The 72,089-nt window shown below is 34.9% G+C and overlaps 1 protein-coding gene across 1 annotated transcript; it reads right to left on the bottom strand.

The window, feature by feature from the left end:
- Positions 1-30,327: 30,327 nt before the first annotated feature.
- On the bottom strand, positions 30,328-41,256 carry LOC110455431 (homeobox protein ceh-19-like). The gene is made up of 3 exons (XM_021505564.1): positions 40,603-41,256; positions 32,709-32,922; positions 30,328-31,841 (listed from the first exon to the last, which is right to left on the bottom strand). The coding sequence occupies exons 1-3, from the start codon at positions 41,096-41,098 to the stop codon at positions 31,727-31,729; spliced, it is 825 nt and encodes a 274-aa protein (XP_021361239.1). The 5' UTR covers positions 41,099-41,256; the 3' UTR covers positions 30,328-31,726.
- Between the last annotated feature and the right edge of the window lie 30,833 nt (positions 41,257-72,089).

The following is a 72,089-nucleotide window of genomic DNA, read 5'->3' as shown; positions in this document are numbered from 1 at the left end:
ATGTCAACCTTGTTTGCTAAAGTATTGTTCTACTAATTTTCCCTCTATGTCAACCTTGTTTGCTATAGTGTTACTTTACCAATTTTCCGTCTATGTTAACTTTGTTTGCTATAGTGTTGTTCTACCAATTTTCTCTTTATGTTAACCTTGTTTGCTATAGTGTTGTCCTACCAATTTTCTCTCTATATAAACTTTGCTTGCTATAGTGTTGTTCTACCAATTTTCTTTCTATGTTAACCTTGTTTGCTATAGTGTTGCTTTACCAATTTTCTCTTTATGTTAACCTTGTTTGCTATAGTGTTGCTTTACCAATTTTCCGTCTATGTTCACTTTGTTTGCTATAGTGTTGTTTTATCAATTTCCCTTTATGTCAACCTTGTTTGCTATAGTGTTGTCCTACCAATTTTCCTTCTATGTTAACCTTGTTTGCTATAGTGTTGTCCTACCGATTTTCCCTGTATGTCAACCTTGTTTGCTAAAGTATTGTTCTACTAATTTTCCGTCTATGTTAACTTTGTTTGCTATAGTGTTGTTCTACCAATTTTCTCTTTATGTTAACCTTGTTTGCTATAGTGTTGTCCTACCAATTTTCTCTCTATATAAACTTCGCTTGCTATAGTGTTGTTCTACCAATTTTCCCTCTATGTCAACTTTGTTTGCTATAGTGTTATTTTACCAATTTCCCTTTATGTTACCCTTGTTTGCTATAGTGTTGTCCTACCAATTTTCCTTCTATGTTAACCTTGTTTGCTATAGTGTTATCCTTCCAATTTTCTCTTTATGTCAACCTTGTTTGCTATATGGTGTCTCTACCAATTTTCCCACTACATCAACCTTGTTTGCTATAGTGTTGTTCTACCAATTTTCTCTTTATGTTACCCTTGTTTGCTATAGTGTTGTTTTACCAATTTCCCTTCTATGTCAACTTTGTTTGCTATAGTGTTGTTTTACCAATTTCCCTTCTATGTTACCCTTGTTTGCTATAGTGTTGCTTTATCAATTTTCTCTTTATGTCAACCTTGTTTGCTCTGGTGTTGCCCTACCAATTTTCTCTTTATGTCAACCTTGTTTGCCATAGTGTTGTTATACCAATTTTCTCTTTATGTCAATCTTGTTTGCTATAGTGTTGTTCTACCAATTTTCTCTTTATGTGAATCTTGTTTGCCATAGTGTTGTTTTATCAATTTTCTCTTTATGTTAACATTGTTTGCTATAGTGTTGTCCTTCCAATTTTCTCTTTATGTCAATCTTGTTTGCTATAGTGTTAACCTACCAATTTTCTGTTTATGTCAATCTTGTTTGCTATAGTGTTGTTTTACCAATTTTCTCTTTATGTCAATCTTGTTTGCCATAGTGTTGTTCTACCAATTTTCTCTTTATGTCAATCTTGTTTGCTATAGTGTTGTCCTTCCAATTTTCTTTCTATGTTAACCTTGTTTACTATAGTGTTGTCTTACCATTTTTTTTTTTTCTATGTTTACCTAGTTTGCTATAGTGTTGTCCCTCCAAATTTCCTTCTACATCAACTTTGTTTGCTATAGTGTTGTTCTACCAATTTTTTTTTTGGTCTCCGAAGGGCATAGACAAGTGTCATCAATCTACTACATCGCCCTTGTCAAACGTTCCCAATTTTGGAAACATCCATTTATCTAAATGCAGACTGATAACTTTATCATATGACACTCGTAGAATTAATATTATGTTAAATCTCAAGTATCTCCCCTCCGGGAGCCCCATTTTTTCTTCCTTGCCAAAACAAACACGCTAGGTGGCGCTTCTATCGATTGTAGCGCCACGTTCTGATCACATGGTTCCCTTACGACGTCAAACCATCGACACGTGATTTTATCAACTTTGGCATTTTTGCGCCTCCATGGCAAAAGACTTAGATATTTGAAAGCTATTCCAGAAATTAGCCCCTATTATAACTTGGTTTATTAAAGAGATACACGGAGTTCGCTCCCTTGGGAGGACTCTTACTGATTGCCCTTATTTCCGCTATCGTCAATTTCTCCCAGAATCTTTGCTTATTTAATTACTTATATGGAATTAAGAGCATTTCTTCTTTTAATCACGTTTAAGAGCAATTTATCTGTGGCAAAGATCTGTCTGGTGATTGTAGTGGGTTTATCGCGGAGGGACAATTAACACGAATGGAGAAACTAAATCAGTTACCATCTAACATCTGGACCAGGCAATGGAGGGCTAAAGGCATCTGACAATCGTTTAATGAACGGGGAGTCATGAAGATAACAGGACCGGGGTTAATTACAGGACCGGGGAAATAAAATGAGTAATTATTAAAAAATATAACTGACAAAAAGATTGCTGTTTGTGTATGAGTAAAAAATCAATAAATCAATTGTTATTCCGCATACCTATGACAAAAATGATAACGATGAAAAATATAACAAATACAAAAATCGATATTTTAAAATATATTACTGTTCGTTTAAACTGCAGGATTAGGCAAACATTTCACGAGACAAACATAAAACCACCAAAGAAAAATTAAAGCATAGTCAATGGGGAATGGTTGTGATTGGCACGCATATCGTTTCGCGGTGAGAATGACTACCCTAGAGGTTAATAAAAAGCCGCCATGTTGTCGAAAGTGCAGTGCTGATCATTTAATATGCTACAGTGTAGTTTAGATGTATTAAATAAGTGCTGAGCTTTTTTACTAATTTCCCGTTTTTGCAAGATTGTTCCCGATGATGTTTTTTTTTATAGAGTCTGTCGACTTTAAACTACATTATGCATGTGATGACATGAAACGACACGCACCATCCATTCAAACAGAAGCTAACATGTATATCATTTCTTACAAATGTACATTTATGGTACCTATCCCACTGCATTGTGTGGGGGTTTCCTGTATATTTAAATTTCCTCTTAACTTCCGTTTGAATATAACTGTAGCACACACAGTTTGGCCAGGACTCTCTTGTGACCAGTCCGCTAGAGCGATAGTATACCAATCAGGAGTCCGTGGTTCGAATCCCGGTCTAGCCCGGCTGATTTTTTATTTATTTTTTTGTACCATTTTTTACTTTAAGAAATCTTTTGTTGATGATATTTTGTTTATTTCATCTTGATTATTTCTTATTCAAGTCCTGTAAAAAATGTTTTTTCCTCTTAAGAAATGATTTATCAAAGCTGTAGTCACGCTAGGATTCCTACACCTAATTACAGATTTTACCAGTGGTACGGGGATCCTTAACTTTTCTGGGTTCGATTCCCCGCTTGGGAAAGGTTATGATCTTATATTACTGTTTTATTAATCTTTTGATACAGTCTTTCAACACTTCAAAAAAAACGCAAAAAACAAGATAGTATATCAATCAGGAGTCCGTGGTTCAAATCCCAGTCTAGCCCCGCTGATTTTTTTTTTATTCATTTTTTACTTTCAGAACACTTTTGTTGATTATATTTTGTTATTTCATCTTAGTTTTTTCTTGTTAAAGTCCTGTAAAATATGTTTTTCCTCTTAAGAAATGATTTATCAAAGCTATAGTCACGCCAGGATTCCTACACCTAATTACAGATTTTATCAGGGTACGGGGATCTTTAACTTTTCTTATAATAACCACAACAGTCTATAAATAACTGAATCCAAATGGTACATGTTATAGCCCACAAGATTGGTCGTCGACTGAAAACATAAACAGTATTAAAGAAAATAAGAATAATCAAATCAACACCAATCAGGAGATGAACTAACACATCAATCTATACTGTAATTATTGACGTGTAATCACCAGTTTGGCATCTGGCTGTTTCTCACACTTTTAGTCCCGCCACCTAGCGACCGCTGGGCTAACGAGAAGAGAGGTAACTGCTACTTTTGTCGCCCTGGGGAAAACATCTCGCTGTCTCGTGGCTCAGAAAATGGCCAATAAGAACGGAAAAGGCTAGCCTTCATATATTGCCTAGATAAATTGTGTGGTTTGTAACGGGAAACTCGGACAGGGCAATCAAAACAAAGAGATGTATAAAATATTTATATTTTCTGGACATTTTAAGACGGATGAGAACAAATAAATAATGTAACTTATACCAATATAGACCTGTCGGCCAAGCTTGTGGTGTGAAAATGTCAGCACTATTACGACTGCGCGTCAATCAGATTTACCGACTAACAATCGCCATGCGTTATCCCATGTAATTTGTGGATAGACGTAGTTTATGACATAGTCGAAAAGTCACCGTAAATGGCGTTCCCGTGTCCAGAAAATCATACATTGTGCCGTTTAAAAAATAGCACAACGCATAATATGTCAAAAGAGCAGGCATAAAGAAAAGACTTGGGCAATTTGAATACCTTAATTCGTTATACACAACGCTCGTGGTTGTGAACTAGAGGTGTACCGAATGTAGTATGAGTGTACAGTTTGATTGAGAAGTGTTCCAAGTAAATCATAAGATTGGGTTTTAACGTAAGAGTCTGGTTAGTGCGCTGGCCTTTCGGGGTTCGATTCACCGATCGGACGTGCAAAGGTATGGGTCGAGTTACTTGCCCGATCACATAGGTTTCTCTTGGTACCCCAGTTTCCTCCCACATCAAAACTCCTCCGTACTACAATCTGGGTCACGAAAGTTATAAGTTGATAGAAGTCGTTTCATAATGGATTTAAAGTTAATAAAGTTATATCGAAAAATTAACGAACACATTTCATCACAAAATGTAACGATCATTTTTTAAGTAAAAGTAATAGAGATTTTATTTTAATAACACTTTATTGTGCCACAGCATATATTCATTTTAATTGATAATGTTATCCAGATATTTTTTAATTATGTATTATAGTATAAGTACGTATTCAAATCTAAAATTAAGCAAACTTGTATATCGCTAACTCTTCCATTCAGACACGCAAATAATTTAACCCAGATTAGGCGTAAACATACGCCTTGTATGTTTACGTCGAATCTAGGTTTGAGTCGATAAAGCAGAAGACGCTTCCCCTACCGGAACACCTGGTCTTAAAAGTCTTGTACGTTTCCAAGAGCAACCGTTATTCTGTTTAATTTTGTTCACATTTTGCCCTAATTTTATCAATTTTGAGATAGATTTACGATTTGGTTTCCATTTCGATATTTTCTTATTGCTACCAAACCCTTATTTAACGATTATTAATTGAAAATTTAATAAAACGATATAGGACAACTGAAGGATATTTTGAAATGTAATGAGAATTTTTCAGGCAGCGTATTGAGCTTTCTTGTTATGTAATTAAGGATCAAATCATTCAGAGAATTCTGAAACGAGGCGGTGTTGATCTCTTCTCACCGTGGACAGTCGTTCAACTATCTACTCAGCGGTGTTCCCAACATCGTCCTCCGTAGCACCGTCCAAGATGGATGATTTCACACACAAACAGATATCTTTCAGCAAAGACAGACAAAAGGGGTCTATTTAGATAGATGAACCATATATCTAAATTGCCGTTTTACTGGGGACATAGAACAGAAGTGGTGGCTAGCGCTCTGCCAGGTCACGTGATCGGCGCCTGCTCTTTGTCACTTCCCCGTCGCGCTCACCATTTCTGTCGGACCATCGGTCTTGGGTGGAGACCCATCCATCTCAGAATACTTATCTACACTAAACGGACGATGTCCCGCATATCGCCACGACAATTAAACCGCGAGCCGGCGGTAAGCAGATCGTCCGACAAATAGTCTCAACGGACTATCTCGTCCATATAGAGGTTACCATATCTACTACAGAATAGCTGTGAATACAGACGGTTTATGTCCGTCGTGGTGATAGTGGTCTTTAAACTCAGCGAGCTCAGATACTTATATTAACCGATAAGTCAATAACTGTAAACTCAATAACCTAAGACTTCCATTAACCGATAAGTTAATAACTGCAAACTCAATGACCTAGGACTTATATTTACCGATAAGTCAATAATTGTGTATTTAAACTCAATGACCTAACACTAATATTAACCTGTAAGTCAATAACTGTAAACTCAATAACCTAAGACTTATATTGACCGATAAGTCAATAACTGTGTGTGAAGTTAATAACCTGAGGTTTCTTATAATAACCTAGAAGATACAAGAGTCTTTTGTAAAATCTATTACATTCGGTATTGACACGAAGGATTTGTTATTATATCGCGCTCATTATTTATACTTACCTATAAGCTAGGAGACATTAGATGACCTTAAGGATGCGTCTCCCATACATTTACGATTGTCTGGTCACAGAATTATATGACTCTACTTTTATACTTAAAGAAGTTAATTGTAATATTTCTGCACGGCACTTTTAAGATGTCCTTGCATGTGTCGTTCTGTCATCTCGACACAGTCGTCACGTGCACGTGACTTTAATAGTTTCGATGACGTAAACCAAATAAATAAATAAAAAGTGTTATACAAATGTGTACTACATGTACCAAAACGTTTCATTTTGATGTTCGAGGCGAAGGAAGAAATGACAAATACAGACAAACACATATGAAATGTCATTTGCTCTGAAACATGAAGTGCCTTGTGAAGGGTGAAAGCACATGTTTTTATTTTGTCGTTATACCTTATTTTTTCTACATATATTGGGCTTAAAGAGCACCAAGATGGACGAAAACGATAGCGAAAATAGTCTTCTTGTTTCGTTTTATGTATATTTTTACCGTCACATGTATGTTTAAAACTTTTTACCGCTATATATATCACACCACTCGGTAGTAATATTGACTCATAGCTCACAGTCACAATTTTAGAACAAGAAATCCCTGTACTTCCAGCGTCGGCATTTGATATTATATATACCAATTTAAAAGAACATTTTTTCTTTTCTTATCACGATTTTCTAAAAAAATTGAAGCCTCCAGGTTTTATAAAGCATCCGAAACACTAAAATTAGTTTTCGTGCTGAGATGGACTCGTTGAAAAGATACCTTGGGGCAGCAAGGTATCATTTAAAAATAGACAATAGACATGTTATTTTTCGAGCGATTTTCATCAGCTCAATCTTCATAAACGAATGTTTGTTCTTTGTAAAATAAAAACAAAAAATAAAAAAAAAATACACAAAGAACAATAATATAGCAGCTCACACAAACATTACCGAGCCAATTAGGTTTTTGTAAAAACGGAAACCGTCTCGATTTTTAGATGCCATTTCCGATCAATTTTAACCCGTTCTGTGGTCATCCGTTTCGACCGTGCATTTGTTCTAAATGTCAGCTCTCAGTCCGCTATCTAGGTCCACATGGAGTAAAGTTTAAAGCTATTCGAATTCCCATTTAAAGCCTTTTAAGTTGATTTTTAGTCTACATGAAACAGTTTTTAAAGTACGCCGTATAGGTATTTTTGGCGAGTCATCTGCTATGTAAACACTTTTCTTTAAAGGTCAAAATTTAACGTTGCATCCTTTTAAAAGGTTCGACCGACAACTAACATCCTCAGGCCAGGGTCCTTTACTCTTTGATCGCATTTAACTTCATTCTGTAGCATCCTCCTGCACGAGGACACATTAAATGGAGCCTAATTCATTTGGGAGGGAAATTTGAGCAATTAAGTTCCAAATTAAAATTGATCCGCGTGAAGCCGGGAGCTAAACTTAACACTGTCTCGTGTGCTCTAAACTAACATTGTCCTTCCTTGAAAACTGATTAATTCTATGGCTTAACTTAATTTAGAGCAGAAGACCGTTTTCAATCCAGTGACGGTTTAGGACCCTTGGGAGTATTTAACGCGAAATCGAGACATCCCTATCAATTTCTATAAAGCAAACCTGCCAGGTCAAGGGAGGACCAACAAATATCACATTTCATAAAACGGGTCTTGTAATTAATTTAATGTCGCAACATTGCAAAGATTTAACCAATTGAAGCGAGTGACATAAAGTTATCTTCAGACAAAAATCATAAAAATGTTCCAACATATAAATGTATGGAAAAACGAAATTCAAAACCAGACACGAGACGGCCGTTATAGTAGACAGCGAAAAAGCGCAAACATGTTCGCTTGATAGAGTTTGATTTACTTATGCAAGTAATAGGGCTCTTTATCACAAGGGTTAATTTCCCAAGATCCTCTTTTGTATCTTGGACGAGCGCAAGTGATCAGTCACGTGATGAAATTACGGAGGTCATCTTATTAACCGACAATGAAAATTTAGATGAAAAATCGTGTCGTCTTTATCACTATGGTTACAATTTATAAGTGTCGAGTAAATCAGGACGGTTATGCTCTAATAATTAGATTTTTGAACGACAAATGAAGAGTTTGTATTGCTTTAAGATAAAGATCCATTCGGTCGTAATCTAATTCACCCGCTGGCCTGCGTCAGACTAAAAATGAACGGACTCGGCTCGTATCGTTTATAGATATGTTGTTTCGTATTTTACATGTGAATTGGCGTTCCTATAAAATGATTAATTCTAGTTTTCAGGGGGAAAAAGAAATTTAATATAACACAATATAATAATATTTTTTGGAAACAGTTGATAGTATACATTTCGAATTTCCCAAAGGAACATTTATATTGTGGCCTATCTTTGCAGAAGCATAAGTTGATCTATATTGCTGGGAAAGCTTTTGAAATATACGGATCTAACTCATAAAACACATACGCATGTCGAGACGGCTTCACAATAAAATATCTCTTTTTTGTTTTGCAATTGAATCTTTCAGCAAGGGCGAAGGTCTGTTTCGAACAAAGACAAAAATGTTCTTTTTGGTTCCCGCTTTTTCAAGAAAGCGTTGTGCATTGTGTGATTAATACTGGTACAGTTGCACCAACTAAGTTACAGATCAAAAATCCTAATCAATGCATAATTCTAGATATCTCATAAAAGTATTTAGTATTCACCGAATCTCTCTAATCCGACCTCCAGTTATGACGTATTCTTCTTCAAAGGCAATTAATCGAATTATTAGATATATTAGTTTGGTATTAGACTTATTAAGAATTATTTTGGACATGACAAATAATTGTTTTTGTTGCTTTAATATAAGTAGAATACATAATGCGTGTTTGGAATGTATACACGAAATACATATATACACGTGTATAGCACCAAATTTTGGTATTTTATATTTCTATGATTTCCTAAATTACCAATTCTAAAGTAAAACAAATATTTTTGAATTTTTGAATTTAGGAATTTTGCAGATGATTATTTGACGTGTATTCTTGTAGACTTCAGATACACAGCGTATATAGTGGAAGCGATGTATCTAGGGTCGCTTTTGCGTATCCCGATTGAAACGGTTCAGATGGCGCAGAAATATTCCGCGATAAACGAACCCACTTGGACCGGGACAGCGCCAAAGTTTTAGACAGAGCTAAAGATGCACAGTTTCGAAGATTTGTGACAAATATATAACAATATAACAAGAATAGAATGTCCTTCTCTCGCGCGTGCGTTTATTTTATAACTTTTCCTAAAATATACATGTAAATCGACTTCGTTTTATAAAGAAATAATGCAAACTAGCAATAGTCAGCATTTTAGTTTCGGCCATACACGTCTTGACTTCTCGATATACACGTGCCGAATATTCCTGAGCTCAGCCGTGGTTTAAATCCTCGCTTGTCGTTTTCTTTTCTGGTTCAGTTGAGTGGAAAAAAATGCCCCTTCAACAAGTTGACGATCTTTGATGTTTATACCTTAGTTTGACTTACTGCCCCTTTAACAAGTTGACCATCTTTGATGTTTATACCTAACTTTGACTTACTGACCCTTTACCAAGTTTACGATCTTTGATGTTGACACCTTAATTTGACTTACTGCCCCTTTAACAAGTTGAAGTTCTCTGATGTTTACCCAACTTTGACGTACTGCCCCTTTAACAAGTTGAAGGTCTCTGATGTTTACCTAACTTTAACTTACTGCCCCTTTAATAAGATGACGATCTTTGATGTTTACCTTACTTTGACTTACTGCCCCTTTTATAAGTTGACGATCTTTGATGTTTACCTTACTTTGACTTACTGCCCCTTTAATAAGTTGACGATCTTTGATGTTTACCTTACTTTGACTTACTGCCCCTTTTATAAGTTGACGATCTTTGATGTTTATACCTTAGTTTGACTTACTGCCCCTTTAACAAGTTGAGGTTCTCTGATGTTTACCCAACTTTGACTTACTGCCCCTTTAACAAGTTGAAGATCTTTGATGTTTATACCTTAGGTTGACTTACTGCGCCTTTAACAATTTGACGATCTTTGATGTTTATACCTAACTTTGATTTACCGCCCCTTTTACAAATTTACGATCTTTGATGTTTACACCTTAGTTTGACTTACTGCCCCTTTAACAAGTTGACGATCTTTGATGTTTACCTACCTTTGACTTACTGCCCCTTCAACAAGTTGAGGTTCTCTGATGTTTACCTAACTTTGACTTACTGCCCCTTTAACAAGTTTACAATCTTTGATGTTTATACCTTAGTTTGACTTACTGCCCCTTTAACAAGTTGACGATCTTTGATGTTTACCTACCTTTGACTTACTGCCCCTTCAACAAGTTGAGGTTCTCTGATGTTTACCTAACTTTGACTTACTGCCCCTTTAATAAGTTGACGATCTTTGATGTTTACCTAACTTTGACTTACTGCCCCTTTAACAAGTTGAGGTTCTCTGATGTTTACCCAACTTTGACTTACTGCCCCTTTAACAAGTTTACAATCTTTGATGTTTATACCTTAGTTTGACTTACTGCCCCTTTAACAAGTTGACTATCTTTGTATTTGCCTCACTTTGACTTATTGCCCCTTTAACAATTTGACGATCTTTGATGTTTATACCTAACTTTGACTTACCGCCCCTTTAACAAATTTACGATCTTTGATGTTTACACCTTAGTTTGACTTACTGCCCCTTTAACAAGTTGACGATCTTTGATGTTTATACCTTAGTTTGACTTACTGCCACTTTAACAAGTTGACTATCTTTGTATTTGCCTCACTTTGACTTATTGCCCCTTTAACAAGTTGAGGTTCTCTGATGTTTACCTAACTTTGACTTACTGCCCCTTTAACAAGTTTACTATCTTTGATGTTTACCAAACTTTGACTTATTGTCCCTTTAACAAGTTAACGATCTTTGATGTTTACCAAACTTTGACATATTGTCCATTCAACTAGCTGTCAATAGAATATCCGATAAGTGTCATTGTATTTTTAAGACAAAAAAATTCCGAAATGGTAAATAATAGTATAGCCTCCTCGCTTCATGCTGGATTTTCCGTCGTCCGGTTGTCATTCATGTTGTCTTAAGGGTTCATGCGACGTGGTTTCCTTTCATGAAGTGTTTTTATGCCAACAAATGTTTTAAAAGATTATTTATAAAAGATTCCTTTGACATGGTTAACTGTACAGTGGCATGTTTAAAGAAAATACAAGAATACTCTTTCGTATTTATTTTTTTTATTTTTTTTGTGAAAAGATTTTATCAACTTGAAATTAAAGGGAGATAACTCTTACACAATTTATATATGTAACGTTCGATACACCGTTAAGCAGACTTGCACTACATAGAGTTAATAAACCTGCAATCTATAGATGTAAGCATAGACCTAATTTTAGTGATGAACATGGAAAATATATTAAGACTAATTAAACAGAAAAACCTTTAAGGAATCTTACAGCATATAAAACCCGATGTGATGTTTTGTAGTAAAATGATCAAAAGTGCTTTATATATAGGTAAAAGTATATCTCAAGGCTTGGTAAACATACGTATATATATAGCTCTTGTAAGAAGCAATTTAACGGCGAGCTGGCCTATTCCTTGATTGCGCTATCATGTATACGACTAGGGTTTCCCAACAGAATTCTTTAACCAGATAATGTGTCGCAAAAACATCTTGGGAAATGAAAAGATTGCAAAAAATAATTATCCAAAAAAGTATGTATTTTTTGTAATTGTCGCCTAGGGGGATTTTACATATTTCATTTTAAAGTTCTTTCGTGGAGTTACTAAATCCTCGATTTAGTGTGTGGCCTTACCGAAGGTATACAGGCGCTATCTTGACAACAGAATATATGGCTGCCTATTAGCTTTGCACTTACTACTGTCTACATCAACTTAGAGAAAGTTCATGGAAATTGCCGAAGTAAACTTAATGTTGAAGAAACCACAGGAAGGAGCATAATCAATCGACTAGGCGCTCTATAAATAGTGTTTTTTAATTAAGCACAGCGAGGAATCTTACGTTGGGACCTGTTCGCTCTATCTGGTAGATGAAAATAAAGGTTTTAATCACAACGAAAGCTTTTAATTCAATCGGAAGACAATTAAAACAATCTCAACTAATTGGAAACGTGAGTGTCCCTAGACTTTGACAAGTTTGTGCTATACGGGTGTAAAAGCAATCTCGTTACAGTCTGGGTCGGCCCCGACTGGCGCGAACTCTCGTGTCAAACGGCTCATTCCGCGAATGAGAAGACAGTCAAAGTCAGCTTCATCAACGGCTTCCCGCCAAATATTCTGCCATTTTTTTATTGGGCTAGATTGTGGGTGATTTCCCGTCTACTTTCTCCCTGATTCTTCCTATTGTTGTTATCATTATTTTTCTCATTTTTCATGTGAAATGACACATGGAATAAAGCATTAAATACTGTTTTATGTATTTTCATTTATTATTATTAATTTTATGTTAATGTAAATTTTTTCAGAAATTATAAAAAATTGTATCTTCATAAAACTCCCAATAAGCCCATTGTTTTCATGCGTTCACATTTAACAGACCATGTGTCTTCTATTCAGTCACTCTTTCCGTCTCCATTGCGTCTGTCAACCATTTACCATCCACCATTCATCCATCCACCGATCCACAATCCACCATCCTTCTATCCAACATCAACCATCCATCATCCACCATCTACCATATACCATCCACCATCCACCATCTACCATATACCATACGACTATCCACGCCATCCATCCATCCATCCTTCCATTCATCATCCATAAAATTCCCTGTCCTTACAAAATGATTAAGGTGGACAAATCTGTCCCCAGAAAAGAGCATAGTCTTGTATCGTACTTTACCAAGTAATGTCATGTCCCGGTGGTGGATAGATAGATATATTTAACATTAACAAGTAATGAAAACGGTTGGTCGCAGGTGAGCCGATGTTATTGTTTTGATCTGTGTACGGGTCTTATAATAATATACTGGTTCCCAAGGAACAGCTAAATCCTGATGATTGATGTGGTCCCATCATACGGGTCTGACATGGCCTCGTTTCCACCTTGTCGTAAGGAGTACTTATGACTTGTTTAAGGACGTATATACGTAGATTTTCCAGGCGTGTTTTTTTCTGACTGAAGTGACCTCAATCTTTAACTCGGTAGAGCATAGTCCTGTATGTCTACAACTTATCCTAAATAATGTTTACAGCATAACACATTTTTGTACAGTATACATAAAACACTGTTTTGGTTGATGGATTTGATATTGAGAGAATGTTGCATTAGACCATACAAATAATGGCATTTTATTGATTTATATTTTTATTCAGTTATTAAATCATTTATTATTCATTTATTTACTTATTTTTTATTTATTTATTTTTCTTATATATTTATTTTTCTTATATTTTTTTTATTTTTTTTTATATATATATATTTTATTTTATATAGATTTATTTTCACTATGGAAATTATCTCCCCTTTTCTCCAACATTTTAAAATAGGTAAAATTCAACAGCGTGGCACAGATGCCCGACCCCTTGGTCAGTAATTTGTCTCAATATAACTACAATAGCACCAATAAAGTGATATAATAATTTCTACGGTATTTCACTTAAAAATTGAATAATTAAAAGCATAGCCTTACCCAAGCCTTGAACACACAAAGCGAAAGTAAATTCACGCTGCCATATTGCCAGATGTATAATATAATTACTGGGCCCGCGCATCCGAACTGGTCACGTCGTACACAGTATCTATGTTATCGTAAATATGTTTTATTAAATACATGTAAAGCACAAATATGATTTAAATAGATACACCAATTAGTTAAACATACTACTTATGTGTAATTAATGAAGCTATTAATTAAGTATTTAACGGTCCATTATATACGATTGTTTAAAAACATTTTAAGTATGTTTAGAGAGTTATGGGCAATGACATACATCTAAAAAATATATTATTTTAAATAAAAATAAATGCAATGTACAAGTAATGACAAAAAGGTTACATATATGCTTGGATACATTTATTGCAAAGCAACGAGAAAAATGTATAGAAATCCGGAACCATGCACCCGGTATCCGCTTTCCAGGGAAGATGCCCCGAGTGTCAATAGCCACGCCGCGCGGCAGTGGCTATTGACACTCGGGTGGTAATAGCGACGGCCATTTATATATACAACGCCCCTATCCAGTGAACCTGCGTCAGGCTATACGTGCACATGTAGTTATTTTTCGGCAGAGCCTTTTAAAATCGTTTAGTAATCCTTCCGTGTATTTTGAATACTCCGCTTCATTCGACTTCTGAAGTACAGGATTTATACAAAATGCGAATGACATTTTAGCTACAGAATGGTAAATGAGCACTCATGTGAGGCATGTAACTCATTCTTAAACTATTTTATAACGTCTAATTCAAGCAACTATATCTTCAGGCGCAGTTTTACAATTTAAGATAATCAGAGCTTCAAGTAATTGATCGAGTGTATTTCATTTCATTTTACTTAGCTCTATTTTGTGCTATTTAAATTTCGAAATAAGGCAGTCTCGCCTCGCCTTTACTATTTATTGCATGATTGTGACTGCCCGGGACCGCAGTCCCGTGATTTTACGAAAATAAGACTCACGCCATAGATAACTGTGCCAGGTATGAATCAACTTTTTTCTTGGTAAATATTTAGTGGTAAGACGCGTAAATCAGATGTCAATTGATAAAATGTATGAGACGGGAAACGTTCAATTAATTACGAACTCCAGAATTGAAAATAAGCCTAGAGTGTCACCACTATGTAGATTTGAGAAATAATATTTTCCAATAACATATGCCAATAAACCTATACCTTTTACACAATGGAAATGAAAATCTGTCGGTTAAATCAAATGGATAGCTAATTAGACATGTACAGAACTCCGTGAGGTCCAAGGTCCAGTGAAGGGATTTAAAAAGGTTTATAATATATAAAGATATTTATGATCACCGTTTTCCTGCTAAACTATATCACTCCTGTGATTTGCATGAATGTTATTATAAGTATTTGTATTCGATGACAAGGCGTTGAGAAGTTGATAAAACTTGTCCTTACTCCTATGCACACAAAAATGGTCAATGAATATGTTTAAACTAACTAAAAAACCGTGTACTTCAGAATATTCCGTGGTTTATAAACATGAAAAGGAAATGCAGCTGCCCGAAGTAATAACAACAAACCTGTCAATGTTGACAGAAATAAATTTATGTGGGGTCTTATATTTTCGTCCTTCTGTTGTTTCGTAATCTTAGCCATTCTTTCGACCACATATTGTTCCTAATTTTTTCAAAGTTACTGTTGATGGACAAATATGGGCGTAGTCATAATACTCATCAGACAGATACGTAACCGTTTTCAGATTTATAATTTTTAAGGATGTTTTGTTTTTGTTTTTTTTGTTTTTCCCCAGATATGTGTGATTTGGTTTACTGCTGTGAATGAGATATGTTTGTGCTGTGCACTGTTGTCAGGAAGTTTGATGGATGTTCTGTTGTAAGGTCAAAAGTAAGACCAGCTTCATGCAGATTTTGTCATCATTTTTTTACTTTGATCGAGAGATGATGATTACGTGAAGTTTATATTGAACCTCCTAAACGCGCATGATACTGTGGAGTATTATGTAAATTGGAAGGCCGAAATGGTAAATAAAAACAACAATGATAAGTTATGCCAATATTGCATATATATTGAGTTACAAAGAAAATAAAAGCATAAAGATAATAGTTTTTCAAAGTTTTCTTTTAAAGAACTATTGAAACTTATAGTTAGTAGTTACATAGATACTGGACAAAATGTGAGGAGCGGCAACTACAGACATGAAAGTCTGAATGTTTCGATCAAGGAATTTGGCTAAAAATGTTTGTCCATTTCAGATATACCCACCGCTGTTTCGGGGAATGTGTACATGACAGGCTTCCAATGTGGAACCCCTCGATAACTAGGGGATTTCCGTTGTCGTCTGCTCTTTAGTAATATTTACGAATTCGAAATTAATCTGCTACCACCGATTACAGTCTGAATAGCGATATATTAACAGATTATGATGGGAAATAGGATACAGGCTGTTTGTGGTAAGATAAAGACTCCGTTACAGACAGTAGGTGTTCATTTAACGAGTCTAAAACAGACTTTAAGTGTTTAGATGCAGGCTGTAAATAGTGTTTGTCAGATACAGGCTATTTGTGGTAAGATAAAGACTCGGTTACAGACAGTTGGTTTCATTTAAAGAGTATAATACAGACTATTTGTGTTTAGATACAGGCTGTAAATAGTATGTAAGATACAGGCTGTTTTTGGTAAGATAAAGACTCGGTTACAGACAGTTGGTTTCATTTAAAGAGTATAATACAGACTATTTGTGTTTAGATACAGGCTGCTTTTGGTAAGATAAAGACTCCGTTACAGACAGTAGGTGTTCATTTAACGAGTCTAAAACAGACTGTATGTGTTTAGATGCAGGCTGTAAATAGTATGTCAGATACAGGCTGTTTATGGTAAGATAAAGACTCGGTTACAGACAGTAGGTTACATTTAAGGACTATAATGCAGACTGTTTGTGTTAAGATACAGGCTGTAAATAGTATGTCAGATACAGGCTGTTTGTGTTAAGATAAAGACTCGGTTACAGACAGTAGGTTTCATTTAAGGACTATAATACAGACTGTGTGTGTTTAGATACAGGCTGTAAATAGTGTTTGTCAGATACAGGCTGTTTGTGATTAGATAAAGACTCGGTTACAGACAGAAGGTTTCATTTAAGGAGTCCTATACAGACTGTTTGTGTTTAGATACAGACTGTAAATAGTATTTGTCAAATACAGGCCGTTTGTGTTTAGATAAAGGTTATTTGTCCTCAGATAAGAATTAGATAAATATTTCGTGTGTTTATAGTATTTGTCAGATACAGGCTGTTGCTGTGTATATAGATAGGCAGTTTTTTTCTTATCAAAGAGTTGGATACAGGCTGTGTTTGTTAAGATTAAAAAGTCTGATACAGGCTGAGTGTGTCGGAACTACGAGTACCGTAGTAGGTATTCAGACAAGGAGACAGATACAAGCTGTAGATATCTATTTAGTTAACGCTATACACCTTTTATTGCAGAGTATCTGATTCATTATTGTATTATGTCAAAAACGAATTCTCTACAATTATCAAGTATCAATTTGAATTCTTAACACAGGCAAATAAGAAAAAGCTGTCTGGTGATAATTGTCTTGTTTCTTTTATTTCAAGTGTTAAAATACTTTAAGCATTTCAATTCTCGTGACGCTTTTAAAGAAAAAAGCGCAATTACATCCAATATCAGTTCAGAGCTATCTTTTATTCTGAAATAATGTAATATACTTTTTACATCGGAACACAAAGCGATAAACACGCCATCTTGAATCAGTCACTATCGAAGATTGAAATATGAAGGGGTACCGTAACGGACCCCAGGTGAACCATCATCGGCGCTATGTATGTAATGGGCCCGCTAGGAGGGGCTTAATTTTGCCGATAAATATATCGTCGCCCATTGTACAAGCAAATTATACACAACCACCTCGCCATATTGAAGTTTATATTGCAACACAGATGGTTTATCTACATAAAGTAAAGGATTTGTCATACGGCTAAACACCTACCTAATCCGGAGGCATAAAACACACAAGAAACGCCTTTGATAAATTAATGTCGCTACGAATCCCAAGGGCGTGAATAAAAATGAGCATAGAGATTGCATCGGCCATCTTTGTACAACTGGAACGGAGAAAATATGTCAAAATTCTCTAATCAAATTTCCTTCACGATTTCGTTCTTATTTAATTATGTATTTTATTTTCGGAAAATATATAACAAAACATGAAGATAATTACATAGCTTCTGTTAATCAGATACTTAATACAGATTACGTCACATGTAACTAGCAATGTTCGTTAAACAAATGGCTCTCAAGTGACCCATATAGGTATTTCAAACATTTTACCCTTATATGGAATTGACTTAAATGCGGGCGAATCACCTCATGTTAAATGTCACCTTCTTAAATCGATTTAAATGTCACAAATATGAAATAAATAATAAAAGGAATATTCTATTCTTATCCATAAACATATAGATTTAATTAAAATCATTTTACAATTTATTTCATGCGTTTTCCTTCCAAAACTTATACCTTAATGACATCAAAGAAGTATAGTATAGTACATCTCACCTATGTGTACAACAAAACAAGTTTTGTAGAGCTTCTCGTAAATGTTGTACTTCATAATTCGTGTTAGGAATTAATGTCAAGATAAAGAAGATATCGATGCGTCGAACGTCTTTCTCTAAGATAACTTTATTATTGATTCGTTCCCTCTTTTTTTTAAATTAATTTCAACTTTACCACTGTTGCTCAGTGTTGATTACTTGTACTCCTATCATGCAATTTAAGCACATACTCACTGACTACTGATACTGCTGTTTACTTATAATATTTACAGTTTCAAGTGTTATTGACTCAATAACCTTTGTTGAGATCATTGGCATTATCACACGATAACGACAGTCATTCTCGTGGGCGTAGCGATGCATACACCGTGTACATGTATGTGTACGTCAACAATCCGGGGGTTTCCATTGCTAATTTCGGAAGTAAACAGAAGTATACCTGGGATACCATATTTATACAACTCAGTAGTGTATTCATGCAAACGAATTTTGCCGATTTTTCAATTTACCCGAGTTCCATTGTAGCTATCACCCGATAATCTAAACTAAATAGAAAGTTAATCCGTAATTCAATGTAAAATTTGTTTCTGATCTTAAAGCTCATAATTTATCTCTTGGGTTAAATTCCACACAAGGCATACATTGTACCAAGATCATTGTTATTTTTTTTCTATAAAATTAGAACTTCAAACTTGTGTTAACTTTCCGATTTTTAGGGAAATAAGTATACGTGAATACACATTTATAAAATCTGCCTTAAGAAAAGGGCCTAATAACTTGTGTCCAGTCCGCTTGCTTATTTAAGGCAATAACATCTGTGTAAAGCAATTTGTAAAAAAACAGTAGTTGTCTAGATATCGCTTAATATCACTCCCTCACATTGAAATAATCGAATTTGTTTGTTTAGTTGTCATATTTTTGTTCTGTTATAGATGTCATACAAATTCTCCCACAATTGTGAAAATGTCATCTGATTTTATTAGTAAAACCAACTGGTGAGGATAGGGTTGGGGGACCGTTAATATGTTTGCGACATATAAACGGACATATGTATAATGAATAACAGATATCTTTAAATATCTATATTTCAATAAAGGATTTTTTTATAATTCATTTAAAGATATCTCTATTGCATTTGAATATACCTCAAAAGTTTTAAAAGAGATTATATTTATATTAAATAAAATATATCGTTAAATTCAACAGAGATATGTTCAAATGAATTAAAGTTCTCTTAACATTTACTACAGATATCCCAAAGAATTTCTATCCAGTAAAGACTATTTAGGGACCTGTAAGATATTCCGATTAACCTTTCTTCATTATAATAGTAATGATCGGTGTTATACAAGGTTTAAGGTCATTATCCGGTTTTACAAATATTTGTCAAGCTTAAAAGTAAAAAAAAAAAAATCCTTTAAATTATGTTTTCCAAATAGGAAAAATATTAAAGGAAACATTGTAAAAAGTTAATTTGCTTCCAATGCCAAGATTATAATTGAATGAAAAGCAATCGAAAACCGGACATCATACATAGAGAAAACGGAAGTGAACTATTTGCACCGGAAGGGTGGACGTTTACAGCATCACAAGATGGACCTCGAATTTATCTGTCTTCGCATCAAGGAAATATTTAGGCCACCAGCAACCTATTAGACAGGAAACAAGTGCTTAGCATAGGATCCCCTTAAAAGTACAAATGCTATTTTGAGGTCAAATGTGCTTAATATCAAATCAACTTATTGATAATTTTTTGAAGTTATTGGCTGTTCAAAAAAGATAAGATATGCACGTAGGAATGTCGCTATCTTTCGCATAAAAGTCACCTCGCTACAACATACATACAATTTATAACACGTATCTTAAAAATGTACTTTTTTATTGATATCGGTTTCATATATGGCATTCGTTCAACATATGAACATATGACATTCGTTTCGGATTTAAAAGATGATACGCTAGATTAAAGTTTACCATTGCATGACAATATCACAATAGAGTCCTACTATATGCAGATGTCATTCATATCAGCCATGAATGGCATTGCCCGATTGGTGACGTCATAATTAGTATGACGTCATAATAGTGACGTTGGTTTTATTGAGCCAACTTGGAAGATACATGGTTGTTCCATTCAATGTACGACCAAACACGATAATTGCAGTAATTTGAGCTATATTATGTAATTTAATCTGAACAATTTTTATATGAGATTGAAATACTCCAAAATGATAACTATAAGTATTGAACTGTTTTCGATTGGCATATATATAGCCAAGATGAATGCCAACTGGAAGCTAGAACGGTTCATTGGATTTTTTAATTCCAATTGGCATTCATATTGGCTGTGAATGCCAACTGAAAGCATCCCATTGCTTAATCAGACAGTTATATTTATATTTGATTAATAACGAACAGTAACGTACATTTTATACGAGCTTTTACATCCAAAGTTAAGCTTATTTCTCAAATTGATATCGCGTTCCATTGTTTATGTTAGAACTATGTATTCTTGACCGCCCCTTTAAAGCTATAACCGTTATGCGTGTCACTGTATTCGAGATGAATTTCCTGCCAGCCAAATGTTTTCTCCAATTCCCTATCTTATATGTGTCGATACATTACGCTTAAACAACTGATTTTAGCCAATAATTCCTACTTAACGCTTCAGCTGATTTCTTGTTCATATACAAATGCCTTTCCCGCCTGGTCAAATTGTCCAAACACGACACCAGGGGCGCTCTTGTCGGATTCCATGAGTCAACCGCTTTGCCATTTTTGTATTTGACCTTTCGTTTAACCTATGAAATCGACCTCATCAATTCAACGCTAATAATATTCAATCACTTAGATTCCCACGTGACCTGCCACCATTATAGCTATCAGCGAAACTCACGTGTAAGTTTTAAAACGATCTATGCATGTCATGATAGCCAACATTTTACTTGCAGTTTCATCAGTAAATCTACAAGCAAATTGGCAGTTATACTGTAGTATGAAAAACGCCAAATAATACATTGAATAGGCGATGAATCCTGACAGTCATATTTCGTGTAGTAATACCGATCGTGTTATGAAGGTCCCCAAAGTCTTGTAGCAAACTGTGTAGCGGTTTCTCGGCGGGTTTCTGTAGCGTGACATTTGATCTATTCGTCCCCGTCTCCATATTTTGAAATTGCCACGTTAATTCAGAGATCAGCCACTACACGGCGCCGCTGATAAATCTACATATATGAGTACTGCTCCGCCCCTGTGTCGTTTGCACGGACAACAACACACCAGGCTAGGTCTGAGCGTTGGGCAGATCTATGGCATAGAAATGACGCGCCTTTTGTGCCAAAAGTTTATCTTTTTCGGCAGTTTATGGTTGAGTATTTATATTTTTTATATTTATTTGATGCACATCAATTTGAATTAAAGAAAAAACTTGTATTTCTGGTTTATTTGTAAAGGAAATATTGAGATATGTATAGCAGGTATTGTGTATCACTATCACACAATTATACTAAATGCATGTTTTCAATGGGAGCGGTTGTTTTTCTTTTCCAAGGTTACATGATTACAAGTTAGTGTCATAAAGAGATTCGTTTAGTTGTCTTTGGAATCCTGTAACGTTTTAAGTTTAAACAATTAAAAGGTTTATCAGTCAAAATAAATCCAATATCGTCGATATGCTAACAACGTTTTGAAAAGTTTAATTCGTTGAATCCTCAATACATTTGTAGTTTGAACCAACACCGTGAAATGAATAACGCCACTATACATATTGCTACATTATATCTTTATAAAAATTGACATTTGTTTTATTAATTCTAAATGTGTAACAATGCCGAACCCATAACAAAACCATCCCTATCAGAGGTTCGATTCACTACAATAACTAATTAGATGTCAATATGCTATGTTTGTTTGTGTTGGGTTTATTTAAGCCGAAGCAATATTTAGACCAAGTGTTCCCGAAGGTTGTGCGTCCCCTGCTCCACATGTGGTACCCGTCGTGTATACTGTCAAATACCCGTCATATCCAGTTAAATACAAAAAAAGACAATTAACAATAATTTAATTACGGTGAGAAACCGCTCTATAACATTTAGAAAATGATGTAAGGTTGATAATTTACATTGTCGCATTGCTTCAGAGTTTTGCCCAATACATAGTTCATTTAAGGGATATATTTTATAGAATATATTTCCCTACGAAAACATTTTATGACGAAGAAATATGTTTCTGTGCTTCGATAAAGACGAAATTATGTAATGTAAGGGCTTAATACATTGGATCTCTTATAGCCAATATGTTGTTTGCAACACAATTGTGAACATATTTATTCGCGAATTTTAAGGGGGAAAAACGGAATACACAAATGGAAAAATCTAAAAATTGTCCAGAATATTACAAGTGTTGACGGGACACTAAGTTCCATTAATAGAACGCGAATTCCTATCAGGGTCACCAGGGCTCTTGAGCAGGCGTAACTGTACCGAGAAAGGGAAACTTCCGTATTTTGGCTTTTTGCAAAAATCTACACACAGTTCAAATATTCAAGAGTCAAAGAAGGTTCTGATTAAACTCTTCTCAGAATTAGCTTCTTCTCTTTTTTTTAAATGTGTGTCTGAAATCGCATAGCACGTAAATAAAGCTAATATAAATTAATTGACATATTGTAAAAATTGCATACATGACAATATAAAAATATTACCGAAGTGAACACCTCTGCTGACATTGACATCTCTGTCATGACTGCTGACATTGCATTTGATGGCGAACCATTGACAAAGCTCTCACCAACAACCCAGGACGAATTGCGCAACATTATCATGACCTCGCAATCGAAGTCCTGTGAGCTTGATCCACTGCCTACATACCTATTAAAGCAATGTCTTGAAGCACTGCTTCTTTTGCTTACCGCAATCATGAACAAATCATTGGTTGAGTCAAAGGTTCCATTTCGTTTCAAGAAGGCACATGTCAGACCATTGTTAAAAAAGCCTGGAATGGACAAGGATGTGTTGAAAAACTTCCGCCCAGTTTCAAATCTGCCTTTTCTGTCTAAGATCTTGTAAAAGGTTGTGTCCCGGCGTTTAGAGGTTCATCTCCATGCAAACAGTCTCCATGACAACATGCAACCGGCCTACCGTATGGGACACTCTACTGAGACGGCCCTCCTACGTGTACATAGTGATATAGCTTCTGCATTGGATAACAAGTGCAGAGCGGTGCTTGTCATGCTGGACTTGTCAGCTGCATTTGACGTCATCAATCATGGCATACTTTATAAACGTCTGGAATACTCTTATGGAGTGACTGATACCGCACTATTCTGGATACAGTCATACCTGAGTGAACGACGACAGCGTGTTGCCATCGGATCTGCCACCTCACATGACAAAGTACTAGATTTCGGAGTTCCTCAAGGGTCGGTGTTAGGACCACGAAAATATTGTATGTACTCCAAACCGATTGGAGAGATTTGTCGTCGCCATAGCCTTCGCTATCATTGCTATGCTGATGACACACAAATTTACATGGTCATAAAACCACAGGATAGTTGGAATACAGTCTCAAAAAGTCTGAAAGATATCAGTATCTGGATGAAGGCCAACATGCTTAAACTTAATCAGGAAAAGACGGAACTAATCGTATTTTCCCCAAAGTGTCAGCAAACAATGGCTCTCCAGCTCAAGGTTGGTGCCAGAACTATTGAGACTGTTCCAGCTGTTAAAAACCTAGGGGTATACTTTGACAGTTCATTGAACATGGAGAAACAAGTGAACGCTATTGCTAAATCCTGTTACTACCAGATCAAGAACATCGGCTGTAGTCGGCAGTTTCTAACTGCAGATGCATGCAAGATTTTGTTCCATTCACGTGTTACCTCTCGGTTGGATTATGGTAACGCCCTGCTCTACGGTATATCTGACAAACTAACTAGTCGTCTGCAGAGGGTCCAGAACACTGCGGCACGGCTAGTTACTCGTACTCGAAAGAGAGCACATCACACCTGCGCTTTATTCGTTGCACTGGTTACCTGTACGATACAGGTCGCAGTACAAAATTCTGGTATACACAAACAAGGCACTGATGTAACAGCTCCTCAGTACCTACAAGAACTTGTTACCCTGTATCAGCCGTCAAGATCACTGCGGTCGGAGTCAGAATCTTTGTTGTGTGTTCCAAAATCTCGTACTGTGACCTACCGAAACAGATGCTTTGGGAGGGTTTCGGCTACGTTGTGGAATAGCTTCCCATCTGCTATTAGGAAGTCAAATTCCCTGGCTAAGTTCAAGAGGGACATAAAAACTCACCTCTTCGCGTCTGCATTTTAGAATCTTTGCAAAAACGTCATGTAAATACCACCGTTTTATTTGTTCAATTATGTGCACATTGCTTGTTAAATGTATGAAAGTGATTGCAAGCATTTGTTGTTTGTTTTCACAATTATAACCATTACTATTATCCATATGCTGTAAAGCGCCTTAGAGTAGTTTTACAAATTATATAGGGCGCTATATAAATGTTGTATATTATTATTATTTTTATTAATACTTATTTGAATTGCATATTAATATCTTCGGCCGTTTTCCCAAAAGATTACCGTTTTTGGGTCTTGTCCCGTTTTGGGTCCTGTACTATTCTGTTTTGTGTCCTGTCCCGTTTTGGGTACTGTACTGGCCCGTTTTGGGTCCCGTCCCGTTTTGGGTTCTGTACCGTCCCGTTTTGGAAACTGTACTGTCCCGTTTTGGATACTGTCCCGTTTTGATAAATGTACTGTCCCGTTTTGGATACTGTCCCGTTTTGGGTCCTGTCTTGTTTTGTATTGTGTCCCATTTAGGGCACTATACTGTCCTGTATTGGGTCCTGTGCCGTTTTGTGTCCTGTCCCGTTTTTGGTACTGCCTATCCCGTTTTGTATTCTGTCCCATTTAGGGTACTGTACTGTCCTGTATTGGGTCCTGTGCCGTTTTGTGTCCTGTCCCGTTTTGGGTACTGTCCCGTTTTGTTTACTGTACTGTCCCGTTTTGGATACTGTCCCGTTTTGTTTACTGTACTGTCCCGTTTTTGATACTGTGTATTGGGTCCATTGCCGTTTTGTGTCCTGTCCCGTTTAGGGTACTGCCTATCCCGTTTTGTATTCTGTCCCGCTTTGGTTAATGTACTGTCCCGTTTTGTATTCTGACCCATTTAGGGTACTGTACTGTCCTGTTTTGGGTCCTGTGCCGTTTTGGGTCCCGTGCCGTTTCGGGTAATGTCCTGATGTTAGGTATTTGTTTGTTTTCTGTCTGTTCACAGTTTTAAAGTCTACGAATAGGATTAGTTAATGCTCTTTTAAACATTGGTTTTCAACCCAGTCATTCATCTTGATACTTGTTCATGGGGAGATACAGATCTTCATTTCGAAACTAATGCCAAAATATTATTTACTGATCTAGAATGATGTTTTGAACCAGTCAGTGAACAATTAACGTAACCGGAACACGTCCCCTCTTGTCCTTCCTTTCACCTCTTTCTTCATCCCTCCCTCTTTCTCTTTGCTGTTTCATTTCATGTCAGTTACTGGTATACTACATATATCTTTAACTTTTTTACATCACGCGTTATCTATAGATGTCCTGTGTTTTAGAAGGGGACTTGTGAGTTGTCAGAACTTATTCCCAAATCCTTTGGTTGCTTTTTTTTCAATGTAATATATTGGAAGGAACTTTTTGCAATCCCTTTCATCATAATGACACATTTATGTCATATATTCGAAATTGAAAAGTTTACACCAAATTTCGCGTGTGCATATTTTCGCGCTGATTCAGCCTGTGCAGCGAGCCAGAAGTAAAGTAGATCACATATACACATGCTTGTGTCAACCCACAATGACAAAATCGAAAAAGTCTATTTAACGAGACAATGATCTCACGCCGAAGATGTCCCTGCACGCGGGTTTGAATTCCGTTGCATATTCATTTTCATTTTAAAATATGGTTTATTTGCGTTTCTAGCGTAAACATTCACTTTCGATCTATAATTATGATACTCTATAAGAAACAAGCTGTAGACACTCAACACAGTGTAATCTATCTTAGAAATGAAGACTAGGAGTTAAAGAGTTACAATGTGACCAATGTTTGGCTTCACAGCGACAGTTTCGAACTGAAACCAAACTGTTGGTGACCTGTACCATTTTCGTCTAGCCCGGCTTTCAAAACGGTTTGACTATTTAGATTAGAGTTGTTATTTAAGAAACAGGGGCGCATCTAATGGAAAGATGTTACATCCTTGTTGGATTTAAAAAAGAAATTGTAAGGCCTGCATTAACATCTTCAAGTCCGCCGGCGGGACATATTCCAATATAATGTTATATCTTAAAACCTGACGAATATATTTAAACGAAACATTTCCCGAACTCTGTGATATTTGTTAATGCTTTTTGTTGTTTTGTTTTTAGAAATGGGAGGATCTGATGTGTTCGTGTTTTAGAGACTTTGCATTATCCCACGATCATTTTTAACGTGTTATTTGGTATTCATTATGTGTTTAGGGGCATTAACTAATTCAGTCTAAGAAGGAGCCTATTTACCCATTGCAAACCTATTATAAATTGTGTCAAGAAACATGTTCAAATATGTGCACACCACTTCGAAAATACTGTAAAACTGGAAATTTTCACCTTCGGAAATGTTCGCGTTGTGAATGTTTCGCAACAGCAATAATTCTAAAACCTCTGTATTATTCTATATATCTCTTATCTACATAATCTATGAATATGTGAATTTGCGGGTGGATAGTTTTACGCTAAATTACTCAAGGCATAGACAGGAGGTAGCATTCCCAAGACTTGAACATTTCCCATTATGCAGTATTCAATTAATCATTAAAGGCAAACATCCAAATGATCTCCTTTTATGAATTTCAAACTAAGTTCGGCAGCGCACCTGAAACTTTGCAGCATATTTTGGTCAGGTAAAAAGCGTTTTTGATTAAAGCGTCTTTATTCATTGTGTGTACCCTCGTTTAAACGCTAATTCCGAGAGAGAAGTTAAATATGTAGATACTTATACTATAGTATCACAGACAGGGGAGACAAACTAAAACCACTTTGTGTTTTTTGGTAGGTTATTTGTTACCTGTACTATCGAAACAAAAAAGTAGTTTCTCCCACTAAAACTGAAAGGAACGGCAATTAAAAACTTAATCGGATCTTGGACGATTAATTATTTGACGGTAAACGATATGCCCTTGAAAGTACGAGCAAAGGTTCCTCATTAATGATAAAAACTAAATGCTTGTCTATCGATCGATCCTTCTGCGAATGATAATAGGCCCTCAGAGAAGAGGCGATGTTTCGCTCTCTACCGTTGTAATGAATAGACCATTAAGTGCTAGTAAATTAATGGTAGCTCAGAAAAAGTATAGAATTCATAATAAATCACACTTGTAGAGTACTTTCATGTCATTATAAAAATGTTCTCTAAGCCACAACTTAATCAGTCGCTATCTGCCCTTTCTGGGGAAAATAAAACGTTTTGAAGCTTGAAATAAAAGTGCAAAACAGCATGGTTACAAGCATAAAATATATACTTTAGCTTGATAAACACTAAAATGTGATAAATGTCCGTTAATTATTTTTTTAAAGTTTAAAAAGTTTCAAGTTCACTAAGAATTTCATAATTATTAATATCCCCTTATAATACGTTAACGTAAACATCAATTAAATAAATCCAACGTTTTAATGAGTCTTTGTTAGGTTTGGATCAAATTGTGGCCTAATATTTATAATTCTAGATTTACTAGTCGCGCAAAACCTTTGACGTTATCAATATCCAACGACCACGGATTGTCCTAACGTATTAACCCAGCTCGCCAAGAACAATTATGAGTCCATTGTATTGTTGTAATTACCTATCTCGCCAAAATTATCGATTTTCACAGTATACAGCCCCAAAAGTACGCATTTAGTCTACTCTGCATTAGGAGTGGCATCGCTCTTCTCTTTAATCATAGCGGCCATAAAGACAATCTTTATAGCAATGAACCGCTCTGTCTAATTGGCGAAAGGTGTCGGTCCCCTATATCCTTCACAAAAACCAATCAGACTGCGCATGCGCTTTAATGGCCGGTCTGTCGATACGGGATGACGACCACGAGGGTTCTAATTAAAGTGAAGTCTGTCCAATTGTAGCCGGAGAAATTTGTCCGATCAATTCAGTCGTTCATATACAATTATAACGTTCTGAGGTGCCAGACCGCCATTCCGTACCGAACTGTGTCTGTTCACGATAATCGGTAACATGTCTGACCTTCGTATTTCACGTTTGGCTGGTTTTAATCTTGACAAGTTTAAACAATTAGGGGCTAACGAACGTAGCAATGAGGCCTAAGAAATAAACATGGCTAAACTTTATCGAGGGTTAATACCTAAACGGTGAAACCCTAAGAACCTAAAGCAAATGTAAATAATATTTTAATCACGTACGAAACTAACCATGAAGGTTAAATATAGGCTAAATACAGCTTACAGAAGTACGAAACTAAAATGATAGGTTAAAGCAAAATTAAAATATAATCCAGTTTGAAGCTAAAGTGACGATTTAAGCACCACAAAGTAGAAATTAATGGAGAAAAATGGCAACCAATTAAGATTTTAAATTCAGAAGGAAATTAAAAGAAAAGTTTCTCCCTAAACACTTCCAAAAACTGAAACTTTGACAGGAAACTTTGAGCTCTTGAAGTTAAACTTTATTTATTGTAAACAATTACAAATATTAATCGTTTGTGTTGGTTCAAGAAACTGGAGTATTCAGAGAAACCTATGTGGTCGGGCAGGTGACTCGATATTTTTTCACGTCAGTTCAAAGAATCGTACCCCGACCTCCTTGATGAAAGGCGAATGCACTGTCAACTGCGCCATTCGACCCAGTTTTGAGCGTCATGACAAAAGCTTTGATAAAACCTGTCTGAAAATATAATGCGGAACTTTTCCAATGAGTAATTATAAAATAGACATCAGCTAGTGTTCAGAATGTGAAATTACGGCAAAAATAAGAAGGGGATTCGAGCCCTGGACCTTCGATCATCGTACAACTGTTAGTTATATCCAAAAATAAATTAAGGGGAGGTAACTGTATATTGAGAAGACAATAGTGAAATTAGCTATTGTTTTTGACTGCAGCGGGGCATGGATCCTTAAGTTAGACTGATAGGATACACGTACTTTACGAAGGTACGTATGCATCTAAGATAACAGGTTATAACGATATTAAAATATATTTTGCTAGGGTACATATCATCTCTTACGCTAAAGTTAAATTCAACTTAATATAAATTAAGTACGAAAATAAACCTAAGGGTAACGTAAACAAATCAAGATTGATTAAACTCAAAAAGTACAAAAATCATACATCAGGTCGCTGGGACTCCAAACCAACACTGTTGCTTAAGGTAAAAATAAATAAAAGTGTCTGAGAATGGCGCTTCGACGGAGAAAGGACCTATTCAATCATTTGTCAATGTAGACAGTAAAATAAAGTAAAATTTCAGTCACAATTCTAAAAGGATACCTACATCATAATAGCGATTGAGGGACGAGTTTGAGTGGGCGAGTACGTAATTACAATTGTTTCTATGATATACCCCGAAGTTTGTTATCAAGAAGAATAATAATTTTGTTTTGAATGGCCTCTTTACATACCTAGTATGTTTATACACCTATTTACCATATCTAATCGATAGCGATTCATTACTAAGTTGACATTTGAAATAATGATTTAAAGTGTTTTTTTTTATTTACAACCGTCATAGTTATTGTATGATTGGTTTTAATTAAGACATGAAAAATTAATAACACATGTTCATCTCTATTGATTTTAGAATAAAACATCTCGTTCTAGAACATTACTCTATTACGGGTCTACAATATGAAAACAAAACGCAAACAACGTAATACGGCAAGACAAATTTTGCACATGTGCCCATTTTACTAGTTTTTAATTCATGGAAGGAAAATACATCACTTTTATGTACTTATCTTATTTATATCATAATAGTTATCAAACAGATAAATAAGTAAATCATCTGTTTTTATCTCACATATTTGTCATAATGCATTTCTTATGGCGGTTTCTAGAATCATTTTGTTGCATTAAAGTTACAACCTGAGAAAAAACGTTGAACATATATGAAATTATTTTATGCACTGGTCTCTATACCCCACTTACGTAAGCCCTTCATCATTTCAATCATTAATTAACAAATTAAATTTCATCTCATTTCTCACAGATACAGGCCATTCTTTGGAACAATGCATTTCCCCCAAATTGTTGTTGGTAAAAAGCATGTAGATTCGAAAATAGTTGACGTTTCCCCGTCTGATACATTGTAATATTACGAAATAAATGTTTGCTCTCTCGAATAACAAACAATTTTATCATGCTTGACGTCACATTTAACAATGATGCGACATCACGAAATCGAACACATCCCGATGCCGCGATGCCGAAACAGACGACGCTTTTTTATATTTCTGGGCTAGTTCTGGTGAAGTGAATAAGAGAAAAATTATCTTTCGTGTCAAGGGGTGTAGGATAGGGAACTCCATCCTTGGGATTTTCAAAATTGTACAAAACCGTCAGCAAAGCATCGGGGTTTCACTCAATTTAAAAAATCCCTATACTCTTCTGCACGAAAAACATTATTTTTAATACAGGGACTTTGGCACGTTAACACTGGAATATCGTACTCATTTCATGATAATACAATGGCGAATACAGGTTAGATATTACGGTGTTAGATCTATATTTCAGCATTAAATGTGACGTGAAATACAGTAGCCTATCCCTTGCTCACATATCATGTTGTAAACGGTAATTCTACTTTGTCTCGCGTTTTGTTTCTAACAATATCGTGATATTGAGTCAGAGTAAACATTTTATTCTATAAATATGAGCATAATTTTGACACAATTACACCATTCTGTTAATAAATAAATAATATATGTGCAGATACCGGTGGTATTTTGTCCCATAAGGGAAGATAATCGACACGCCCTTTCAGCATTCCTGTATGACTTTATATGTTAACAGGAAACATTTTGTAATGGCAACCGGAGAATAAATTTCCATATCAACACGTTTTTGAGATCACATGAATAAAAACATATTTCACTTGAAATTTCTATCATAGAAACGTTGCGCAGTTGCCATATATATTGATTGCATTTTATAACTCGGTCTTTGTGTGGAGCTATTTAACAGTTTTAAAGCAAACATGTTTGCAATCACAAATGTCCTTGCATTACGGTTAATGTCAATGTAACAATCGGTTAATAATACCATTACACTCTCCACTGGTGTCTATAACTGTATTCCGCTCTCTAGAACAAGTCCTTTTGATGTACACCGCCCTAATGATAGCAGTAACCGATTCGCTGCCTGTCTCTCTAATTCCTTTTCCTCAGCTGTCTGTCGTCTGCAAAGATACAAAGGCAGTATATAGTTGTATTATAGACTTATAGACCCAGACTGGTAGGATATGTAATAACACATTCACATAAAGTGTCCATTTGTTACAGGCCTGATTACATCTTGTATGACATCACAAAGAGCAATAAATGACGTCACAAATTCACAGAAAGGCAAGCTTGCGGTATATTAACAAAATCAGTAATGTTACATTCGACAACGTTGAACACAATATGTCATGTAGATACAATGTTTAATCTCTTCATATTTCATTTATCGAATATTCTTTCACTAAGTCATATATGTTCATAAAATCGTTGTCATGTGGTAGATTTTGAAGGGATTTACGATAATGGAATTATAAACATTTATAAACAATTTGTCAATTTTAAAATATCTGCACTTGTCTCACATGTAAAATATAAAGCTCGAAATTGAGGAAAGTCTAGATATGTACTTACGAAGATCAACCAAATTACATTTTGCATTCACTAGACACAGGAACTTTGACACAAATATAATCTCGTACCTGTAACTGATCGAGATCGTTGTAATCTCAGTGGAGAGCTGAGATTATGTAACATGACCCAAATTGAGGCGCAATCTGAGGTTAGGTTGTTACAAAATCTTAGCCCAGAGTTTGTATTTGCACCATATCTTATAATTAACCTTTGGTAGCATTAAGGTTCATCTTCTTTTAAGAGGATTTTGTTTAAATTTTTGTGCAAGTCTTTTACAATTTCGAATGAAAAGGCAACAACGTCTTACTAACAAGAAGTAAGGGAAGTTCTCAAGTTAGTAAAGTAAAACATAAGCTTGCTCGTTAGTCAAGAAACTAGGGTCGTTATCAGACGAAAAAGAAATAACACCCTACCTCCATTTTGTGCGTCTGTTTTGGAACCACGTCTTCACCTGAGAATCAGACATCTTAAGGGATTTTGCAATCGACGATCGTTCGGATGACGCCAGATATTTCTGCTGTTCGAATCGTCTCTCCAGCTCCATAATCTGTAGTCTTGTGAACGAAGTTCGAGGTTTCTTCCGTTTTGGGGGCGTTCTGTTCTGGTAGGGGTGTCCTATTCTCCGGACTAGATAACGAAAAAAACACAATCATAAATAACAATGGACTTTATTGTTAGATAGTCAAAAACATTTCTTTGGTTATTCAAGATGTAAAGCAGGCCGTTGGCGACATTGGGTCGACGCCCTTCGAGACCAAATGTGACATTAATAGAAGGATTATGTATTAGGCAGTCATTGAAACGTAGCAGGTTACGCAAACTTGATGACATATTTGATGTAAATGTGTTGTCAGTGTGACCTTTTTTTTCGAAAATGTAAATTTTACTGTTATTCGAATGTTATGCAAATAACAAATGTATTTTCATCAACAAACAACTTTGACTTTTTATTTAAACATTCTTCAAGAAATATGTCAAATGTTTATCCTTTCGCATCACCAGACGTTCTCTCCTTTTGTTCTGTTGAGGGAGTAGACGTGAATGAATTGAATGAAAAAAGGCACAACGTAAATACCCTTCATGCACCCGATATGTCTCAATATTTTATGACAAACGATAATAAGATTATATCATATTAATAATTTTGAAACGAAATTACATTTAAGTAATACTCGACTAAAATAATATGAACATTTGAGAAAATGAAAAATTGATAAACGGTGTAATTATTATCATTATAATCTAGGGAAATCGGCAGTAATGAGACTTGTAAGGTATGTATTCAACATTATATATTTCTGCGTCCCCGTTTGATATAGCATACCTTCTTAATTTGAATAATTTTGCCTATTCAAATCGTTAGCTCTCCTCCATGTTTCCAAATCTCCGAATTGTCCATATGAGTTATTTTATTTCATTTCTCTTTTTATTTACATTCAATGAAGTCTTCAGCAAACCCTGATTTTAGTTGTTGGACTATTGATTACGTGTCAGAAGTGTTTGGGAGTTAGTTTTGATGCGTAATAGAAGGCACAACTGACAAAACGCTTTTCAAATACACGCCTTATCACATCTCGCCAATCATGTTTTTTTTAACTATAACAAATTATATGTTGTGTAGGGTTATGCAATAAAGAAAAGAATTTATCCGAAGGTACGTGTCCAACTTTCATTGTGACTGGAGTTTTGTAATCTTTAAATATCAAAGGAATGACCAAAATGTATAACCTAAAGGTACATGTTTCCTTACGTGATATGGGTGTGCTGTGGTGTTAGTTGCCTCCCTTGAACAACTTTAATTACTTTGTCAATATTGTAACCTTAATGATATCGTAGCATGTATTAATTACACACTGTGACCTAAGCACTATGAGAACATGTTTTTGTGTAATTTTCAGGAATAAATTGTTTCACAGTTGCCATTTTAAAGGTAAAGGTGCATGGAGTTCTTTTTAAAAGTAGATTCATATCACAGTCAGACATCGTATATCCTTAATATGAAATCAATTTCTAAAAATCATTTCAATATTGTCTAGATTAAAACAATAATTTTGTACGATGAATTCGATGTCGTAATTTCAAGATATTGGCTGAAGTATCGGTACAAAAACACTATTAATATCAAAATAATGAAATATGCTTTACATGTTAATCATGTATAACTGTCACTATGATATTCATAATACCAAAGCAAATAGTAACCACTCCATGGCAGGCCCCTTCGGTCAATGAAAACATTTTCCGTAATATATCAGCTAAGATTTTTTTCCTCAACTTAAAGTTCCCCATAGATTTTAAATACTTCATTTTGAGAAAAGTCTTAGATTAGCAAGGCTAGGGAACCTGGACATAATATGTGATAACGTCTCGTTATTGGAGGTAATGATATAGTATCAAAGAAAAAATGTAATATTGTCTGTACTATACAGTACATATATTCAATTATCACAAGAATGTGTAAAAAAAAATGTTTTTAATTTACATAACCCTTCGACCAGGTGACAGAGTTGTAACCAGGACAAATGTTAGTTAGTATTCAATAGTATGTGGTACGCAAATAAGATGTTGTATTATTTTCGCGAGGAATCACGAATTCAAATGTCACACAGGTATTTGTTTGGTTTAATACCTGTGACCACATCTTTCGTCAATGTTGTCTAAAGCCGTGTTTCATTACCACAAGTTTTATCATGTTTAGGATGTTTCACTTATCTAATATCACTGGTGTACAACAGTATATGTTTCAAACTTATCAAAATTACAAAAATCAATAAAAGGTGACAAGTTTGTCTGTTTTATCATTTTTAACCAATAGAGATGTGACGTCATATTTTTATGCTGTTCCTGTATTGAATTGACATCCTCGAATATAAGTGCAAAATTAAAGAATTCCCGCATAGTTATCGATTTTTATTACTAAATATTTTTTATTAAAAAACGAAAATGGACAATTGTAAATAACAATAATGGTACCCCTTTTTATACTGAATATCATATTAAAGAATATACCACAAAATAAGCTTTCGCAAAAATTAAATATAATTAGGCATACACTATTGATATTAGAAAAACACTATAAACGATATAATGTGAAAAATGCTCGAACGCTCTCCACTGACAATCTTCCGTTTTACTGAATATGACAAATTTAACAAGGCGAACACAAACTATGAATGGAATGTAATATAGTCTGTAGTCCATTATGGAAATGGTTATTGATAATTTATATCATTGGAAATAGGACAACTAACTAACAGCAGTAAAATCCCTCTTCTTTATACCAACATTTATTTCTTCTTAGACTGTGTTTAAGAGAGAAAACATAAATTGGTAAATAGTTGTAAAACAGATGTTCATGTGTCTCACTCGATCACGTTAATAAAGCCACATTGTTTAAATGTCTGTCTGCTGCTGCCAAGCTTTGAATGATGTACGTAACATACAGAGGTGATATCACCTTTCGTGTTAGATACAGTACGCCAAAAACGAATTACACTTCACGATATGTACCAAAAACGTATTTGAAATATTATAATTTGGAGGATCTTGCACTTTTTCAAGTACCACCCTTTCCAACTTGGCACAAACTATTATTAGAACTGAAGGGAATGTGCATAACACCTCTTAATTCTTGAATTTCAAAACACAGATTAGTACTGATTAATCTCAGATTAATAATAAGTGCGAAGATATACTATGAACAGTGTCATTACTCAAAAGAGATTACGTGGTCATCAAGGTTCAAACAAGAAATTGAAAAGATCATTTTAGTTTCGGTATTCAATCGTGACCTTTAATGAAACATTAGGTACTCGCAAATAATTAGGGTAATAACATATCATGTCTTCAACACACAATTATAAGAAAGGAGTTAGGAATTTCAATAAAAAAAGGTCACATTTATCGAGGAAACATCAAGGTGAAAGGAAACATATGGGCTTCTGATAAAACGTCATTGATGTAAGCAGATCTCTCAGACAGATGATGTTTTCGTGGGCAAAAGATGGAAACGATATTATCTCATTAAAATTTTGTATACCTTAGATTGTACATGTGATGATATTACCCAATACGAACGGTTTATTCGGGAAAAATACAATATATACAGTGGACATTACATAGTTTAATCATTTGATTAGTCTTAAGGTTGCACTCCTGCAAGATTTGTTTGTTTGATTGCTTGTTTGTGCCTATTAACAGCTATGGTCATTTAAAGACGTGCAAGGATTTTGCATTACTTCATGAAAAAAAAAAAAAAAAGTTTCTTGATTTTAAGTAACTCGTCCAATCTCTTTCAGAATGTGTGTCTAACGAGACACCGAAACAAAATGAGAAACACCATGCACCTTCCTCAGAAACTGAAAACAAATTATGCATCAACAGTGAAAAAGATTTTGTAAAAAAAAACATACTTGGTTGCATAGCAACAAATTATCACACACCTTATATGAAAACCTAAAGCTTGTCGTGAAGTGCTTTATTCTTTGCGAGTAATCTCATTACCACTATAATCGCAGATGATCAATTTCTGCAAAAGTAGTGAGCGTAGTTATTGTGTATGTGGATGGGAGCTCATTATATTCCTCAGATAAGATCGGGATTTTAAAAAACCAAATAATGATTTTTGTGCACATCTGTGAAATATTGAACCCACGAGAAAAATACCTTAACATCATCAAAAGGTTATTTTTTCCTGATGTGCTTGCGGTATCTTTGTTAAACTTTACTATTTGTCATTTCGTCTTCTCCTGCTATTTATAAAATTATTTATTTACTTCCATTTGAATACATTCATATGGATTTTAAAGAATAATGACATCACCTAAAGCTCTTTTTTATTTTATTTCACATACTTATATGTTAAAAATTGAAATTCTTGTGTTTGAAAATGTTGGCATTTTGACCCAGCTAATCGCGATGTGAACTGATTGTGACGGCGTTAGTTCTGAACTCTATAAATACAAAATTCAAATCAAAAGCAAATGCCTGACTGCTTGTTGTTTCTGCCTTCTGGGCTTCTTCATGCCGACTGATGTTTATAAGTCACCGTTAATTACTACACATCAGTCCACACGAAGAAGCCCAAAAAGACAGAAAGGCCTTGCAGTCAATCTTGTTTGTTATTGTATTTTATATTTCCTTTCGAATGACTTTACTTTATTATCTACAATAAGATCTCGCTCTATATATAAATATTCGCGTGTAGAAATTTGGCGAATATTTCCACTTCACAATTATTTCTCTAATTAAAGAAACACAAATAACGGCGCCGGCAACCGATTATTTTGCAAAGCGCTTTAAAAACGAAATGTGTACAAACTAATTTAAGCCTGCTTAGTCGTCCGATACGAGTTACCCCAGACGCTGGGGATAGAACCCATGACAACTTGCAAACCGGGTTCAAACGCTATCAAATGCTCAAGAACCCACGTCCACAGGGGCTGGCTTTATTGGTAGATGTTTAATATAGATTTGTTTTGGTTCAAGTTTTATTTGTTGAAATAATACTAAATATGTGATCACATGCAACTGAACCCCATAACGGCACGTTTTTATATGTCTGTCATTTCATTATCAAAAATGAACGCCGATTTTGTTATTTGGATACCGTTATATTAATATGGTGTATCATGATTAAGGGTCGTGATAGGAATCACATTAACACAGATAATATGAACATAACTTTACAACGACTAGTTTAGATAAACGCACAAAAACAAACAGTAAATCGATATCGTGCTTGCTCGAACGTTGCTGTTGTTTATGTAGTGTGTGTGTATTAACCGCGGTAGAATAAACAATTAAAATACAATTACACCACTCTATAAAAAACATCCTCTCCACAGCTTGTCAACACGGTTGTTTAGTATCACTAACTAATGCTGTACATAATAATTCAATAAATTACAATTATGTTGCTTTGTGTCTATAATAACCTCACACCTAATGCTATAAATAAGAAATGAGGTTTGTCATTGAAGAATTAGAATAATTAAAAAGAAATGGTATTTTGAATATTAATAAAATTACTGAAAAAATGAGAAGTTTGTATTTATTTCTTTTCAGTGAGAATAAGAACACTGTAAAACGAAACGCAGAAACATAAGCCAGGCCTGACAAGCGCAACATTAAGATAGTTTAGTGTTGACGTTTGTCCTTGATTAACTCAGTGATAAATTAATTCAATTATGACACTAAAATAGGAAAATTAAACCAATTAAACAGAAATAAAAATAAATAAACAGAAGGGAAAAAAACAAAGAAACAAGCATCTGATTTCATCACATCATGTGTTTTCGGGAACTAGTTTGAGAACTTCTGTGTGAAACAACCTTTACATGCTATATATGTAATACAATGTAAAATAATATAAGCACAATTATACCAAGACATTCAAACTTAAAATACCTTCACGTAAGATAAAGTCAAATGTTCAAAGTGTATAACTCCAAAAGTTACCCAATTGCAAAAATAAGATATAATATATAACTGAAGCACCTTTCATTTTTTATTGTAATTATTTTGAATCATATGTTTTTATTCTAATTCTTATAACATATAAAGATAAATACACCTGCATATATTGATATCATTTGCATTAGCTATATGATGACTCAGGTTAACTTTAGGCTCTTATATTATTTTTAAAGGATAAGCCTCGTTATGCCACGCTATGCTGGTGTACCGCCGTCAATCCTTTAGCTGATTTTGTATGACTGTTTAGTTATGTATAATTGTTCTTTGGTTGTTTCTTTTTTTTTACAAACATTCTCTTAACACATCAAAATCCTTTTAAAAACCAAAAACATCAATAAATCAGTAAACACGATATATTCACAAAGCTAATTTCATCGTCCGAGTACAATGAAAAAATCAGTAAAATAATTTTATAAATGATAAATTCAAATTAAATATGTTTTGTATTTTATTATATCACTATGCTAGAGTCATAACAATTCACAACGTTTCCCCCTACTAAACAATCAGTCAGTAATTTCTCTGCAGCTTTTTATATTTTTTCACATGCCATGTGTTTAATAAATACCAACATGAAACCAAAAAACGTTATGTACTGGAAATAGATACACAAACACACCTAGGGTGTTATTGAATTATCCCATGTTTACTTGGTCTCTTTGACACAGACAAATCATTAGGTTGCTTTGACGTCATCTATTGGGTAAATATATGTGATACGTCCCAGTGTCAGGTATGTGGTTTAGGAACAGATATATACAATTCCAACAAATAACTGATTGCATGCGTAAGTCAAGCATTGCAAGAAACAAAGTGAATTGCAAGTACAATAGGTAGATAACATAGTATACACCGACACCGTTGGTGACATATATAAATAACATTGTTCTAAATTTAACCTGTAGCAATTGCAGGCTAAACAAACTGTTATTTAAAAAAACAATGAGTGAATAGATTCATGTAATTGAACGGAAAATGAACAAAAGAGTCATAAACCTACGTAAAAGTACGCACAGAATGTAAAATATTATTAATTTCAAATGGAATAAATTGAAAATAATATTGTCTTCTATATTCTTTTGTGGGAGCAATACAAAATGGCCCGTTTTCCTGATCTTGATAAAAACAAATATATGCCAGGAACGCCTGCCTAATTTGTATTATTACCCCCTGAGTAGACAATCCCGTCAGGGGAAGTGTTGCTAAGGAGAAGCGGTGAAGATAAAAAAATTCGATCATTAGGGAAATGTAATCAGCAGAATCATGTCTTTGTCAGTTATAGAACTAGGTCATAAGTCACGTAATATAATTATCTTAATTATGTACATTGTCTTATATCATTAAACGAAACACGATGCAGATTTATAAGGAATAAAACAGAATATTTAACAACTAAGGTTTCCTCGGAATTCTTTACTGGGACAACGCATGAAAATATATAAACAAAAACAAATATATGAATTTATTTTTTTCAATTTTGAAGTTGTGGATAAATAAAAGTTAATTTGATGTCTAACGATAGCATGTCATTAGCTTAATGGCGTGTGAGCAGTTTATCGTAAATTAGTTTTGCATTAATAACAGTGCTGGTAATTCGTTTATAAAAAAACTAGTAAGAAACATATTTAATAAAAGTGATCAAATTGATGTTGTTTAAATGAAAACACAATATAGATATATCATCAATCAACTATTCAATTGATAGCACCTTACAATATAATCATAAAATGTAATACCACAGCATTATAATATTAAAACATCGTTATGATATAATTGTATTTAATTCAAGATGATGTAAAAAATAATGACAGGTTTTCCTTGAATACATACCTCCAAATCTGTCTTTGTTGATATCTCGAAGTGACCACATGGTCAGATGATTTGCTATTGTATAAAATGACTCAGGTGTTTGAACTTTATGGTCCTCCATTTGTTCAGATTTCAAACTTAAGTCCATTCCTCCCACACGAGAAAACGCCGTTTCGTCCATTTTACTCGTATTTGTAATAATATGTCTATCATTTTCATCGTGGCTTTGTTCATGTTCTTCACTGACTTTTCCATACCGTCTTTTTCCTGATTGTCTCAAGATGCTATCAATCCCGAACGAAAGGTGTGACGACTCATACCTGCTTTTTGGAGAGTTATTTTCGTATTTATCCACGTCTTCTTCTTCTCCACTAGAGGGCGTTGGTAAACTATTTTCCTGTGGCATACCTTGAAATGGTAATCGGTTTCTTCTTTCAATATTTAATTTCTCAACACCGACCCGCGCATAGACCTCATTGTGTGTTGTGATGTCTATATCGAATTTTTCTTCAGCCATTTTGACTTCTGCTCTAATGCGCCAAATATCCGGGCTCTGTTTATAGCCTCCTTTTACCGGAATGAAGAGTTTCCTCTCGTCGGGTCAATTAATACAGCGGATTGGGAGGAGAAGGGGAAACGATGATGATGATGATATGGCCGAGTCAGACAGTTAAATGCTTTAATTTACCAAATAATGAAAGAAAATGACAAACAGTTGTGTTATAGTGGAGTGTTATCTCAGGCCCACTCTGGGCTTCGGCCACGCCCTGACAAGATTAGGTTCAATCGAAGGCGACTAATAGGACATCTGTTTGCCTTGCCCGTTTAATGATCGATATAGCCCCGTCCAGTCAATCACATTAGGCTAAGCACTTGTAAATTTGGCATTCCCACCGACTATTAAAACCCTTTAAATTACCATGAGATCTCACAGATAGAGTGGCCCTGCCTTTCGCTGCAGCGTTATTCTCGAGTCTCTATCAAACCACTGGTCGTGAGGCTATTGATCGAGATGACAAATCAGCTTTATTGCCTTATAATACGCCGATACAGTTTTTGGTTATAACTCCATCTGATCTGCTCGAGCAGACAATTGAATAGGCAGTATCTCCAAGTTAAATAAACAATTATTAAAAGTGAAATAAATATCACACAGCCCTTGGCCTATACGTCATCGATTTGACTGCTGACTCGTGGCGGGCCGGAGGGCATTCTTATCGGTAGACTGCGCCTGGTCCCTGTACGTTCCTATGTACGGGAGCCGACATTCGCTGACGCCTAAGATGTAAAGATTTTTTTAAGGAGAGCGGCACACGAATTCTAAACACGCATGTTACGCCGGCTTGATTATGTGACATAGGAAATATATGGGGAAATTATGGGAAAATTCATATCTAACAGATCACAAACAATTACAAGGGGACTTTGAATTTGTTAAATTTATTTGCAAGGCATCAATTTTATATTGTTCCGTTACGTATTTATAAATTGTTTCATAAACTAGTTAAAGGGTACTTATTTCAGCGCATCGTTCGCAGCCATAAACATATTAATACAAGTTAACCAAAGATTATTTTTGGTTTTATTTGAGCAAATATTTTACACAGTGGTTTAGCAGTTTTTATATTAACACGTTTTTTCATGGAAAATTTTTTACTAAGTTTAGACTGACGTCATCCCTGATGTAATGTGACGTCATTGGTGTTAATAGTTAAATGCCTTCAATCAAGGCAGACACTAAAACGTGTAATTGGAAATCACGACATGCTGACAACAGTAAAATTCCCCAGCGTAGATCAAAACATCTCATGTAGAAAACCCTGTAATATCTATGAAATATATACTATATATAATCACTAACTTTAAAGGTGGGAAAGGATAGGATTAAATTTCAAATAAAAAAAGGATAGAAACAAGGGGAAAAACTTTATGAGCACCTTAAACGCAAAACTGTAGTACTCTGTAAAGAAAAATGAGCAAAACCGGGGAAAAATAGCTAAATTGATTGTACATGGTGCGATACACTGCCGTTCCTAATGCACAATATCAGAATGAAGCATATACAACTTTGCAAGGGTAGGTAACTTTTTTTGTTGCTTAAAATGTTTATACATAACAGAGGATTCTTAAAGTAGAAAGAACAGCTCTGAATTTTTTTTCTTTTCCATATTATAACTAAGACAGTGGTACTCTTTATTTTGAATTTATTATTCATGAAAACATGGTTACTAAACAATTACTTTAATATCTTGAGAATGAATACATACTGCTAGTTCACATCAGCCTAAACATGAACTAAGATTCTATATTTTCAAGAAATCACAATGTGTAAAACCCCCTTCTTCACCAGTATACCAAACCCTTTTCATATTTACATCCTTTGATAAAGCATGTAAACTTGTCAAACAATAAATAAGTACTACAATGTCTTGTCGGGGCCATATCAAGTTTTTTTCCAGAAAGGGCAAGAATCTTCTTACTCCTCGGGTGGGACCAGTCATGATGTTTCCTGTCACATTCGGCAAAGTCAGCTGGTCATCAATGATCTAAAACATATCTTACGAATCTTAAATTAATGCTAGACGCTGAAATAACACTGCAGGAAATTACCGTAATGTTGACGACCGTCAACTACTTGAACGTAGATTGACATTTTTCAGGTGAATACGTACCGTTGTCATTGAACACATAGCATCGTTATAAAGTTGGATTCTTTTGTGTTAAAATTTGTAGTAACGTTCTTACAAATTAATGAATAGTTTTAGTTCTAGATATATCGGGTATGTTTCGTACAATGCACCCTAATACTAGTACACATCCTTCGAATGTATTTAACCAGCAAAATGTATATTCATCCTACTAAGTGACGTGTTATTGTAAAACACAAATCCTTTGAGTAAATAGTGGTGTAATATAATGTTGTTCTGTTATTTAATATCATTCTGTTGCTATGGTAATAATCAATGTTTATATTAGCATGTGTCACACTTTGCTCTAGTCTGTTACGATGTTGGTTTGTTCAATAAGCGACGATGCTGTTGCACACAATGACGTTATCAATCAAACTTACAATCAAATTGCGTAGCCAGGGTTAACTACCGACATCATGACCTAATTAGTGTTTAACATGACTGAAAACATGTTTGCTATGTCCTAGATCTCTGGTAACCGTCAAACTTTCCTGGATATTACGAGAGTCTTGATGACATGGGGACACATGTGGTGAAGAAAATACGTACTCTCCAGAGAATCTGGGTTTTTTAGTCGGATTTATTTATCCAATTGATTCGTTATCTGTTCGTTTCCTGTTGTTGTCCCTCTGTGCTGACTTAACTACCAATGTTGCCTTCGGGAACTGACGCTGAAGTGTAGGTTTGATTTTAGTCTGCTTTATCAATCCAGAGTACCTAGTGACCAGTAAATGAAGGGAGTGCCCAAGAATGCCAGGTACTTTTCTTATGTGACCTCATTTTATTGACATTAAAGAAGGGGGAAAGGACAAAAACAACAAAATAAAAAAGACAAAAACAATATAACACCGAAATGCGTACACAGCAGTAAATCTAACTCAAAATCGATAAAACTGAGGCACTGCATTATGGAAGGACATACTTACATGAAGATCCATTTAAACACAAGGAGAATAAGACCATGCGTTATGGAAGGGTAAGCGTCTTCTGCTTCATTGAGACAGCAAAATAAATTGTATTGTCAAAAGACAAATATATTTGGCAGCAGGCATAGCCTACTTAAGCCCTCTCCAAACACAGTAACAAGCAGTGGTACAAGCATGTAGACATAGACAGTAGAACACATGCAAACACATATATACAAGTTGATACTATAAAATAAATGATCAAATTAGGGGAAACAACTACTAAATCCTATTTTTGTTATAATTGAATGTAATGGTTAAAAGTTTAACCTTTTACTTTGATACCGAAAAGATATATAAAATAAATGCATATTATCAAGACAAAAGAAAAATAATTTGTTGATGGAACTGCATGTATAAACATTTGATGGGATTAAATTACCGCACCCAACAGATACAGGCCAAAAAGTCCATTGTATCACACAAGGTCATCCACTGGTGAGTTTGGATATTCAATCCTCCCAAATAGTTTAATAAACAGGTTAGATGAGTATGATAAGAATGAGATCATCTTTCTGTGGTTTCCAACTTGATTCGATATAAATGCATTTTTAAGTAGTCTTCTATATTGGCGTAATACCTGTCGATACTACACTCATACGACATGTTGTTCTCCAATAATTTTAAATTTCAAATATAATCTACTGAAATGAAAAGAAATAAGCATTTACGAAGACGTAATAACCCGTCCAACCTGGTTTTGAATGTGCTTGATTTCGTTTTATAAGGTCTTCAAATTTAATAAATCAAAAATTATTTCTCCTGTATATCTGTTGAATTTGTTATAGATAAATGCGAATTCAATTTTGTCCTTAAGCGTCAATGGGAGGGTTTTTTCGAATTTTTGTTGTTGAAGCTGTGTGTTTTGGTATACAAAATGATGTATTTATCTGAATACAAAACAGCTGCGATAACCATTATACAAGGTGAGACATTGATTTGGCGGAAGGTACGTCATTATTCGGAGTCATCGTCGATTTCAGAGACAAAACGCACGTATCATTGAAAAGAAAGTCGTAAAGCGTTTCTCGTTTCGCGCCGGCACAACAACCAGACAGCACTTCGCAATATAATAAGGGAATTCATATGAATTAAGTGTTTCTGTTTTCACACCAAAACGTAAATTCTGTAAATCTGTATGTAAGGAATGTGTTTTATTCTCCCATTTTCCTCTCAAATAATGGAAAGGTTACACGACTGCACAATTTTCGTCTACTCTTAATCGCGTAAATCAAGACAAGAGTCATGACCTGTCTGGGACCTTAATGTAGGTTTTTTTCAAAATGTTTCAAAGTGGCTTTTACAAGTACTTCTTAAAATAAGATATGTAGTGTTCAGCAAATTCTAAATGTATCAAATGTAAGATTCTTACATATTTATAATACATACCAAAAGAGATTGCGTCCATAGTGTTATGAAAGCAATTTGATCAGCGTCATTTTGAAGATTCTCCTCCTGCCTTGAATAACAAGTGACAGTCATTAGAAACAAACACTTTGGTGATATTAGGCTGTTCCATGAATAGCATTTGCACTGACAGCACAGAAAATTCAATATATAGATCAATAATACCTATAAAAACAAGAAAGTAATAATATGCATTGTTCAGCATTTCTCAATGTTCATGCCGGTATGAACATTCAACAAAATGCCGCTCAATCCTTATAATGTCATTTATTTGCCATTTTCAAAATACGAATTGGTAATACCGTGTTTAATTAAATTTGCAGACGGTGACATTATGTATAAAACGTGTGTTATCCTTATCACTCCAGAACAAAAATGTTTAAAAAGTATTATTAACGTTAATTATAGATAGCGTTGTCAGTAATACTGTTCCATGAATTGTTACCATATTAGATGGCTCATAACTTCGCTCTGATTAAGTAAACGCGTAACTGATGAAAATTTTGGATGTGTATAGTGTTATAGCATTAAACACATTGTATAGCACTAAGTTCTGAATAATTCTATTTTTTACATCTTTTATACCAAGAAGTATATATGTGTGTTACGTTAATCTCATACGAGTCTCAACTTTCTTTCAAATGGGTCATTACGTCTTAACCTAGCTTATAATATACCATACATAAATCAACGTTGACAGGTTTCTTCGAAAAGAACACTTTTGGAGAGGATGTCATTTGCAATAAGAATAAGGTAACATGTCTTCTTAAGGATTGATTCAAGCATATTTTATTGCAAATAAATGTCTACAAAGGAAATGGACACAAGTAATCATAACTTATCTTTTTCTTCAAATATGTGAATATAAACAATTACTCGATCAGGAAATTTACGCAATACGTATAAATCATATTTGTATATGGAAATAGAAAGTTGGGAGGAAGAAGAGATGGAGAGAAGGATATGGATCCCTGTCCTTCTGCAGGCAAACACTAGAGATATCTAATGAACACATTGAAATCACATACAAAAATCAAAATAAATAGATAAATAAATGAATAATTAAGAATCGTAAGAATTCAACATAATTTTAATGGATCAGAGTGGAGGCAATCATTGGTATTTAACAAGGTAAAAATAAATGTTAAAACCTAGGATATTTAATGGCTGTTTATCTAAAGGATGTTTAATACAATCATTGTCTTACGTTAATAACGCGTTATTTTCAAAGTAAGTACGATGTTTATTGTTTTCTTGACGAAATCTACATTCCGAGGCTAGTAATACCCTACTCCTTCGCTGGTACCATAATATGGCATCTCCATTGAATTACACAACTGACGCCAATCTCGTTGTGAGTATATATGATAAGTGTTTGATTTTTGCTCCTTTTCGTTTCCTTTTTAATGAAGTTTGTCACATACATATGTGCAATTTAATATCAAACAAATTAGTATGTTTCTCTTTTGTGACATGCAAGCAAAACATTTCAGTAGAAACCAAGATGTACCTAACACATCTAAAGTATCAAGATTTTAAATGAACTCAGGATTAATGAAGGTTTAGAGCTTAACCCAGCTGTTGTTGCGTTTAACTCATTCACCCCTACATATCTAAACTGAACTTGCCAAGTCTTCGATTTTGTAAGGTTCAAATGTGACTTTAGGGGTGAATAGGTTAACGCCGGAGTATTTTTACCTAACACTACCCCGATATATATACGTCTACAATTGTATCCTGGGATATCCTTGAACAGTCGTAGTAAACGCAGAGAAGTAATAAAATCGCTCACCCTTGTGTGAAGTAGACAGAGAAAACTTTAGCGAATGGTAAGAGTTTTGAAATTTAAAAGCCGAGTGCTAAACTTAAAACAACTTATCCCAAGATTTGTTATTTCTCTGTCCGCAGCACACAGGAGTGATATGTTATCCTATTCTTACCTGCCGTAAACATATGAAGTAAAGGTGAATCCAAAGCACCCTGCCATCAGCAAGCGTTCCATTGATTAGGTTGCCTTGGTTACAATGTATACATTGATGACACGATGTTGATATTTTCAGAATAATAGCGTGTGCGAACTGTCTTTCCCTAGGTAAGTGAAAAGATGTTAATGGTTTTTTCCTTGTAAAAACGGGAACGTACCTGAAGATCCACAACTTTTGGTCAGTAGATCAACGAACTAGCACATTAACTTACATGCTCATTGTCCGTTTCGCCCTCAATTAGACGCAGTGACGTCTATTGTCAATGCTACGACACTTGTGTCTATAGTTAGACGTACTGACGCCATTATATGTGAATAACTTTCATTAGATCATAATGTTGATTTGAAAAAAAATGAATGATATAATATATCTTTCGACTTCCGGGTAAGACTGAACAATTTCAACCCCAATGGTAAGATTCTTAAATATTTGGTCGAAGGCTTTGTCGATGGTACTTAAAATTATTAGCCCGAGGATATTACATTTTAGCGTGTCAACAACCCCTAACCCTATTGAAAACAATAGAAAATCGTTTATACTCATCATTAGAATAATGAAAATCATTTCATCCATGTTTAACATTTATAGATAGGATGGCAGTTTGGCGCAGGGGTTAGAGCACTGGCCATTCACCAAGACAGTCAAGGTTCGATTCCCCGAACGTACGCTGAAATCGTCACCTGTCCGACCACCTGGGTTCCTGGTTTGGTACCTGCGCCGTTAGGTCCTGTTCAACAAGAGTGATCTTTATTATTTAGTATTAATTTAGTACATGTTTCATAATTGTTGTAAAATAGTTTTAAAAGGGATATGCCGATTTTTGAGACATGGTTTAAATAGCATTAGCAATGAAGATATACATCGTTAATTGTTTTATAAAGATGGTGGTAAAAGGTTCACAATAAACTCTAAGAGACATTCCAGAGCAACACTTAATATGATCTTTGGGGTGGTCGGTTAGCGCTGTAAATAACGCACTCGCCTTTCACCAAAGCGGTCGGGGTTCGATTTCCTGAACGGACGAAAAAACTAAGGGCCCACCTACCCGACAACGTGGGTTTTCTCCGGGTACTATAATGTAATCTGTTATTACATTTTTAAGTCCAATCACCTGTTTGTGTGAAGCGTTCACTTTTCAATACAACACGAGTTACATCTTTAGAAGAAGTCTTTTTGAAACTTTGTCAGTCAAGACAATCTTTTTGACTGAAAAACATATTACAAAAATATATGCAACGGGTCACACCAATTTAGATTTTCAATGTGATGTGTCAGCTATGTAATAATATATCATATTTGAGCAAATAAGTCAGACCCGGACAAACATATCAGTAATTTGTTGCTGAGAATTCAGCATTTAAATGTAGTATCATCACCTTGGAGTGACAGATGCTTTGAAGCATTCATAAGTTTTTATGAAGTTATCAAAAACTAGCCATGTTTTAAAAGAAGATCTTAACAATTATAGCGGTGAATTATTCAAGATGATTGGGTGTAAATAAAATATCTGAACGAGACGGAAGCAGATTGTTAATTTCTTTTCAATTCTAGGTAATTCGTATAGAACTTCGTGAACAAGAGTGCTCTCACAACTAAGCGTTCCCAGAAGTGCTGTTGTGTTACACTCCCCGCGGTAAGTGTAAGTAGTAAATTTAATGCAATTACATCATTTGATTATTTTACTTTCCTCCTGAAGGTATACTAACATATGATAAAGTCTTAGAATCTTTTGTACAATATTATCGTAAGATCGATAAACTCTAATTGTAATTCTTCAACGTAACACTCCTTCCCCAACACGCCCCAATAGTTTCTTTTGTCAGTCGCGTTGCTGTTCCATTGTGCTGCTGTAGAAAGGAAGGTTTAGCATAACGTTATTATAGTGAAGGTCTGCAATTGTTTTAATCTCATATTGCCTAAATTGATATTTTAAATCAATTACTACCTTCCTTTTTTTTAAATCATGACTCCCGCGGGCAGCACGCTATCTTCGCGCATCAGTTTTCGCAGTCTATAGAAAGTGAATGGCCGATTCTGTGACACCGTTACGCCTGCCATTAAATAACAAAACGTGTCTAAATCTTAAAATGCGTTCTGTGTTGGGTATAGCCAAGCACTATCATCGCTTCTTAACCCCATCTAGAGATCGGTTCTAAAAACACTTCTGTATAAGTCCATATTTTTTGTTCCATTATTAAGTAATTGAAATTATGCGTTGTAAGGTTTATTTAAAAATAGATCTATCGATGTTTTAAGTTCGTAGAATTTGTTTAAGAAATGTGTACTTCCCTGTAAATGAAAGGTGCAAGGACATGCAAGAACATTTTCGTTAAATTTTGTAACCTTATTTAAATCGATGTATTCCTGAGAATTTGAAATTCGTGAACAAACATGGAAATACGCCATTTCTGTTCTACTTACTTTTTTATAAGAAATATTGGTGGGTAAATGATTTCGCAGATTGCACATATATAGTCATAATCTTACCTCAAAACTGTCACGAAAATCAAGCAGTTACTTGTTAGCTGTATTATATTAACAAAAACTTGCAAGTTAGAAAGTACCCATTTTTTATTATTATTATTCATGTATCTGTAAAAAACACTGTACTGACAATCTTAAAACAACTGTATTGCATTTCATCTTTAATCATATTATGTCTTTGTCCAGTATTTTTATCATGATTAATATTTTCAGATAGTAGCCAGCCATGACCATTTGCGCTGAAGAAATAGCATTGTATATTGTGTTACAATGTGTCGGTATGAAATATTTACAAGGTCGGGTTTTTTATCATACGAACTTTGGCAATGGTAAGGGATGCGGCGACGTAGCGAACTAACAAGACACGAACCATTATCGGTAGAATCGTGACACTGTAGCGACTAAACAAGACAGCAAGATTGATATTTTTCTCCAAAACATCGATGATGTACATTATGTCATAACGAAAAATGATACGCAGCGCCACTCGCAGTATGTAATAGTCGGCATCGTTCACGGACCGTTATAAATCATTATTTTATTGTGTTTTCAAACCGTTTATGGTCTTTAGACAGTAAATATTGGCGATAAGATGCCAACATTTCGATGTGCCTAGCCCTTCACGAGAAAAAACGGAAGGCAATTTTCAGGGATTCCACTCATCATTCCCTTCGTTGTGCATTAACACAGCAAATCTCCGGTGTCCAAGTAAATTGAATAAACAAACCACTACCACAATATCTAGATGACGTCCAACCATATTAAATTCCGATACTTCATCAATATTTAAAGCAGTACCCGAGGAGGCGGCCTATCTTGAAGATGAGATAACTTTTCTTCATCGCTTCAAACAGCAGGATATTTTCCCATCTGTCATCCTGGAATTAGTACAATATTGCAAGGCCGGATATTGTCGGGGAACAGTAGAGTCATATCGCTTCACTTCTGCCATAATTGATTCCTGCCTAAGCGATCCCCCAGTGCTTTGTCCAAAACGCTTAACGATGGTTTGATCAGATTAATCAGATATCTGCCCTCGATCATAATAGGCTAGCCTCTTCTATTAATTTAATCAAGGACAACGTAAAGTGACTGTAGACTCAACGAGATCATTATAACGCTGATCTTTTAGTTTAATGGTCACGCTCCCAGTCAAAGTGGAGGATTGGTTTTACGCGCGATGGTTGTTCTTATAGTTTCCTAGTTTGGATTTCCCTGGCTGCCCCAATAGCATTACTGACTACGGCTCGCGACGTGTAAATAACCACCAGTGTCTACTATTACACGTCCTGAAAACAAATTTGTACTACAAGCGATGAAAGATTTAAACCACATTTTAGTCAATCGGCTTAAATGGATATGTAGGAGGCCGTGGAACGGTATGTTTATTTTATAAGACCAGTGGTCTTACTGCAATTAAAGACAGATAAAAACGGTTCTGCGCGAAAAAAGTATTAGCCAATCAAATAAATGGCTAGAACAATTTCAGACTGGTCTTTATAGGGTAATGTAAAATCGCTTAAATGTAGAAATTGTTTCAAAATTAGTCTTAAGTGACTAGTGTAACTCTGATTCACGTAATTGAGGATCATCCTATATTTCTATATTGTCCACAAGCGTATTCAGTTTCAATCAATTGTATATGTCATAAATATATATATAAAAAAAAACAATTCTGTTTGTATAAAATTTGCATAGGCTACACACTTAATTTCTTATCCCTCTTATGACTAATTCATTTAATGTACATAATATTATATTATTTAATTTTTACATACAAAAAAACCCTGAACGACAATACAAGATAAAAAAGTGTTACTTGTATCTAAGATTTTTATTTTATTTCTTTATACTCGTCAAATCAGTCTTTAAAAACATTCGATTTAGAAAGAACATATAATTACCAACTTTAGATTTAAAACAAGATGAAAAATATATATCAGTATAACTTGGATTAGTGATATGCCAAAAAGAATCCAATCAGAAGTGAAACCAATAAGATGAAAATAAACGAAAAAGAAAAGATAAACAGTAAAACAAGATAAAATCGGAACAAGTAAAGATGGGGGGAAAAAAGACAATAAGAGTAAAATCCGAGTTACGACATGTAAAAGTAAGAAGAAGAAAAGAAGATCAAACAATTAACAGTTGAAAAAGGTATATGTCAAGATAAGAAAATAAGAAACCAAAATGAAATGGATGAAAAATTAAAAGACATCAATATCAAAATAAGAAAGGTAAAACCAAGATTACACAGGTAGATATGTAGACATAAGTATACGATACAGCGATACCTGATAGGTAAATACAAGGTAAGAATGGTAAGAAACAAGATAGGACAAACAAAATGGTAAAGGAAGGATAAGAAGGCAAGGAAGTATAGGTAAAGAGAAGGTAAGAATAGTACAAAGTAAGATGAGGTAAACTTAAAAAAAGGGAAACGTAAAAACAAGATATAAACTGTGAAAAGCAAGAAAGAATATGTATAGACAAAGAAATAACGGTAAAATCCAAGACAAATTTTTTTATCAAGAAAAGAAGGTAAAATATAAGAGGAAATATTCAAAGCCAAGATGATATAGGTAAAATGAAATAAATATAGTAAAACTGAGATTAGAATGGTGACAAATCAAAATAATATACGTAACAAAAAAAATGGGGAAGGCAAATATCAAGAAAGGACAGGACGTTACCAAGATTAGAAGGTGAAAACCAAAGAGTACGAAGGTAAGATCGAGATAACACATGTTACCGTGTGAAATAATTAACCTACATCCACAATAGTCGCGTTTATTGGCGATGAAGAACATCGACTAGAAACACATATTTTCCCACGTCTAAGTATTTACTATCTTTCTCTCATGAATTACACTCCTCGTGGCAACATGTTTTGTTTTAGGGTTTGTGTCCTCGCAATGGTCGGTGACATACGGAAACGGTGTCCAAAGATGGTGGGACCTCTCAAGAGACTATGATGTGTCATCTCACTGACAGCGTGACTTGTACACAAAAGCATGATACTTCAATCAATAAAATTATTCTTATAACGGTCAAAACAGAGACTAAACTGCCAAACTAAATAAAATACAATTTGAGGTATTTTCTGGCGCAAATATCATGGCAATTCTTAAATATAAGTGGTTTATTTCAATTTGTTTTAAAGCATCGCTTAAACTAAGGAATATACCCTTACTTAAAACAACTTAAAACAACCCGCATTGTATAGTATCTTCAGACGCCAATATCATGACAATTCTTTAACATCAGTGTTTTTATAAAAAAATATATTTGAAAAGCCATACTGAAACTAAGGAAAATGTCCCTAAGTTAGAAAAAAGCACACAGTTTATATTATCTTTAGGCGCAGAAGTCTTGACAATTTTTCAGCATCCGTTTAAAAAATTAAATAATAATAATTTGAAAGCATTGCTGCAACTAAGGAAAATTTCCCTAACTTAAGAATTTTCTTTAAATATACTACATAAAAACTTGACAAATTTGATCGATGTTTAAATAATGTATCCCCAGTATGACTAAATCTCTATGTCAGTACACCATCAAAAACATCCTCGTCACTTTCAGGCTGAGAAATTATCTCGATAATAAACAACAGATAACAATGATATACTCCATCATATTCTGATACACAAGTCACGGAACATTCTGTCGTTATGGACGCCAGCCTGGACTGTTGAACTGCGAGTACGATACAATAAACTCTTAGTACATGTTAACTCTCCGGCTGTTCGAGGTTTCACTTTCTTAACAGGAAATTCACATCATATTGTAACAAATTTTAAAGCTCATAATCCCAGGAAAATGTTTTTCGATACCCTGTATTTTTTAAATGGTAGCAGCAGTCTTAATTTCTTATACTTAGTAATGTAACGGCAATCAAATATTATCTTTATAGCATTTAAATGGCTTCTATTTAAAATATTTTAAGGATGTTAGTATTGTTGATTTTTTTGAGATGGTGATCAATACAAACTGAATTGATTATTTTCGAATCGTCAACTTGCCCTGATGTCTAACTATTGGATATGGTGTTTGCTGTGCTTAACGGAATGTTTCTAGTCCATATTGACTTAAGTTGGTGATGACAGACATAACTTACTGAATTTGCTTAACATAATTAAGTGGCGTGCACCATTTGTGGTGCAGAAAACAGGTTACCTATAGCTACCATAGCACCTGGTTCCGTTAGCATGACGATTTCTTTCTCAATTTGAAAATCTTATGAATAGAAAATAAACAATTTTTCTGTTCTATTGTATACACAATTTTATTTATGTTGGAGAGGTATTCCTTACAAACACGAAATCTACTTGATTTTTTTTACTTTTATATTTTATTTATTTAATATTTATTCATTAAATAAATTTAAAAAAACAAACAATTTCATTAGAGATTGAAACATTTGTATGTATGTATGATTTAATTTTGTTTTGTTTAAATGAATGGATGCTTGTTGAAATAATTGGTATATGTAACCGTCACGGAGAGTTCAAACGTGTAGAATAGGCTAGTTGTAGCGTATTTCTTCTTAAAAGGCACTCTATACTCCTTAATACAACGTAGTCAATAGAGACATATTCTGTTGTCAGTATTCGGATATCAGATAAGAACCGGCCCTTGCCGAAATCCAGATATCTAATTAAGCCCTTAGAGAGCGAAATCAATCCTCTTCAAAGCTGAAAAGGTCCCTAGAGCGCGTTCATCATAGACCAATTAATTAGCCCCTTATATTATTAAATTATCTTATGAATAGCTAGTGTTGGAGTTTGTCAGGCCAATAATTCCGTGGTAATATAATCAAACGAATTGGGATACAATTGGTAGGCAGGAGAACGTTTAACACGCCTGGTTTGTATAAGCAACGTTCTCATCAGCATATGGCGTGCTTAGTTTCCTTTAGATAGGCTAACACCTTATTCATAAATGTTTAGCCTAAATTTTACGGCATAACTAATTGCTTCCGCCATCAATTCCGGGTGATCGTGCGAAAAGGCTAATTTAGGTCTCTGGTAATATTGGAGGTACGGTAAGCCCAAGAAATTAGAACAATCGTTACTTCTGAATAAAAGGGATAACATGCCGAGTTGTGTGAAGTATGGTCCGCTTGTCCTGTCGTGAAATGAAAATTTGAAATATCATATTTGAATATTTTTTTCGAAATAAATCAAAGTTTACGAATGTGTTGATGTGTCATTTCTTTAGAAGACGTCTTTCAACAATGATGCTTTAATTTAAAGCTTGCACTTCGATATTTCTGAAAAAAACACAAATGAAAAATATAATGAGGATAAAGCTGACAATGCATTCATATTTTGCAATTAAACTATCAATGTATTCACATTTACAACCAGTAATTGCACATTATTTATCGTTTATTACTTCTCTTGTTGTTTCATTCTCTACATGTTTTGTTAGATAAAAAAACATGTTAAAAATCAATTTATTACTTATAATGGGTGATTTGTTTGCCATCTACGCTTGCCTCTGCATGATCTGGAAATATATAAAGCTGCTGCACGTCACGTAATGTTGGCGGTGATTGAATCGCTGTTTATGGTATCTGAATATTTTTCTATCAAAAATACTTTACTCATCATCGTACACTGACGTATAGCAAAATCTACTTTTATCTCTGTAAGACCTTTGGGTTGACGTTTCACTTAGAATATAGAAATGAAACAGTTATCTATTTGTTTTTTGCTGTTATTGCTCTTTGTATTTGCTGTAAGGTCAAAATTGTTTATGTGCGCTATTTTGACGTATTTTTGTTATGTACATGTATTAAAAGGACTTAAATACTCGTAAAGGTAAAAACTGAGCTGTAAGCGATGTTTGGTGATGTACTGCCTATCTTGGATCGTCGCCTTTATTACCGAAACTGTAGACTGAAATAATCTACAACATAGAAAACTCAACTCTCGGGATAAGATGGTAGACATAACGTCTCGCGCTTAACTTTAAAAAATCTTACCCTCGGGTCAGACAGGTGTGATTTATTATTCGTCCAACACTTTCCTATCGTAAACGAAAAGCTGTACCAAGCTTTCATGAAGGACGTCTGCAATCTGTGACAAATTTGATGATGCTACCCTGGTTTAAATGCGTAAAGTGATGAAGCGATCGTGACGTTTTCAGAATAATAACACGTGTAAACTCTATTCACCCCAGGTAGGTAAAGCCTCCTGTCTTCCAACTTTAGCCGAACGGCAGAATATACCGATATTTTTGTTCGATATTCTGCCAACCTCGTGAAATATATGGATTTTCAACAGGAAAATCACTAATTTTCTATTTATCATTAGTTATAAGTAGCATGGCGCAAATATTGCTGCAGCCGATAAAGTGCCATTTGACACCAGGTTCTCATAACGTCACGCTTGACAACAAGACGAAGCGCCATTTTGAATCAGCTACTTAACGCATTTCTGCCGTTTACTGCATTTTATGGTAAGATTTTCAAACAAAAAAAAGAATTAAACTTGTCATTAATGTAAAAACCATAATGAATGTTGCTGAGGTATACCAAAACAACCACTTATTCTGTCGTTGCTTCATCTGAGCTTGAAACTTATTATATTTATAGTGATATTTACTACCGTGAAGATTTATGCTGCTATCCTGATATTTCACTGATAAACATATACAAATATGTTTTTCTGTGGCTTGTACGTATTGTATTATTTTCATCTTGATAAACATGCTTGCATGTGTAGCGAAACTGGACTTGGTCGATCGCCGGCAACCAGGAACCTAAAGGAAAGGTGTCTAAGAAATAATATGAGTAGCAGCTAGCATTGAATGTAACAAATAAACCGTATGAAATCAACAAAAGGATTAACTGTTAATTGCAAGCATTAACTTGAACGAACAACTTAGTCGATCTTTGCGTTTTCAAAGCATAAACTATCTGACTATTGGTCAGTGTAGCATCTCAAACGCCCCTCTTACTACTATAAATACTCTAATGAGCCTGTTTAATCTACATACATTCATACAGACTAGTTTTGTCAGGAAATATTTGGTGTTAGGCAAGGAGATGCACTTTGGTCCTTGTACTCTAAATCACAGGAAAATGTGTTTTTAAGTAAAAAGGCATTGTGTGATAAGTATGAAACTTTCACAAATTAAATATCATCATATAACTAAACTCTATGCAAAGTTTCATTCTTATCGCCAAATGCCTTTTATGTACAATCAGCGGATAAACATTGGAAATAGGCAGAACATTTGATAAAACAATGAAATCGGTTAACTTTAACGATTAAAGCAGATACTTTCCTCGAGGCTAGGAGACTTAAAATTACCAGCATATCAAACTTCATATATTAAATCAATCATTTTACAGTAGTCGTGGTGGCAAATGCCATTTTTAATTTATAAGTTAACTTTGATAAATAAAAAAACAAATCACTTCAGCCACAGGCAAATATTACATGATATATATAATATACGATACTAACTATTTATATCTAATACTTATAGCATATAAAGGGTGTCATGCACCTTTTAATTCACTTAAAATTGAGAGATATTTGAAAAAGCCAAGTTTGAGATGTGTCCAGAAGCCATAACTCAGTATAAAACAAAAGGAAAGAATGTAGTCAATATGCAGTTTATGTAAGTCTACTTAAATAAGTGAAGTTGAAAATTTCAAGTCAAAATATTATTCAGAAAGGAAATTATTAAGAAAACATATTACTTTTCAATTGAAAATGACCGAAAATACTCCCCTGACGTAATCCTTCGTTTTATATAAACAATCTTTAAGTGACGATTGAATTTTTGGTATTTTTCATTTCGTAACATATGCTTGTCTAATTTATACATATGTTTTAAAAAACAGAAATGGTTTTATTTTGGTTTTCAAGCTCGTTTTGAAAACAGCAAACTATATTTGTGATTTACCATACCCCTTTTGGTACCCCCAGAAACCCACTTTCGGTCAAAGTTTTACCTTAGTTTTTTCTGCATGTCATACAATAGGACATCTTTGAACAAAATAAGGAGGTGAAAATCCGAGTATACCGGAGTCCAAAAAAGGGCCTTATAGACACCCTCCAAATTTGAGTCTAGACTTCGGAGGGTCTTGGGTTCGAATCCCGGTATGGCCGTGCATTTTCCCGCTCGTGCTACACATGTGTACAATGGTTGCATGTTGTATTTCCTCGTCCAGTTGTCTTATAACAAAAAGTAATGTTTGCTTTTTCTAACCAAATGGTACATGAGGTGCCAGCGTTGTACGTTTCATTCGTTTTTAAACATTTTGTTTTCTATACATATTATTTACATAAACAAGAAAGCCATGGCGTCATGCCTAGGGGAGACCGGGGCAAGTTCGGCCCAATTTCGTTAAAAGTCGCCCTGGACAGCATGGCATTTGTTGAAAGTATGTGTATATAAAGCATTTAGAAGAGAAGTTGCATACTTTCCATAAAATAATAACGAAAGGGCAAACACGTCCGTATCTGAAGAATTAATAAACGTTTTTAAACGTGGATGGTCGAACGTGGGGCCAGTTCGGACGGACTGTCAGGGGTAAGTGCGGCCCACGTTGGATTCAGCATAACTATGACGTCATAAAGCACGTAACGACAGACTTTCCCGCCACTGTCACGACTGTTCATGTGTTGCCTGGGCCGAACCTGTCCCTAATTATCATTTCAATAAATTCGTATATCACAGCAATGGTGAAATGTATTGCTAGGCTTATATGCATACCACGATGTGAAGATTTTAGTGCGTTATTCTTTAAACATAAATAAGTAGCAATTCGGTTTACAGAAAGTACGCATAATCCAAAAAGAAACAGGGTCATGATTTCTTCCAACCCTTCCAAAAGTAACTTTCTTCTTTTTAGTATTTTCGTAATTGAGTTTTTCAGGTCAATTTTTCGTCCACTTAAGTGAACTGCTAAGATCCTCAAAATTGTTATTATTTGCTCAAGTTCCAAAATATCAGAGGTTAACAGATTTACTCCGGGGTCGAACTTGCCGCAGTTTCCTCAATTGCTGGCTGATCGAGCTTATGTTAGTCTCCAACACTATTCTCAATAGAAGTTAGTATTGATATACTGAGTAGCTTAATCTTTCTATCATAGTCATGCAGCATGTTTGTTAGGTGGTATTGTGTTATGTCTCAGTCAATTCTTCTATCATGACCGTATATACGTATAGTTACATTTCAACTGCAAAAAATTCTATATGCATAACCATAAGAATTGGCGTTCGTAAGGCAATGAACGCAATTGGAACAGCGTCATTTTGAAGTTTCTCATCCCGCCGAGACAACTGTTAGAAGCAAACCTTTTGGTGACGTTAGGCTGTTCCAGGTATCTTGTTTGCACTGACGTCACAGGCACTTCATACGTACCTATTGTACTAGGGGGGGGGGGGGGTCTATTACGTTCTTATTGTACTAGGGGAGGGTCTATGGCCTCTGAGAGTTTTTAAAATTTTAAATGAAACTTCTCCATCAATTTTACAAAATCTTGTTGAGAGGAAAGAAGGTTTTTACATGGCACAGTGTACAGTGTACGGGTTACGGAAAATAGTGTACAGGGTACATGGTACAGTGTACGGTTTACAGGGTATGGAATATAGAATTACAGGGTTAGAGGTACGGGGTACATGGCACAGTGTACAGTGTACGGTTTATAGGGTATGGAATATAGAACTACAGGGTTAGAGGTACGGGGTACATGATACAGGGTACATGGTACGGAATGTGGTACTGCAGATAGGGTACGATTAACATTTGAAATTATACTACAAATAACGAATTTTTATAAACGAAACCAATATGTAGAGGATTCCAAATGTATGAAGAATAGGGAATACCTATATTTAGATAAATAATAACTGTAAAATTTGGCATGTCAATATAGGTATTTTACAGCATTTCTCAAAGTTCATGCGGTAATATCAAATGAACACTAGGTTTAAAGCATTATGTTATAAAGCAAAAAAACCCATAAATGTTATATTTAGATATCTTTATAATTTAACTACCAGAAGTGTTTGACGTCACACAAAATTCCATTTGTTTTCTGCTAATACTGTGAACTTAGTATAAGCCTTGATAAAATATCATTTAATGTCATTAATTTGTACTTTATGTATAAAAAATATGTTGGTATGGGTGATAATTTTTATACATAAACACATGCTAGCTATGAGAGATATACTACGCACAGCGTTAAACGTAATTCATAATTTCTATACGAAGGGCTGAAAGCAAAACAGGGTTGTTTACAGCTTAGATAAGTTAGCATAAACAATGCCTGTGTTTGCTTATACGTTTTTGAGTTGTAGTGCTGAGTTTTCAACACCTACCGTGATAGATATTTATTTGACCATTATAACCTTTAACTGGCCGAGAAATATGGGACATAATTCGGATTGAATGTTTAATATTTTCCTGCCAAAATATTAAATAAAGCGACGGGCGTTGTCGATTTCAGTTTCCGTTGTCAATTTCGTGATAGCAGCTGTCAAATCAGCGGCAGTCTTTTGAAGTAATCTACGTATTTCTGCTTTCAGTGCAAACATTATCCTGTCTTTGTTAGGTGCATCATATCTTTTACGAAATTTAACAAAATGTTTGTTTTCCAATATCTTGAAAATCAACTAAATTCTTGTTTTCTATTCGGTAATGACGTTTCCACATACTTCTAAAAAACAATTTTCGTTTTGTATTTCAGTGTAGATTTGAGAATATTGTAGGCGTGCCGTTCTAGTCAAGTTAAATGCAAGCTAACAAGGCCTCTAACATCTCCGCTCCAGCAGCTGTAGTTTGTCCTTAAACGTTTAGTGGGACCTCGCGCTCGGTAAAGCTGGTTTGATAAACATCGATTGCTAATTGGATAAATGTCGGCTGCATAAATTAATCAGATTATACCACGATTTAGATGACATTTGATACCAGTCTTCAACAATTTACTTCGTAATTTATACACCAGATTATATATCGATACACTTAATCTGTAGCATTGTTAATAAAGGTTGTTTAATCTTAAATTTATAAATCACAAATGGTATGTTCTATAGAATCAAGTTAAGGGGAGATAACTAATGATATTTTAAATGTTATTTTTCTTAACATTTTTAATACTTTTATATAAAATGGTTGATTTCAATCAATTAAAGAGACGTTGTATTTTTATTGTTATGATTACTTATTTTTAGATTTTATCGTCGGCATTTTGTTATCGACCACCTAACTAGCAATATAACTATCTTTATACTTATACGTGTAGCGTGGTAATTAAAAAGAAAGACCAATCAAATTTTGTAATTTTTAATAAGGACTTATTGCTGATTTTTTAAATTACCTACACATTGACGATACTACTCATTTTTGAAATGACTGCATCTCTTAATACCCATTCGAATTAGAAAGACGTGGCGATAGGTATGATATTAATATCTAAACGTCAATCTCGTACCACTGCCTTAAAACTGGAACTACACATCGGAAACTGTTTTTCTGGTTGTAGCTTTGATAAATCATTTATGAAAGGCAAAATATACCTTGTTAGACTTGAATGGAAAAAAAATTAAGATGAAATGAACAAAATGTAATCAACAACAGTGTTTAAAGCGAAAAAAAAATTAAAAACATCGAGGCTAGACCGGGATTCCATCTCAGGATTTCAGTTTGTTATATTATACCATTGTTACTCTAACCGACTGAGTTACCTAGTCAACGGAAGCGTTTTGGCCCAACTGTATTACAGTTACATCCATAACGAAAAAGGGGGAAGGGTCACTGTATATAAGAAAAACCACAGTGCAGTGGGACAGGGATCATCAAGGGTCGGTAACGAACAACTTTGGAATAGTTGTAATAACTACTACAAAGTGCTCAATTATTACAAAGTGGGTTTCAACACAAATTAACATTTTTTTCCGGACGTTTTCGCGTTCTTTAAGCTTTCGTTTTGGTTTGGTTTGGAATAATTTTGTTTTACGCCCTATTAACAGCTAAGGACGTGTATCCATGTGTGAGGTGTATGCGTGCTTGTGTGTGTGTGTATGTGTGTATGCAGGAGACGGGTTATGTTAGTGTGCTTGCCTCTTTGTGATAGCGCGGATCTGATGCCGACTCTATAGAGTTATCTCACTGAAATATCATGCCGAAGGCACCCAGCACAGCATTATACTAACAACGGGTGAACCAGTTGTTGCCATTCCTTTAAATGCTAAACGTTAAGCAGGGAATAACAACTACCATTTTTAAGGACTTTGGTATGTCCCGGCCTGGGGACAGAACCCATTGCCTTCCTCACCTGGGCGAACGCTCAACATAATGGCCAAAAGTGAGGTGTTGCAAAGCAAGGCGCTAAGAAATAAAAGGTAGTTAGAAGTAGAAAGAAAGATATAGGTCCCAAATATTGCGATGGGTGCAGCAGATTTATTTTGGTCGCTTTTGTGTCCCCAAACACCAAAGCAAATCCCCAATTCTGCATGGGGCTCCACATTAGTCGCCTCCTACGATACATGTAGTGGGTAACAGCAGGTGTATTCTTTCCCGATCTTAAAGCTTTCATATTATATATTTATCTGAAAAGGTCAATTTAAACAGGTTCACTTCGCATTGACACACGGAAGGACTAAGGCGGAAGTCTGTTTTATACAGGGTTCCGGATTGTACAGGTTAACTTTATAGACATAAGTAGGACTAAGGCGGAGGTCTGTTTTAAACAGGGTTCCGGATTGTACAGGTTAACTTGAAAAACAAAAGTATGACTAAGGCGGAGGTCTGTTTTTTACAGGGTTCTGGAATGTACAGGTTAACTTTATAGACATAAATATGACTAATGTAGATATCGGTTTTATACAGGTTTCCGGATTGTTCAGATTTACTTTATAGACACAAGTAGGAGTAAGGTGGAGGTCTGTTTTAAACAGGGTTCCGGATTGTACAGGTTAACTGTATGAACATAATTAGGACTAAGGTGCAGATCTGTTATAGACATAAGTACAAAATGTTTGACTAATTTGGAGGTCTGTTTTGTACAGGTTTCCGAATTGTACATGTTTACTTTATAGACGTAATTAGGTCAATGGTAAAAATCCGCTATAGACAGGAGGCTACATCGTACAGAAGTTAATAAGCTGAAAATACAATCAAGTGCTGGTTAAAACAGGTTACCGGATTAGTCAGTGTCCACGTTACATTGACATGTAGTACAATAAGTCATTACCTAGGGTATCTTTTAACTATTACACAACGGTGTGTTCATGTGTGTTCATTTATAACTGAGGGTATGTAGATAATTTTTAATATTATAAATGAAGATTTATGGACAATTAGTCTTTATCAAAGCCGGGGACAATTGTTCAAAAGCATCATAAGATTAATTTAGATTTTAATTAAAAAAATAGTATGAATTTTGAGAAATATCTATATTAGATTCAGATTGTATTCCTTGTGTAAGACACATCGGAGAGAAGACATATAATGGCATACAAATAGTAAAATTTATTACAGGGTTACAATGATACATGTATACAATAACAGTTCAAATTCAAATTCGAATTCAAAATTTTATTTGCACATTTTTAACTAGAAAGTTGTTTGAAGGCAAAACAGTAAAACACAGTGAAATACATACATAGACATGAACATGTAGAAAAGTCGCAAGGTGATGGCTTATATTTCTAATATACATTAACATGAACAAAATAAACTTAGTCAAAGACAATATGACGCATATTGTACAATGGCATGCGTGATAACAATACATTTTATTACAATAATTTGATCTTGCTTGTAACAAGCATTTTCATTGGCTTAAAAAATTAAGTTATCAACCCATAACTTAAAAAAATGACGCCGCCGTTTGTAACGTCGCTTTTGATTGGCTGATACAGCAGCGCAATAATTTTGTAAGAGAAAAGAGTCCATCAATAAAAGTGTATTTCCACGGGGATTGTGTATAGTAGATTAAATTATAAGGATTAACTTGAATATATTTTTCATGTTATGGAGATATAACACAAAAAAACGGAGTGTACTCTCATCATAAACCGCTTTATATCTCCATATCATGAAAAATATATTCAAGTTAATCCTTAAATGAAATACTTACTATATGTTCGTATTACTTGTCCTTAGGTGATACATTTGTAATTTGAAATCCCGATATATGTACTTTTGGTTTGAGTTCAAACAGTTTTGAAAATATATAAGAAGAAATCTTTGCATTACACTTTCGTTAAGCTAACAATCCTTTAATATTACCAAAATGGGCCCAGTTTTAGGAAAAATGACATTCCTTCAACTTACTTGTACATTCACTTTGAAAATGTTCATGTGTATTACAATCAATCCGGGTGGGTTTTTTTTTGTAAAATAAGACGCATAGATCAAATTTATTAAACAAAAATTCAAAAAGAAAAAGAAATTAAAAAAGAATTTTAAAAAGAAATTATCCTCATAATAAAGGGAGACAACTTTGAACCCACTGGCATAAAGGTAGGAGTCGATTGGAATTATAAATGTTTAAAGCTTAAGTATTCCCATAATTTTGCAAATCATTTATGGGAAATAATGTGACATTATAATGCGGGAATCAGTTTGATGCAGTGCATGTAAATGTTATAGTCATCACCAGTGTTGCGGTGCAGGATGAGAGAAAAAAAATCGGAAAAATAGTAATTTAAAAAAATTGACATTAATTAAGTTTAATACGATAAAGTTCGTGTTAATTCACGGTCATCAGTGCTGCGTTGAAGGATAAAAACGACCCAAAGAAATATATGGCCTAAACGGATCCCACACAGGGCCATTGTCGACCCATTAAATAAGTACGATTTGTCAGCCATACTCACCAAGACACACTCTTCTTTTATTAATGACTTCTCACGACAGACCGAACAAAGACATTTCAGATAGGAATCTCATATTTTTCTTTATAGATATAAATGTTCATCAAGACGGAGCCCTTCCAGACAATATTTTATACCCCCTCCTAAGATCGCTCATTATCAAACACAATACATTTCTATTCGTCTTGCACGTTCCCAACCCCGGGGGATCCAAATGGCCACGGAAATCACCCCTTCTGTATTACAAAAATATTACCCGTACAATTTTATTGATCGCCCCCTGTTGTGGATCTTTATCAATTTATTCCTAGAAGGTAATGTCGTATAAATATTAATAAAAGATGTTTATAAAATATTTAGAAGGCATAAATAGGCTGTCATACCACGTAGAGAGCGGGTGGCACAAGGCAGATGATATGGACGGAAACGAATCGCGCTAAGGCCATTAATATTGATAGTTTCCATCAATATTAAGGCTCGGGCTAGACATGTTTACAAATATGATCCCTGATTTATTTTCCGCATACAGCTACTGATCGCTTAACGATGCAATTTCTCTACAATAAAAGAGCGGATATTAGCCAACTGCCATCCGCCATAGTATTTCTAACATACCGATCCGATCGACGGTAAGGCTATTCCGGAGCTACAATATCATAGTTTTATTACAAACCTTAATGGTGATTTATGACGCAAGCAATATGAGCAGTCATAACCTTAAAGATGGATCGTATATTGAGAAATTTTCAATTACCGTTATAAATAAATCACACACGCTTGCAATGTTTTCTTATTTGAACCTCAATAAATAAACATATGAAATATGTACATAATATTCCTGGCTGATAGGAATTTTTTTTACATTAACCTTTTTGGAAAGAGTTTCAGAACATGATAACATATTTCTTCATTTTTTCTTGTCGGTATTTAGGATATAAACGGAAAATGGAAGAGGCGTCATTAATTTTCTATACGTCGTGAACTGAGTACAACTGGGTTCAAGTGACCAAAATATGTTTGTCTGCCACCGATAGTTAATGGAAATTAATTGTCTCACGTGAACTTTTGAAACATGACTGTATGATCAGACTGTAATCGTTTATATCACACTGGAGATTAAAAATTAACATAAAGATTGCTTGATTCTAATTCCCTCTGTTTGTTGTGATTGTGATTGAAATTTAAGATATTGTTTAATGGAACTGTATAACATCAAAACCAAAGTTAAAAGAACATGAACCAGATTAGAATAATATTAAAAAAAAAATCGACAAACGATGAACTTCGAAAGGATAGGCACGTAGGTAACCATACGTGTAAAACACGTAATTAAAAAAATCAAAAACAAAAATAATGCTGATTATTTTACACCAAAAAAGTCATTATGAAGATGGATATACAAAAATATTGAAAAGTCATAAGAGTAGGTCACAGATACATGAGGTGAAGGTCAAAGATACACAATGTGAAAGTAACTGGTGCACAAGCCGAAGATCACAGACACACAAGGCGAAGATCACAGATACACAAGGCGAAGAGCACAGATAGACAAGGTGAAGATCACAGACACACAATGTGAAGATCACAGATACAAAAGGCATATATCACAGATACACAAGGAGAAGATCACAGACACACAAGGAAAAGATCACAGATACAAAAGACAAATATCACAGATACACAAGGCGAAAGTCACAGATACACGCGGCGAAGGTCACATATACTCAAGGTGAAAAACACATATACACACAGGATTGAGATCACAAATACACAAGGTGAAGATCACACATACACAAGGCGAAGATAACAGATACATAAGGCGAAGGTCACAGACACACAAGGCAAAGATCACAGACACACAAGGCGAAGATCACAGACACACAAGGCGAAGAGCACAGATACACAAAGTGAACGTCACAGTTAAGCAAGGCGAAGATCACAGACACACAAGGTAAAGATCACAGATACAAAAGGCAAATATCACAGATACAAAAGGCAAATATCACAGATACACAAGGTGAAGATCACAGATACACAAGGCGAAGAGCACAGATACACAAGGCGAAGATCACAGATACACAAGGTGAAGATCACAGATACACAAGGTGAAGATCACAGATACACAAAGTGAACGTCACAGATACACAAGACGAATGTCACAGTTACACAAGACGAAGATCACAGACACACAAGATGATGATCATAGATACATAAGGCAAAGATCACAGACACACAAGGTGAAGGTCACTGATAAACAAGGTGAATATCACAGACACACAAGGTGAAGGTCACAGAAACATGATGTGAAGATCACAAATGCATGAGGTGAAGATCACAACTACACAAGGTGAAGATCACATATACACAAGGCGAAGATCACAGACACACAATGTGAAGATCACAGATACACAAGGCGAAAGTCACAGATACACGCGGCGAAGGTCACATATACTCAAGGTGAAAAACACATATACACACAGGATTGAGATCACAAATACACAAGGTGAAGATCACAGATACTTAAATTGAAGGTCACTGATAAAAAGGGAACAGATCACAGATACTCAAGGTGAATGTCAAAGAGACACGAGATAAAGGTCACAGATACACAAGGTGAAAGTCATACATACACTAGGTGAAGGTCACAGATACACAAGGCGAAGGTCACTGATACACGCGGTGAAGGACACATATACACAGGATTGAGATCACAAATACACAAGGTTAATATCACAGATACACAAGGTGAAGGTCACTGATAAAAATTGGAAGTGATCACAGATACATGAGGTGAAGATCATAGATACACAAGGTGAAGGTCACAGATACACGAGGCGAAGGTCACAGATACACCAGGGGAGGTCACTGATACACGAGGCGAACGACACAGAAACACGAGATAAAGGTCACAGATACACAAGGTGAAGGTCACAGATACACGAGGCGAAGGTCACAGATACTCCAGGTGAAGATCACAGATGCCCAAGGCGAAGATCACAGATACAAAAGGTGAAGGTCACAGAAACACGAGATGAAGGTCATGGATACACCAGGTGAAGGTCACAGATACACCAGGTGAAGGTCACAGAAACGCAAGGTGAAGGTCACAGATACATAAAGTGAAGGTCAGCGATACACGAGACGAAGGTCACAGATACACGAGATAAGACATACTTCTGTGACCAAGAAAAGTCGGTCAATGTCAATCATGGGAGTAAACTTTAAAGCTCTTTACATTAAAACGCTACATTCCATACATGATCATCAGAAACATCTTGGCTTCTCAGAAGAACTTATTCAACGGTTTTAACACATTTAAACTTTGTTACCTAGAAAATGGATCAAGGTCATTCATTTGAACAAACATGCTACTGTCAAAATAGTATCATTCTATGTCTTGTGGTTGTTTGTCGTTAAAAAAATTGACGCCAGACAGACGGACGACAGTGTCTGCGCAATCGCAAAATATCATGAGAAATTTAGGTAATAACTAGCATTTCGAAAACGATCTCACATGATGTTGAACAAAACTGGGATGGTGATCCCATGACTCTAAACGTATCTAACTCAACATATTTACTTATGCCAATTAAAAAATATAAACGCAGCGGCACAATTAAAATAACTGTGAAGCGCACAAAAGTGAACTTAATCCATAACTGAAGATGTAAGCACATCTTAGGTAAGATGCTTTGAAAGTTAAATGAAGGGAAGTAACTCGCATAACCTAAATCACTAGCCCTGCTTTCGGGGCGAAGCCGAATTTTCTCAGTGCCGACGGTTCCCGATCGGTGCGAAGCTGATCTCCGTACCGCTTGCAAAAAATGTGTTGCACTGGAAACTCAGTTTACCAGGATGACTATAACTTCGATAAATAGTTTCTGTAAAGAAAAACATTTACCTTGTGATTCTTTTATGATAAAAATATAGAGATGCCGTAAACATAAAAATAATCAACAGCAGTTTCCTGATTTAAAAATTTCAGCGGGACTCGAAATCGAAACCCAGGACTACTGTCATTCTATTCGAATGAGTTACCTTGTGTCCTAGCTCCATTGTGCTATTCCGTCTTTTCGTATTGCAGAGTTATCTGCTCTTGAGAGCAGGGTCATAATTCTTTGAGAAAACGACGTTATTTTCTCACACAAACTAATGACGTAACAATCAATACCTGATCACAAGAGCAGATAACGTTGCAATACGAAAAGACGGAATAGGAAGGTTAAACTGTAGACAAAACCGACATTGCAGTTAGACAGGAATCCTTAAGTGAAATGCGGTACTTCTGATGCAATCTTTCAACAAAATGTACGAAAATATTGAAATGTTACAAGAAACTACATGTGTACTAAATTACTCAGTAAGGTTTCGCTGTTTTTAATATCATATTTATTTATTCATTTAACAATTATGGAGCATAATATATCAACTTATATCAACTATTCTTGTTGGACAAGATGTGAGCGAACCGGAGTGCCTGGACAACACACGTGACTAATCAGGTGACCCCGTATCTTTTTATGTTCCGTGGTGAAATCGAACCCCGACCGTCTATATATACTCTCATTAATTTGATTTTAAAAACAATTTATATTTTATTTGTCAGTACGTTGCTTAATATATCGCTGTCAATTCTGTGAAATTTAATATTGATTTCTTGGGTATATAATGAATATTTCTTTGAAGATACAGTTTACATCAGTTGTCAATAATTTCTATATTTTGTTTGTCAACGCTTTCATAAGTTTGATTGTCAATTCAGTGTCTATTGCGTGGTTGGCAATTCTGTAAATAGTTCGGTTGGCAATTCAGTGGCTATCGCTTTGTTGGCAATTCTATCTATCGCTTGGTTGGCAATTTTGTCTATCGCTTAGTTGGCAATTCTGTCTATCGCTTAGTTGGCAATTCTGTCTATTGCTTGGTAATTCTGTCTATCACTTGGGTGGTAATTCTGTCTATCCATTGGGTGGTTAATCTGTCTATCCCTTGGTTGGCAATTCTGTCTATCGCTTGGTTGGCAATTATGTCCATCACCTTAGTTGGCAATTCTGTCTATCGCTTGGTTGGCAATTCTGTCTATAGCTTGGGTGGTAATTCTGTCTATCACTTGGGTGGTAATTCTGTCTATCCCTTGGGTGGTAAGTCTGTATATCCCTTGGTTGGCAATTCTGTCTTTCGCTTGGCTGGCAATTCTGTATATCGCAATTCTGTCTATCGCTTGGTTGGCAATTCTGTCTCAAGTTTTGTTTTCAATTCTGTCTAAAGATTTGCTTTTGATTCTGTCTTGAGGTATGCTTTTAATTTTGTCTATAGTATGGTTGTCGATTCTGTCAGCAGATCAGTTGTCAATCCTATCTTTAGTTTGGGTATCGATTCTGTCAACAGATCAGTTGTCAATCATATCTTTAGTATGGTTGTCGATTCTGTCAGCAGATCAGTTGTCAATCCTATCTTTAGTTTGGGTATCGATTCTGCCAGCAGATCAGTGGTCAATCCTATATTAAGTATGGTGGTCAATTCTGCATTAGGTTTGGTAGTCAACTCTGTCTTGAGTGAAGTGATCATTTCTGTCTATCGTATGCTTGTAAAATCAGTCTTTAGTTTTGTTGTCGATTCTGTTAATAGTTTTGTTGTCAATTCTGTTTATGGTTTGGTTGTCAATGCATTCCTTTGTATGGTTGTCAATTCCGTCTGTAGTTTGGTTGTCAATTTGTTCTTTGGTATACTCCCGATTCTGTCAATATTTCGGTCGTCAATTATTTCTTTACTATTTTATCAATTATGTCTTTGGTTTGGTTGTCAATGCTGTCTTTATTTTTGTTGTCGATTCTGTCTAAGGTTCAGTTGTCAATTCTGTTTATAGGTTGTTTTGTCATTCCTGTCTTTATTATTGTTGTCAATTCTTTCTAAGGTTCAGTTGTCAATTACGTCTAAGGTTCAGTTGTCAATTCTGTCTAAGTTTCAGTTGTCAATGACGTCTAAGGTTCAGTTGTTAATTCTGTCTATGGTTCAGTTGTCAATTCTGTCTAAGGTTCAGTTGTCAATTCTGTTTATAGATTGTTTGGCATTGATGTCTTTATAATTGTTGTCGATTCTGTCTAAGGTTCAGTTGTCAATTCTGTCTATGGTTCAGTTGTCAATTCTGTCTATGGTTCAGTTGTCAATTCTGTCTAAGGTTCAGTTGTCAATTCTGTCTAAGGTTCAGTTGTCAATTCTGTCTATGGTTCAGTTGTCAATTCTGTCTATGGTTCAGTTGTCAATTCTGTCTAAGGTTCAGTTGTCAATTCTGTCTAAGGTTCAGTTGTCAATTCTGTCTATGGTTCAGTTGTCAATTCTGTCTATGGTTCAGTTGTCAATTCTGTCTAAGGTTCAGTTGTCGATTCTGTCTAAGGTTCAGTTGTCAATTTTGTTTCTAGATTGTTTGTCATTCCTGTCTTTATCATTGTTGTTGATTCTGTCTAAGGTTCAGTTGTCAATTCTGTCTATGGTTCAGTTGTAAATTCTGTTTATAGATTGTTTGTCATTCCTGTCTTTATTATTGTTGTCAATTCTTTCTAAGGTTCAGTTGTCAATTACGTCTAAGGTTCAGTTGTCAATTCTGTCTAAGGTTCAGTTGTCAATTCTGTCTATGGTTCAGTTGTAAATTCTGTTTATAGATTGTTTGTCATTCCTGTCTAAATCATTGTAGTTGATTCCGTCAAAGGTTCAGTTGTCAATTCTGTCTATGGTTCAGTTGTCAATTCTGTCTATGGTTCAGTTGTCAATTCTGTCTAAGGTTCAGTTGTCAATTCTGTTTATAGATTGTTTGGCATTCTTGTCTTTATTATTGTTGTCAATTCTGTCTAAGGTTCAGTTGTCAATTCTGTTTCTAGATTGTTTGTCATTCCTGTCTAAATCATTGTTGTTGATTCCGTCAAAGGTTCAGTTGTCAATTCTGTCTATGGTTCAGTTGTCAATTCTGTTTATAGATTCTTTGTCATTCCTGTCTTTATCATTGTTGCCAATTCTGTCCAAGGTTCAGTTATCAATTCTGTTTATAGATTGTTTGTCATTCCTGTCTTTATCATTGTTGTCAATTCTGTCCAAGGTTCAGTTATCAATTCTGTTTATAGATTGTTTGTCATTCCT

Source organism: Mizuhopecten yessoensis, unplaced genomic scaffold (assembly GCF_002113885.1).
Source record: "Mizuhopecten yessoensis strain PY_sf001 unplaced genomic scaffold, ASM211388v2 scaffold8213, whole genome shotgun sequence".
Classification (NCBI taxonomy): domain Eukaryota; kingdom Metazoa; phylum Mollusca; class Bivalvia; order Pectinida; family Pectinidae; genus Mizuhopecten; species Mizuhopecten yessoensis.
The sequence above is the reverse complement of the archived record's forward strand: the minus strand, read 5'-3'. Positions and strand labels throughout refer to the sequence as shown.

Bases quoted from the DNA above. Each gene is read 5' to 3' on its own strand.
- LOC110455431 (XM_021505564.1), bottom strand. From the start codon at position 41,098: ATGGCTGAAGAAAAATTCGATATAGACATCACAACACACAATGAGGTC. The intron at 32,923-40,602 runs GTATGTATTCAA...TTCGTTATCTAG, and splicing joins CAACAAAGACAGATTTGGAG to TCCGGAGAATAGGACACCCC. The intron at 31,842-32,708 runs GTAGGGTGTTAT...GTATCTTTGCAG, and splicing joins AACAGACGCACAAAATGGAG to ACGACAGACAGCTGAGGAAA.